Source organism: Panthera pardus, unplaced genomic scaffold, assembly GCF_024362965.1.
Source record: "Panthera pardus isolate Hobbes unplaced genomic scaffold, ASM2436296v1 HiC_scaffold_6, whole genome shotgun sequence".
NCBI lineage: Eukaryota > Metazoa > Chordata > Mammalia > Carnivora > Felidae > Panthera > Panthera pardus.
The window spans coordinates 33,981,841-34,045,374 of record NW_026526991.1 but is presented as its reverse complement, the minus strand read 5'-3'; the positions used below and the strand labels follow the sequence as shown (position 1 = coordinate 34,045,374).

The window sequence follows — 63,534 nt, the reverse complement described above, 5'->3', positions numbered from 1 at the left end:
AAACTGCTATGTGATGGTTTTCAAAAATAGTAAGACAATGTTATTATTACTAATAATTACAGAGATAATCTCAAAACAAAAATAGACATGATCAGGGGGAAATTTTAATCTGATTCAAATATGAAATGATCACAGTAAAGTTACCCCCTCAAAAGTCCCTGATTAATGGATGCACTATTTTTTTTTATTAAGTTAAGGGGGAGAACACTTGAATGACCGACCTACAAAGGTGTTAGCCTGTGGAAGTCTGTTGAGAGTTAGTTTTACATATGCTGATGTTCTTAAATCTAATTGAAGCCACTTCCCAGTATAGACATGGGCTGAACTCTGTAAATGCTTTCCTCACAAAGATATTGATACAGAGAGTGATATCCTAAATAACCTGCTCTATGCCAGGGAATGGGTTCGTTCCATAAAGGCTTCAGGAACACTATGCTGAGTCTTCTAAATTTAATAATTCCTAGAAAAAGCTAGAATTTCTATTATTTACTTGGAATATATTAAGATCAAAGAATTGTAAGGCCTCTGTCTCAGTTGGCTTGGGTTGCTGTAATAGAATACCATTTATTTCTCACAGTTGTGAAATCTTCAATTCTGAGATCAGGCTGCCAATGTGGTCAGGCTCTTGGTGAGGGGCCTCTTGCTGGTTTACAGATGGCCATCCTCTTGCCATATTCTCACATGGCAGAGGACAAGACCTCACCTCTCTTCACCCCTTTATAAGAGTATTAATCTCATCATTAGGGCTCCACTCTCATGATCAAAAACATAACTCTAATCACCAACCAAAGGCCCCACTTCTAAATACTATCACATTGGGCATCAAGGTTTCAACATATGAGTTTTGAGGGGACACAAACATTCAGTCCATAGCTGAATGTTTATAGTCCTAAAACCATGGCTTTATAGTCCTAAAAACCATATAATTTATTTAAATGATAAGAATTATATTTCTAATAAATAACTTCAATGTACTATTTTTTTTTGAAGTTTATTGATTATCTTGAAAGAGAGAAAATGAGTGGGGGAGGAGCAGAGAGAGAGAGAGAGAGAGAGAGAGAGAGAATCCTAAGCATGCTCCACACTGTCAGCGCACAGCACCAAGAGGGGCTCCATCTCAAGAATGGAACCCTGAGATCATGACCTAAGCTGGGACCAAGGTGCTTAACCCACTGAGCCACCCAGGCGCCCCCGGTGTAGTCTTGTTTTCAATACATGACTCATAATGGAAATATTTTATTAGGAGAAGCTGAGATTTTAATAGTTAACTGTATTTGTTTTTGGTTCTACGGACTGATGGTTAGTGATAGAGCTGGGAACAGGACCCCAGTCTCCGGAGTCACAGAAATCCTGGAAAATTTATTAGAGATGATACTTATGTTTACAACGTGACCGACTTATAGTCTGCAGCAAATGCACTTACCTCAAACCAGTACACATGTCAGGACAGAAGGTCCTCAAGGAGCTTTGTTTCACATATGTGATCCTCTCTCCTTCTCTTTCTTAAACGATAATAATTAGAGGTATCATTTTCTTCATTTAAATAGTCAAGTTTTCTTTTTTAAAATCACTTCTGATTCCATAGCACAACTTGTTTATTTCTACTATGTCCATAATCCTTACCAAGTGCCTTCCCATTCTGAATTTTAAAAATCGTAACAGTAAAAACAGTGCTTATGATATGGCCAAGCACTGTCTCCAAATGTTTGAGATACAATAACTCTTTTTATATTCACTCTCATCCTTTGAGGTAGGTATTATTCCCGGCCCCCCTTTACAGAAGATGATACTGAATCATAAATGGTTACATACCTTTCTTAGCATCACACAACCAGCAGGTGGTAGAGGTGGACCCAAACCTAGTGAGTGTGAATCTAGCCTGTATTTTACTACACTTTTGATGTTATAAACAAAATGGATATGCACATATACATTATCACCGACATTGCGGGTAACCAGTTAGCCAAACTTGCCATCAATAGGTAAAAGTTACCTAAATAACAACAGTACAGGCAGGCCAGAGTGATATTATGGTAATTTGACAGAGAACACTTGCTTTCGAAGTGTAGTCTTCAATTTCAGCTCATAATTAAGGCAAAATATGAAAAAACATTTTTCTCCTTCGAGAAAACTAATCCTAATTTTGAAATTAATAGCACAGTAATTTGTTGTGAAGGAATCTTCACAGATGAAATACTATGTTAAACGTGAAGGACACCATTCGGAAGCTTTGATTTGGAAGAGGCTCGTACAGCACAGATTTACCTCTGTCACCTCTCTTGCCCAAGAGCATGCAACTTTGAGAATCAGCTCACTTTAATCACAGAGAACTTTCTTGTTAAAACGCTTGCTTTTTACATTAAAAAACCTGTTTTCTAACTGAAGCCAATCCATCTGGGCCCACCACTGGGGCTAAACTGAAAAAATGTAGTCATTCTTTTGCGTATGTTCTCTTCGCTAAAGATCACTAAGTGCTCTAACCATTCTCTGCATGACATCTTTTCCAAATGCCCTTTGACTCCACCCACTGTACACTAGAGAAGCTCAAAATGCTCAATTGCTCTTGGTAAAAATAATGTTAGGGCGCTTCTTAGTTCTCTAGACTTCTGCATAGTAAAGTATGTAGTGAGGATTGATCTTTCTTGATAGGGGGTGCTTTCTTTCTGCTAATGTAAGTGAAGTTTCTTTTACCTGCCTTAGCAACTAAATCATGCTGTTAGACTCAAAATATCCTCAGATCTTTAATGTATGGACCCTTATAAGCCTTGCTTCCCCTCTTCTGCATTTACTTTCTTAACCTTAATTTTAAACTTTGTATTCATCTCCGTTGACTTAATTCCATATTCCACCTTCTCCAGAATATCTGCCTCCCAATTTTTCTTGTATTCTCAATCTTCATTCCTCTTAAGAATACCTACTTTATCAAACTTTGTAAGTGCGATATCTATAGTTGAGCTTTTGGAGAAAATATTGAATAAAGGACCATGTTTAATAGAAAATACTTGAGGGAATTTTTTAAAAATGATTTAAAGGATTCTAGTGTTCACTGATGGAACTAAAAAGTTGCATGAGATACTTAGAGAAGCCCTTCATTCTACACCATCAGCTTCCACTCTGACTCAGCAGTTAGAGACACCCACAGAAGCTTATGTAGCTTAAATGAGACATTCATTGCTTATAGACCGATTTTATTTCATGAAAAATAAAATTACACTGATAAAGCTTCTCTTATTCATTTTCCCAAGATTTATATTACTTTTTAAACTTGGAGACAGTATTCAAAGTTGTATTAACCTTAGAAATGCAGTTGGATTAACATGCAGAATTAAAGGATGTTCTTAAAACAGAATAATCCATTATTGAGATTTTGCGTAATTCAAGTGTTGAACAATTCTTCATGCAGCAAAAGAATGACTGTAAGTCCCTCTACCCAAAAGTAGCACATGTGAATCAAATACAGTGCCAAAGAAATAATTTCATTAATGTTAATCAGAAATGAACTTTATTTGAAATATTTGAATTCCCTAAAATAACTGCATTAAAGAGATTCCCCCCCCCAAAACAAGTTCCTTTTAAAATTAAAATCTTCCTTAAGAACACAGCTGATCCTACATACATATATATATTACATATGTATAATATATATATATTATGTATGTTATATATATAATATATATATAATATATATATATTGCACAAGTGGTCGAAATCTCACAAAAAGTCTAATGTAAATGAATTGTTTACAGCCATTATTTTCTTTTTGGTAACTTGAAAAAGAAACGCTCCCTTAAGTATTTGAAAGAATAGCAGTAAATTTTCGATGCTTGTTATACTTGAACTTTATTGATAAATTGTGCATTCATGAGGTTTTGTTATCTCAGAGCGCAAACTGTGAAGGTAGCAAAGTGTTTAATTGCTCTGACTTCATAACAAAGGAACATGTGATGTGGGAGCTGAAAAAATGACGTAATCCGCTGATGTCCTGGGGATTCCTTTTTAGCACAAGCCTTTGAAAGTGTTGGGCTATCCCCTGCTCTAGGGGTAGTGCGTCAGCTCTGTTTAACAAAAAGGATATCAAAATTACAGTAAAGGTTAAGAAACGCTTACTGTAAATCAGGATCTTAAAAGGGACTAGACTATTGCCTGCTGTTTAACGTATTCACCAGGAACCTCTTGCAGTCAGGCTGAAACCTGGCTTTCCCCAACCAGGAGAGGGGCTCACTCGCTGTGGAAGGCAGGTAGAAAGAAGAGTGATGTGTGCGTTACTTTACACACATGCATACACGCTGTCCAGAAGGGTTAGTTACAAGTCTTCTGCTTTATCCCCTAAATCTGCAGCAATTTGCGATATGGATTAATTCTGATCGCCAACTTGTGAAACAAAAAGGGCACTGTCCTTAGCAGGGGACGGTTGGATGATCTATTTGCCAATATCAATATTTGGATGGAAAGCTTAAAATATGTTGTTTTTCCAAGAGTTAGACTTTAAAGGAGGGAAAGCACCACTGGTGAAATATTAGCAGCAAATCGGTTAACCACTAACTTCTTTCTGTAGTCGTAGAGGCGCTTTTAAGTTTGCAGGAGAAGCGAAACTTCATTCTCTTTGCTCAGAATAGAGACTCCCCTACACATGCGCTCCTAACCGCAGCGTCGTCCCGGCCGTAGGTGACTTCGCACGCAGCCTGGAGGTCAAAGCAGGCGCCGTTTGGAGACTCTGACTTCACCCCGCTGGGCAGGCCAGGGCAGTCTCCTGCGGCTCCCCCGGGCCAGCAGCCCGGACGGTCGTCCTACGCCGAGGTGCGCACCAGGTGGCGGCCCACCGGTGTAGGGGGGCGGCCCACCGGTGTAGGGGGGCGCCCCGACTTGCCCCCGGGGAGTTTGCTCCGCTCACAGCCTGTGCACAACTTCCCGACAGGAGAGCTTTGGCGTGAGGCCGAACTGCGACAGCCACCGGGCTAGGTAGGGCACGGGATCCGGGGTGCGGTCTGAGGGGCAGGGACGCCTGGTCGCGCCTGCATCCCAAGGAGGGGCGGCCCGCGGGCTCGGCTTTCCTTCTGCGAGCCGCAGAGTGCATTTGGTTCCCCAAATCTGCGTACGACACTTCGCGAATTAAAGCACACTTATCAGAATTCACATCAGGAATCCACGTTTGCCAGGGGCGGACAGGACAGGTTGGGAGGAGAGGAGAGTGAATCATCTTTACCTTTCCCTATAGTTCTTTAATGGTTTTTCGAATAAAAAGAGTTGGCGCTCTCTCCCCTCTCTCTTAATAATCCTGGGTGTAACGAACACGTTTGTGTTTTTCTTCCTTCTGTCGAATCTGTAAAGCACCGCCGCAGAGAGGTTAATCCAGACTGCGCGTGGTTTTCAGCAGCTCCCAACGAGGTGCGTTCTAAGCGCACCGCTTGGTCTTGCGAGCCCTGCGCTTTTCCGGTCCCGCGAGGTAAAGGGTACTCGTGGGCGGGGGACAGGTACAGTACGTGGGGGTCTATCCCACAGAGAGACAGCTGCTTTCTCTTTGGACCTGCGTCGATTTCTTAATCGTAAGAAATTTCTAAATCGTAAGACGACCTGCTGCGTCGTCTCTTAATCGTAACCCCTGGTGGGGGTTGCTTAATGACCGTGGACTTTTACACTTACGTTGTATACAATTCCAGGGCAAAGGGGTAACGTCCGTCGTGTTATTTTGCCTCTGTCTATATCGAGACGTGCTTTAAGTCGTTACCTGAAACGTGAAAACGTAATGCGTGGATGTGTATGCACAACATCTCAAAGAGAAGCAGCCCTGTCTTTAAGACTTATCCACATAATCAGCAGGAAAAATGGACCTAAAATACATTGGATGGAACTTTAAACAACTCCTGCCTCAGATGAAATGGTGGGCGGCGTGTTATAGGCGAATGATTAATTGCCAGTAAAATCTGAGCAGAAATTCAATACAGCTTAGTGTAATTATAAACGATTTAAAAGCACATATGTCCTAGAAGAGATCTTACTTGAACGCTCTTTTATTTTATTGTATTCACAACTTCCTGGAGCGATGGTAACAGCTATAGTGAGAAATAAAGGTGACTCCATTATCGTGGCTGAATTATGACGTTTTTATGTTTGTAATAAAATACATTTCTCTAGCAAATGTAAACAATGTCATAGTAAATGTAAACCATGACATGTTGGATAAGTCAAAATATTTCCACGTGGGGAAAATAGTCTTAGATTTTTTTAGATTTAATTTGGACCCTTTAAGAAAACAGAAGTCAAATCCATTTCTCTATTTAAGAAAAGGGCAACTATGTGAAAAACTATTACTGAAACAAGTTGAAACTCAAAAACAAGCACAGGTCTTTGAAAAATCACGTGAGTTTCTAAAATACCAAAATACTTAATATTACTCTTGAAATCACAGGTAAATTTAATCTATTGTAGTTGAGAGCTTTGTAACAGGACACTTGACAGACTGACAGGATTGATTAAAATCCAAATAATTTCCTTTCAGATTGAAAGACAGAAGCTTCAAAAACGTGACGAAGTTACAAATTAGTCTGTAGGTATGTTTTCTGGAGTAGATGATGATAGATTGGGACATGCATTTAAAAGAAAAGCTTAAATAGTTCTTCGTGCATGTATGTATTTTTATTTTGATGGAAACCTCTTGAGCTGCTTCGTTGCAAAATATATTTCTGTATCTGTTATGTCTTCAGAGCTGTGGGGAGGCTGAACATGAAGCCAGGAAGGGAAAACAGCAGCAGAGCACACACAAACACGAAGCCACCTGGCTTCTTGCCATCATACATGACATTCAATTATTTTAGTACTTTTTCATGAAGTATTCCCTCCACCCATCTTTCCCTCCCCTCCCCAGACCCTTGCTTTTCTACATTTGGCATGGTTCATCTGATTCAGCACGCATTGTTCCTAGCTGTACTTAGCAATATGCCTCAAACTCTCGCCACAAAAAGAAAGTGCTAAGACTAAAGTTCTTGCAACGCTATCTTGACAGTCCCACTATTGCTATAGAAGTGTGACGTTTCTTTCAATACGTTGAGAAAGAAAGGAACTAGAGTGATCTACACATTGTTTCAACTGCAGCTTTGATGTATGTACTCAAAATATTTTTCATTTCCCACAATATATTCTCTTGGGGGAGGGGAGCATTAAAAGCAGCTTTTGGACCGTGAGAATTTTTTTTTTTAATATAAAATAAGTCAAGCTGACAGAGAGCCAATCTCTTATCTGAACTTGACTTATCTGAATTTACATGTGTGTGTCCCTGTCTGAGGGAATCAAATAGTCATTTCAGTGGACCTCTCAACGAGTTTTAACTTATTCAATTACTTCAATTCTAGGCTCCAAAGGGAGCTAAATAAAGAAAAAAAACCCACCCCAAATTGCTGTGTTTGGGGAGTGGGCATCTAACAACAACAGCAACAACCACAAACTGATTGCAGGAATGTTAGATGTAACTTCAAATCAGAGCGTCAGAGTCATTTCGCAAAATAACCTTTCCCCTGTTAGCATCTGATGGTGCCAGGGGAATGAGGAGAAAACAGTGTTTTGGAAGAGGGTGGCACTTGAATCTACAGTAGGTCTGAAGCCCATCCTTTGGCTTTCTGGACTGGACACATTACATATTGACGCCTTCCGCAGGCACTGCGCTTCATTCCCATCAAGGACATGTGACCGAACCAATGTCAATGTCTACCCAGCACTTAGAGGGCTGAAGGAGCTGGCATCCTAAGATGTTCTAAGTTTTGTAAGGCTTTAAAAGAAATTGCTGGCTCCCCATCTCCGTCCCTTTCCTACCCACACTTTCCACCATGCCCATTGAGAAAGTTCATATTTGAAGGAAGCAAAGGAGAAAAGGAGCTACAGAAGCTTTATTCCTTATTTCTAGTAGATTTCTTGACTGACATGAAAGATGGGGAGCAGAATCCTGAGTTTAGAACCAGGCGTAGAGTGTAGAGAGAAACAATACCCTCAAAGACAAAATAGAAAGGTGGGGCAAAGAAGGGAACGGTAGCCTGGGGGTGTTGGACTGAGCCTGCTGAGATAAAATCCCTATTAGGACCTGGCTTAATAAACTGGGTCTTACTTGCCAGCTGATGGTTCCTCAGAACACTGACCCCTGGAGTCCTGGCCAAGCTGACTGGTTGGAATTCAGAGCTGGGATAAGGAATGAGGATTAGGAGGGGTTTTAAAAGCCTGCTGAGGAGAGAAGAGTTATGCCCGGTTTGGGGCGAAAGTATGTATGGAAGTGTTAAGGTCAGTTGCCAAGAAAGTTATCCTCAAAGCATCAAGCAGAAAAAGCCTAGGTAGATCTCACAGAAGGAGAGAGACCCTCCAATCTAATTTCAGCTCTCTTCATTTAATGAGTATTATTTTAATTAGTATTATTCTAAATGTATTATTAACGCTCCAATGGCTAGAGCTGTGTCATTACCATAAACTCCTTCTCAAACTCTCAAAATCTATTTAATGCAGCTTTTGGCAACCAGAGACCCAATTTCTTGCCAAAAGCTGCAGATTAAGCATTCGTTATGGGAGTCTGCCATTAGCTGTTCCTTCTGTTATGGGCACAAGTGGTTACATGTCTCAAAACACAGCATTCCGTGTAACAGATTTGCATTTGCAGGAGGCTCCAGGGATATTAAGTGTGGTTGGTAACACCTTGCACCCATCGGTCCAACCACTACCATCAGAAATGCGTTTGAGGTATGGGATAGGAACGGTTTACTCAACAGCTATCCTCCTTGGCTCCCCTGTCGTTTCCTCTATGAGCTGGATCTTTACTGGTATACGAGTACTCTAGAGCTTGCATCATATGTCTTTCATTTAAACTACATCGAATGTTTTTCAGGAAATTTAGGGCTCTTAAGACGCATATTTATAAACAAGCTGACAGAGCTCTAGGACATAACTAAGTTTATAGCTAGGAGTTGTTTGTATATTTCCTCAAGTCAGCAAGGCGTTATTCTTGCTGCTGTTAAAAATTTAAAAACTTATTAAATGACCGTTTCTTTTATCCTCTCCATGTTTATTATAGAAAGTCAGACTTTCAGAATATCTCTGCAGGTAAGGTACAGAGGGGATTAGGAGAGAATCAAAAATCATCAACCCACACAGAAATGAGTGGATAACTCGACACCCAACTTTCCGACTGGGGCAGGTAGAAAGTGCCCAGGAAACACACTGTTGCTAGTCAGTCTTAAACGCGGTCCAGACGCCTAGGGCACCCGTCTGCGTTTCCTTTTTTTTTTTTTTTTTTTCCTTCTGCCGTCGATGCCAGGATTATTCCCGCGCCTCCTTGCAGTCTGGCTATCTCCTGGAGCGCAATCCCGGAAATTTTTCTTTGACCGCTCCCACTTGAGATTTAACATTTTGCTGTAGGTGCCGGTTGCAAGGCTCAGAAGATAGCAGTAACAATACAGAAAGAGCCATATAATTCCAGGAGCAGTGTCAACTCTCCAGAACCCGACAGCTCGCTCAAGGCCATGCTGAGCGAGGCGCCACGTGAACTGAGCTGGTGCCCCCACCCCTCCTCGGAAGAAGCGTCCTGGAAAAACAGAGGCTGCTGCTCCGGGCCACCCGCTCCCGCTCCGTTGGTCCAGATCTGGGTGTTCAGGGCCGGTACGCTTCTAGGGCAGTGCTAAGGGGCAGCTCAGAGGTGCGCAGCGTTCCATGGTCGTTCCTCCGAGGCTGCGGCCTGCCCTGGCCTCGAAGAGGGTCTACCAGGGAGTCTTGGGCCAGCCAATGCCCCAAAGAGGCTGGAAATTCTCGAACCCATCCGACGCCTGCCAGAGTTGGACCTGGCCTCACCACTCGCAGAATCGGGGCTGCCCAGTTTGCCCAAGGCCGCGGCGTCGGTGCCAGGCTGGCCTGGGGAAACGCTACGGGTGCGGAGGCCTGTGCGATAAAGGCTGTCAGGACCCTCGAAAAGAGTCCTCCCTGGGAAGGTGCAGTCCACAGACCCCAACTTGTGGGACCTTTTCACCAAATTTGCCAGTTCCAGAGCCTGTTGCAAATGGCTGCCTCTTCGTGCCCAAGGCGCTGAACACATTTCCCTCAGACGCCGCGGGCTTCTCGGAAGCCAGGGTCAATCGCAAAGCCACACGTAGGAGGTTTCAATCCAGCAGTGCCTTCCTGCCCTCAGGGAGCTGCCAGCTCCCCACCCACCCTAGCATCGCCCCGGGGCCGAGCGAGGCCCCGGCCTGGCCGGCGCCCGGAACGCCGCCGCGCTTGTGCGCCCAGGTCTTGCGCGCCCCTCGCTCCCCACACGCGCTGTTCACAGGGACTCCGCCGCCACTCTTTAAAACATAATTGTTTTAAAAACCAGGCGGAAGGCCTTCCTCTTTCATAAGCCCCTTTGTGTAAAGAGCCTCCCCCCCCTCCCGCCCCCGGCCTATACTAAAGGGCCCTTTGGAGGAGGCACTTTTCCTAGTAGGTTTTCTTAATCTGGATCTAATGATAAAACCGTGGACCAAGGGGGAGCGGTGGGGAGGAGAGTGAGGAAAGGGATTGGTATTGGCATAATGCTTTCAATGCCCCTTGCTCGGCTCCCCTCTCCCACCCGTCGCCAGCACGTCCACACGCCGCGGCATTCCAGAAAGAAAGGAAAGGCCATGGGCTCCTAAGCGCCAAGAGCACCGGGACGCCGAGCTCCTCCGGGTTAGAAGCAGAGCGGCCCCTCCACCACCGCCAACCCAGTTAAGAGCTGCCAATGTTTCTGGCTTCTAGGGATTCCGATTTATGTGGATCTTCCACATAAACGATTTACGGATGAAATGAAAGCCCTTTAAAGCAATACTTCCTTTCAACTTCTTAAGACGCCTCTAAATCTTTCTGGTAGTGAGTGGCCGGCGTGGGGGCGGGGTGGGGACCGGGTGTCGGGCGGGCTGCCCGGAAGGGCGCAGAGAGTGGGGAGTGGAGGGTTAACTGCTTTGCGATCTCACCAAGCTCTTCCGAAATGCCATTCCACTGTCGCGGCGACAATGTTTCTGGGTGTCGGGGCCTCGTCCCTCCTGGCATTTGTCTGAAATGGAGCTGTCTGTCTAACCTAGGCCTGGACGCGCCCTGCCCGGGGAAGTGAGGGAAGGTGGGGGTAGGGTGGGGGCGGAGGGGGGGGCGGGGTGGAGTTAGTCGCCTGCCTATTTTCATATTCATTAGAACTGGGAGGTTGCCCGAAGAGCCCAGCTGAGTTTCAAGATATAAAAGCGACTTCGGGTGCCCCCTTTCCAGCCGGGACGTATTAAAGGGCTCGGAGCCGGGCAGCTCCCGGCGCCGAAGCGCTCGCTTCCCCTTCCCTCCTCTGCCCTCCCTTCTCCCGCCCACTTGCTCCCTCCCCCAGCGCGCTCCAGCCTCCGCGCCCCTGGAGCTCCGCAACAACCTTCCAGGATTATGGAGTTTCTGAGCGAGAAGTTTGCCCTCAAGAGCCCGCCGAGTAAAAACAGTGACTTCTACATGGGCGCAGGAGGCGCATTGGAGCACGTTATGGAGACGCTGGACAATGAGTCCTTTTACAGCAAAGCGTCGGCGGGCAAATGCGTGCAGGCCTTCGGGCCCCTGCCCCGCGCAGAGCATCACGTGCGCCTGGAGAGAGCCTCGCCCTGTCAGGACAGCGGCGGTGAGTCGCCAGCCCGAGCCACGGCCGCCCTTCCGCACACCCAAGTGCGGGGACCGGTGGGGAGCGGCTGGCAGGGAGGAAGGGAGGAAGGAAACGGGGAGAGAGCTGGAGGGCGGAGGCGGGCGGTGGAACTGCGAGCGTTTTAAGGAGTAGTGTTTTGGCTGCAGCCGACTTTAAGGGGCAACGGAAGGATTAGGCACCGGATCGCGTCTGCGCGGTTCTCCTTTGGCTGTCGAGTGTTGTCCCTTGTGGGTCCCGGAGACCCTCTATCTGGGACCCAGGCGTAAACTGATAGGGCGGTAAATAGAGTGTAATTGAGTCAAGACAGCGCGCTTCCTCTGTGAGCCGGCCGCGCTGCCCCCGCAGGAGCTGAAATCGATCACCGCTCCTTGAAGGACGTCAGCGTCGTCTGGAGTAAGACGTCTTTGAGCTCCTTTAGATGAAAAACCTTAAAAAACAGTTTTCCCAAGACGTATAGGTATTTTTCTTTGTGAAGCTGGAAGGTTGCTATGCTGGGTTAGCTTGTGGGAAGTTGTGATTTCTGATTGTTTGGGTTTACAACACAACGCACATAACATTTTTGTTAAACACCAAATCGCTTTCAGTAGCTTCGGGTAAAGAATCTCCAGTATAATCCCTCACTCCCCAATACCGTATTGTCTATTTTTCTGACTCCACATTCAAAGTCACCTAAGAACCCTTTCGGAATGCTTCTGGGTGAAATCTTCAACTTTGAACGGCCAAGTATCTCAAAGTCAAAATGTTATCAAAACAAACCATCTATCTTTTCTATCTTGTAACCCAATACAAACCTATTTTTTTTCAGATCGCGACAGCTAAAGCAAGTTTACAATTCCAAGAGGACTTTTCCTTATCATTGTATATATTCCACAGTTAAGCTGTAAGGAGCGGGTTGCTTTAGAATAACAAACGAATTAAGTGTGAAATATTTACAACAAGCCTCCCGCCCCCTATTTTAATGGAGGGTCAAAATCTGGCAAGGTACTGGCTCATAGGGGCTGATTTTCGAAAACTTGTACACAGTAAGTTTAAAAAAAAAAAAAAAAAGAAAAGAACTCCTATATTTTACTTATTCAGCGTTGCGGGTTACTTTTGACTTGCAAAGTTAAACCAAAAATATAGGCGGGAACGATAGAGAAAATCAGCTAAATCGTTTCCAGTCAAGTATATAGACAGACAGATGCAGTTTTTATTTTTAATATGCTAAACTTTGCCTTTCTGGTTGTATTTCAGACTGCACTATCTTTATTTTTGGAATTCTTTTGTGTATACGTAAAGTTATTTAAATGGACAGGATTTAAAAAAAAAAACAACGCATGACTCTCTTGTCCTCTGTTAACTGCTGGGTAGGACTTCATCCTATTTTAAATTGTCGGGGATCCAAAATAAGAAGAGAATAGGTGATTGTTGATACGTTGACAACTTTTCAAGGAACATCACACTTTTAGGATGAATTTTAATAGGACAGGATTAAGTAAGTTGGATGTGTGCAGCAGTTAGCTAAATTCAGGAAAGTTCCTGTCTTTCTCCTGAGATGCCCTCAGCCTCACGACTGCTTCCCCTCCCCCCTCCCTAATTACCGAAGTTCCCTATTTCATTCTGCTCAAGAAGACAAAACCGTATTGTTAATCAGTCATGGTTCTTCTTTATATCTACTTTTACATCACATCTTTTACATAAAGCATATTAGGCATTTAAGTTATATAGTGATTAAAGTTCAAGACATTTGTGTAATGATTAGAGCAGTTGCTAAGATACATTACGAGAAAATTTAAAAACAGACAAAAACGAAAAAAAGTGTGACAATTCATTGGAAATTATTGTTCTGGCTGGGTTCACTTTTTTTTTCTTTTTTTTAGTTTTTCCAGTTTCATTATATGCACCCATTGGATTTGGGTGTGTGTGTGTGTCATCATATGATGTATTTTTGTTTTATATCATACAGCAAGCATGCAACCAAAGCTGGAGGGAAATCACTGAAGTTAAAACACCTCTAAACAGACTGGGAGATGACATCTTTTGTAATCTTTTCATAGATGTTTTGATTTCTCTGCTTTAGGGAAAAAAATAAAGCTTTCTGTCTTATAACATATTTCATGCACGAAACATAAATATCACATATTTAGAACCACCAAATGAGCTTTTACACTAAAGTCTACTTAAATCTTAGGCTGTTCTATAGGAAGCACTTCCAGAAACTGATATGAAATTCATTTTTTAATTTAGTAGGTCACTTTTTGAAAAAAAAAAGATTAAAAAGCAGAAATGAGTATAAGTCAAAATATTCAAAGCATAGTAGAGACAATACCATATCTTAAATCTATAGTGTGTACATTTTGTGTGGAGCAGAAAGATATGTTGGGAAGAGTCTGGATTTGAGTTTACAGATATTCCTTAAAATTGAAATATCTTTCTTGAGCCATGTAAGTAGCTTGATTTTGTCTGCTGTGAATAAATTCATACATGATTTACATTAAATTTGGTTCACTTTTCAAAAATTGTGCTCATTATTTTTTTAATCTAGAGCATCTTTTAATTTGATCACCTTAATGTGATTATAAATTGTGTGCATAAACATTACATTATTCCTGTAAAATAGAACTGTAAATCTGGCAAATAATGAGTTCCATGTACACATTTTTAAATGGCCTTAACCCTGCCCAAAGTGGATTAATAATTGTGCACAGTGGGATGACTGAATTAATACTGGCACAAGAAATCATTAACAGACTGCTTTCCTGATGCTCTAAATTCTTTCAACGTAATTTCTTCACCGAAATGTTCCACAAGCCTGAGAATTGTTGTTTTCCCCCTCTGGGTACAGTGAACTATGGCATCACCAAAGGCGAAGGACAGCCTCTTCATCCCGAGCTAAACAGAGCTATGGACAACTGTAACAGTCTCCGAATGTCTCCCGTGAAGGGGATGCCAGAAAAGGGAGAACTAGATGAACTTGGGGATAAATGTGACAGCAACGTATCCAGCAGCAAGAAGCGGAGACACAGAACCACCTTCACCAGCCTGCAGCTCGAGGAGCTGGAGAAAGTCTTTCAGAAAACCCATTACCCGGATGTATACGTCAGAGAACAGCTTGCTCTGAGGACTGAGCTCACGGAGGCCAGAGTCCAGGTAGGAGCCAAATGAAGGGCGTGGGTGTGCGTGTTGGGGGCCGGTGTGTGGAGATACTGTTAGAATAATTCAGTGGTTGCATTTTGCCAAAAGGAAGAAACTGATCCTCTAACTAAAGACTAGAACCATGTACTATAGGCATGTAGGTCTACTAAAATGTCTTTTTCCTTGCAAAGGATTTAATCATTCACACAAATACATAAAAGAACATTGGACTGATTACATAGATATACAAATTAACGATTATTTAAAAAGAAGGGAATTTCACAAATAAATCTGATTAAAAAAAATTTTTTTAAAGTGCAAAAAACCCAGAATCATAGCTATCTATTTACTAATACATTTGTTTTATTTTATTTTATTTTTCTATTTCATCAGCCATTAAGGTTCTTTTTAGGTTATGTACCAGGTGTTGGTAAGTTATTTGTGCAATGTCCCATTAATCTGTAATGTTATTGAGGTTGGAGTTATAATAAATCAAAGAGAAAATGAAACAATCTCACAAATTCTTGACTGTTATATATACCGTAACTTATTTTCACAATGCATAAAGATCATATAGCTCTCTTATAATTTTTCTAGATCCTGTAGTTACCAATAGTGCCGTTCCATTTTAATTTTTGAATGTAGATAGCTTACATCCCTTTTGCAGAGGCAATAGGAATAAGGATCTTGAAATGATATTAAAATATATACTCAATTACATTTATAAGTTACATTCAAATTATCAAATTGGATGGTCCAATATACTAAACTTTTAAAATCATTTGAAAAAGGAAAGTTATACTAGGTAAAGTTCTATTTCTTAGACATATTTTTATTTTTACTAGAGTTGGTATGCTTAAACTATATTTTATTACATCTCAAGTAACATCAATTTCAGGGAATGGCCTGTTTCTTTGTTTTTACTACGCTAAATGGGAAAATACTGAATTTTGCAGTTCCCATAATATGTAAGAATAGACTAATAAATAAAATAGTGAGAAATTTTGTTCTGGAAGAGAGAAGAGTAAGAGTTCTTCTGAAGATTAAGCCATTGTAAGGCTTTACATCATTAAGATCACCATCTGGGAGTGCGGTATACCAAGCAGCAGGATTTTTCTTTAGTTTGTGGAGACAAATAGCTACTTTATCGTAGTTCAGGAAGTAAAGATACAGAAAGGTGATGCTAATGAAGAATTTTAGAATTGTCAAGTATTAACACTAGTCCCACGTGTGTGGGTTTTTTTTTTTTTTTAGTTTGTCTTGTATTTATATATTTAAATTAGTTCTACTTGTAACCATAAAAAAAAAAATATGTTTATAGAGTGATCAGCTGGGCACAATGGATGTTTTCTCCTTAACGTTTCCTCAACTCCTGATTAATTTTTGTCTAGAAACATGCACAGAGAGCCAACCTGAACCTAATTTACTCAGGTTTTCTCTTTCCTGCTTTTCATATCAGAGTGGTAATTCACACCTATTTTAAGGAGATTATAAAGACCTTTTTCTCAGTGAAAAACCGAAAAACAAAACAAACAAACAAACAAACAAAAACCATTCAATACTAAATTCCTTTAGTTTGCTCCTGGTGCCTCTGGAGACAGCAAGAAAATGTTTTGTTTTGTTGTTGATGTTGTTTTGAGCCCTGGGCACTGTGTGTAATACATCTTTCCCATCAATGTCCTAAGAAACCACACTGAACAGATAGCTCTCATTGCCTTCTTTTAATTGCTGGAAACTATAAAGTCCCACCTTAAATTCTCAATACGTGCTTACACATATTAAATTGAAGGTTAATATGTTTCTATAAATGTGATGGTAAAGATATAGAAGATCACAACTGAATATGAAAAAAGCAAAAATTTCAAGTAAATTTTAACAATTTGCATTTTCACATTTGACTTCCAGCTTCTTTTCTGTTTTTTGTATTCTGGATACAGTTTTGTAAAGACTGAAGAGCTTCTTGACAGCTGCTCGTGAAATGTCTACTCAGAAGTATCAAATGATGCATACTGAATATAATTTTCTGTCTTTCTTTAATTCATTAAAATATTAAAGTGAAGATTCTGGAGAGCTCCAAGTGTGAATTAGTGATTATTTAACCCTCTGAAGGAGGTGGTTGTTATGATAAATATCATTAATACATAATTAGAGAAATTTGGATGACAGCTTCATGACCTTGTAGAGGCTGTACTAACTCATAGGCTTTCTTAATACTTGGTTATAACTTCCGTTGTTCCTTTATTGTCTATATTACCTGTAAGTCTTTTAAATTAGGGAAATGATTTTGAAGATTTCTGAGCATTTTCTGTAAGGGAAGATGAGTATTATAAGTGGTATAATTTATGTAATAAGCACCCTTGTATATTTTAGAACCAGAGTTCAATTTCAGATGGTTCCATTTACCTGTAGTCTTTTTTATGCTCAATATAGTATGTAATCTTAATATTTTCTGTTACTGAATAATCATGATATTTCTGCCATTGCCGTGTGTTTTGGATGTAATCTTTGTGTTTAAATTTTTCTAAGATTATCTAAGTATGGGTACAACCCAGAAAAGGCGTCACTTTGTGACATGTTTTAAACATAATTGTTTTGACAGACCCAGATATTAATTTGGTTATAGTTTGGCTGGGTTAATGTTATGTGCATAACCCCAAACTAGAAAGTTATGAACGTCTTCCATATTTGCAGCATTCTCTAAGAGGAGCATTATCTATAATAATTTGGAGACATAAAGAGTCTTCAAAATCGTATAATCGAATTCCTTTTTGTTTTCCAAAATGAAAAAAAAAAAGCCCAGAGCTGAGACATATTAAATAATTTTTAAAGTATTTCATCCCTTTCTATTAATTTATATTGCCTCTTATCAGGTTAAAATAAAAAGTAAAATTTGTGGATACTTTTCTGACATAAATTTCTTTATTAGTGATTTTGTTGACCTGGTTTGTGTCTTTCCAATTTATGTCTTTTAATGTCACCATTGCATTATCAAATATTTCTCAGCTGACATTCTACTTTTTAAAAAATTAGGTTTGGTTTCAAAATCGAAGGGCCAAGTGGAGAAAAAGAGAGCGTTATGGCCAAATACAACAAGCTAAAAGCCATTTTGCTGCCACCTATGATATATCAGTTTTGCCAAGGACTGACAGCTATCCACAGGTATGGTAAACTTCACAGAATACTGATCGAGAGAAACAGATGTGGTTTGTACATTCTTAAAAGGGCTATTATGATTGGCTTCATTATAGCTAATAGTCAAGAATGAAAATTTTAACCCCCAGAAGAGTTTTTGCATGTTTTTAAGATTTTTATTAGACTGAAATATTTATTTTGTTATTTTCTTTCAGAGCCATTCATTCAAAACTATTTTAGGGTCTCTTCCTTATTGCAACCACTGAAGTAGCCTCACTCATGGTCTAAGGCTTTTAATTACTCTAGACTTTTAACTATTCACACTCACTTCCTTTGTTAACTTTTAAAAATAAATAAAGCGTTGCTTGGCATGCTGTCTCTGTGGCTAACGTTTTATGAACTATCCCATAACCTAGTGTCAAGTGTGGTCTATGAAACATTCCGTCCCATTTTAAAAAGATCTCTTTTCCTATGTTGTCTTTTCAGCTTTGAAGTTACTCATTGTTTCAAGGAAACATTTAGCCCTTTGTTACTTAAAGCATACATAGAATTAGTACTGGACATAATTTTAAAAATTTATCACATTAAAAAACACATCCATCCTTTTATAATGGGAGCTCTCATCTCATTTTAAAGAGTATTTAGGCATTCATTTTCTTCTAATTTTTTCCATTTAACTTAGAAGGTTTTTTTTTTCTTTTCTTTTCACACATATAATTAAGACAGTTTTTCCTAGTACTGAGTAATAGTATTCAGAACTGTATTTGATACATGATAAGGAACACTTGTATTCTAAGGAACAAGACATTTGTTATTTCATTCCTTACTGGTGAAGGATATGCATTGTTAGAGACCATTTTGGTTTTTTTTTAAGTTTTTTTTTTTTTTAAACATTTATTTTTGAGAGACTAAGAGAGAGTGTGAGTGAGGGAGGGGCAGAGAAAGAGGGAGACACAGAATCTGAAGCAGGCTCCAGGCTCCCAGCTGTCAGCACAGAGCCTGATGCAGGGCTCCAACCCACGAACCGTGAGATCATGACCTGAGCTGAAGTCAGATGCTTAACTGACTGAGCCACCCAGGTGCCAGGAGAGCATTTTAAACACAAATACATGACATATATGCCGGTGGAATACTGTGATAGTTCAGTAACCGGTTCTTCGCAATCCCAGACTTACGGGTATTCATTCTCTTCATCTATAAATTCATACCTTGTGAGCATGAATTCATCCTTAAGTTTTGTGGGTCCTTGTATTCTGATGCCTTTTATGATTCTTAAAAACTTATTCGGAGACCTTCACTCTTCCACATAAATTCACCCAATTTATTAATGTAATATTATATGTGAGTAAAAGTCTTAGAGATCACCTAGTGCAATCTTTCTAAAAGTCCGAGACCCATGGGAGTTAAGGAATCCTTCCATGATTCTGTTCCTTCTAGGACAGTCTATAAAGGGCTGTTACCGTTAAGCCTTTCCACTGCAGTTTACTAGAAGACCAGCAATACCTTTTGAATAAATGTCCGTACCTGCCTTTAGAAGAACCTTGTTTTACTTACTCTTCAAAATTTATCTGAAAGTAGTTCCTTTATTTTTTTTTCTCCAGTTTAAAGCATGTGCATACTCCTACTTACCATCATAGGGCTAATGAACTTGTATTCACCAAATACTGCTGAGTATCCTAGTTGAGTTCTGAACAAAGTGCCATGAGGAAGTTTCCTTGGTTGGCTACAAACTCCATGAGAGCAGGCAGTACAGTGGTATCCTAGTTATTAACACACCATAGTCCTGACTCTACCAGGCATTGTTCTAAGCAGGTTGTATATATTAACTCATTTAATCCTTACAACAACTTTATGCAATAGGTGTTATTAATTATCCTCATTTATCGTATGAAGAAACAGAGGCACAGAGAGGTGAGGTTTTTACTCACTTTCACTAGTGGAGAAGCCCAGATTTGATCAGAGGCAATCTGGCTCCCAAGTGCAAGATCTTAACCCTCACAATAGACTGTTTCTCCCAATGACTATGTTTAAATGGTTGAATAATTAATAAATGAATACCAAAGGAGCATGAGGCTTAAGTTGCATTATTCAGGTCTGCAGTTTAGTTCAGGTGAGCAGACACTTTACTCAGAATAAGTGAAATAATGAAAATAATAGAGATAGCATGTAGTTTATAAAATTTTGAACTTTCACTATGACGAATTTAGAAATAATAAAGTTACAAACTAGTGAACTCCTTTCAAATGGACTTTAGTCTTACTAAATCTGTTCGACAACACCTATGATATATATATGTATGTGTATGTATACATATTTTTTTGCAGCTTATTATTTTCATCTTCATTCCTTTCCTTGCAAACCCCATTTCAGTTTATGTGTTGTTGTTGTTGTTTTTCCCCCCACTTCTCTGTGCTTTGCTGGTGTTGCCTTATCCTTAACTTCCCTTTCTTCTTCTGCACAACATAGAACATTTAGAACAGTGCCTGGCACAAACGAAGCTCTTTGTAAGAGCTTAATATTATTTAATATACTTCGTCATGCTTTTTTTCTAGGATTGTCTTGCCATCATGTTATTGTGCCTCACAACTTTAGATGTTGTCAGTTAACAGAATGAGGTAAGTAGATCGAGTAGGAAGGGAGATGGTAAAATCACATTATACATTTGATAGTCTTTTTCACCCCCACAAAGAATCAATTAAAAATATCTCCTCACACATCATGGGAATTTTGCATGAATTCTCCCTGTGGTTTTTCTGTAATTTATGTCCATTGGTTATACCACCTCATAACTTAAGTATGGCAGCAAAGATATCACATGTTGAGGTTGTTTTGACAGTATAATTCATCAACAGTAATAAAAATCACTACTGTAAAATCCATAGTAATTTTTTATATTGAGAAGTCATTAAATGTTTGGTTGCCAAAAATACTGAAATCAAGTGTCTCTCACTCCCCATTGTGGGTATTGGATAAAGTCAAGAAAAGTCCATTTTAACTTAAATATGTGGTTGGCTTTCTTATTTTGCAAAAAATAATTACGCTAAGATCTTGTCTCTCAAGCTTTAGCCTGAAGGAATTTTTTTTTAAGTCATGTGTCTTAAAAATAGAACTTATAATCAGAAAAATAGGGACCAAAGTAGAACTCAACAATTCAATGCCATAAGGCACTGATCTTGGTTACTGTTTCTAACTATGGAAAAACATTATTAATTACCAAAAAGTTGGAAACAAGAAAACTGTTTTAGAAACAGGACAGAAATAAAAAATTAACAATTTGGCAGGAAAGCAAAAGCATTCACAGAAATACTTGAGAAAACAGAATTGGGTGAGAAAATTGTATCAGGTCTGCTCTGTGAGGATAATAATCTTGTCAACTATGGAGGTATCTATATGTATAACATATAATAGGTTTAGTTATGAATGCTAATTAACATTTTCTAAAGTGTTCTAAATACTTCGTTTCCATTCCTCCCATTACAAAATAGTAACAACCGCCCTGATAGTAAAAACAATACCTACCAATTGAGGGCTTATTTTAGGTCAGGCTTCTTTCTTACAGCTATTAGTTCATTAAATTGAAGTCCACGGGTTCAGAGCTCTTTATGCAACATTATCTCTGTGACCCATCACTCAGCAATGAAATAGTTCAATTTTGACCCTAAAGTACCAAATCACTTCAGAAAGCAAAAATGCACATTTTTTTTAAATGTGTAAAGTAATGATATAAAGCAGTTTAAAACCGTAGACACTTTTCAGACTGTTTTCAGGTATTTTTCTTAATCTTGTCCATATTTGATAGCAAACAGAAGTGTGATACCAGTAGTATACTTTAAGGTAGTATGTTTTGATGTACTGTTTTTTTTAAAAGCCCTTTATTTGGGCTCACAATATCAGTTGTCATTTGGCAACACTATGAGTTAGTTAAATGAAAGTGCTTGACTACTTGATGTTCTCCAATATTTTAAATAGCAACCACATGCTGAACCTATTCCTTGTGCTATGCTGAATCTGTTCCCTCTGTGTTGAATTCCCTTCCCCTCACCTAGACTGTATTTCCTCCAGGAAACCTTCTCTCAATTCTCCTTCAATCAGCACATGACTTTCTCCCTGGCAAAGTGGTAGACTGTATACGGTCCACCCCATTTATAATATAAAGTATTTATATTTTAAAAAGATTATTCGGTACTTAACTTTGTATTACAACAGTATTAAGCAAATTATGTATACACTCAATAGATATGAAAAAAAGTAGTTTCACTTCAATATTCTGGGGTACATTATGAACCCAAAATTAATCAATTCCCAGGAAAACAGCTGATTTCTGAATCTCTGCCATTAACCACCTCTGTGGTGTTAAGCAGTTAACTTCTCTGAGTCTCAATTTCTTCCTCTGTTGAACAGAATAGATTAAAAAGATTTTGCAGAATCCTTTCGGCTTAATTCTTTTTCTCCCAGAGTTACTCGTATTTAGGCAACAAATATATGCTAGGTACTGTTTTAGGCATGGAGGTTATATAAATTATCTAGACAAAATCTCTTGCTTTTTGGACAGATTACAAACTAGGTCATATTCATACCAAATTCTGCAGACACTTCCTGATGCAAACTATACCCAGCAGATCAAAAAGGCCTTTGTGTCTTTGAATGAAAAAAGCAAGCATCTATCAACAGTAGATTCTAATTTGCTTCTAATTCATTAACGCCAAAGCATTTCTTCAAATAATTATTTTGTTGAATAAAATATTTTGTCAAGGTATAAACATCTCTAGAGGATGATAGCCAGCCTTCATTCTTATAAGAAACCCTAGTTTCATGCCCTCAGGTTTGGCTCAGATCACATGTGCATTAACTTGATCATTTACTTGCTGGAAACTTTGGATACATTTCCTGACTTCCTTATCTTCAGATTTCTTTATTGGTGAAATGGAGGTATTGTTGGTGCTACAGCTGGTGGTGCGGATGATGATAAGGACCATTATCCTAATACTTTTTCTGTTAGTGAGAGGATTATATTAATTTCCTGTCTGTGTAACTAAATCATGGGACTTGAAAAGGGCTAAGGTGTTAATGTTTGACTATGAGCTTCACAGTCAGGTACTTGTGGGTCCATATCCTGCCTCTGCTACTTAACAGATTTTAGACCTTTGGCAAATGAATTAACCTCTAGGAATGTTTCTCCTCATTTATAAAATGGGTATAAATGTTCATATGATGTTTGTGAGGATTAAACATAATAGTTTCTGCAAAGTACTTAGGACATTGCCTAGTAAATGACAAGTGCTCTATAAATAGAAATAATTCTATAATAGCCATTAGTCATTATGAATTCTACAGTAGAGATATAGCTAAGTGGTGTGAATGTTCTGTTATTGTAGCATTTAAACTAATCCAATTTTTTAGTAACTTTACTATTTGAGGATCTAGGGAAAGACCAAATTCAGTTATATGTACTTTCCTCTTTAAATTGGGACAACCAAATATGGTAACTTAAGGAATGTTTGAGTATATTCTTAATCCACCAAAATTATTTTCTCATGAAGAAAAATATTTTCATCAAAAATTTTAGAAGGTTTGAAATTTTTTCCCACCAAAATTTTCGATGTGGTTTTACTTAGTGGATAGTGAGAATCACAACTAATTCAATGTTTACCTAATATCCAAGGGGACCCGTGCAGTACCTTGCTTTCTGTTGTTTAATTGATGACTTTATAAATATATGCCACTTGGAGTTAGAATATACCAGAAGTGGGATTCAAGTTATAAATAACTGGTAGTCATTGGAGTAATTTAAAACACCGATTAAAGCTGTACAACATTTCTAGTTTAACAAAGTCTGTTTCAAATGTTGTAATCATGCAGTTTTTTTAAAGGAAATGTTAAAGTTTCTATAAGCTAGTGATTGCGAAAATACTGTTCACTCCCCCCTTCTTCCATCATCAGTGCTTTCTGTTTTTTCCCCAAACATTTGAAAAAAGTAAATAACCAAAAATCTTTTTTAAATGTTCAAAATATAGCTATACTTGATGCATTGTATAATAAATATTCTCATATCTATGTAACAACCAGTGAAATGGTCCCATAGTGATACAGTGAGGCTTCCCTTATGAGGGATGGAGGGGTAAAATATTAACATCATTAGGTTAGCAAGTCATATCGATATAAAATTGATGATTTAATTAAATGTATAAAAATATGTACATGTTGTATATAAATTTGTATGAAGAATATTTCATATATATGTATAAGTGTATATTTAACTTAAGTTCTGTGTAGCATAAAGGCAGGTCTTCTCAGCATCATTTAAATGAATATGCAGCTCGACACAAACGGAATAATTTTTATTTTGTTGAAAACACAAACACTTTTTTCTTCAGAGATGAAAAAAATTACCCTGCAAAAGAAGCAAAGTGCATTCAAGTCTTAGATTATGACTATAGACATACTTTTTGAAAAACGTGATATTCAATTTAACATGACTTAATGACTTTAAACACTAAGAATTACTTAGCTGATTGTTTTTTTGTGGTTTTTTGTTTGTTTGCTTTTAATAGGCAATTGGTGTTAAAACATTGAATTTATCTGAATTGGTCATAAGTATTTTATATTTTGAGAGGAAAGAACAAATTAATAAATTGAATAGATTTCCAAAATAAATAATTAGAAAAAATGTAAAAATAAATTATTGAAGAGTGCCATTGCTGTTTATACATATAAAAACTACTTTGCGGGTGATAGAGAAGGACCGGGGGAAAATTAAACCTGGGAAATCTGTGGGTTAAAACCTGTAGTAGACATTGTTATTGTTAGTGTGAACCTACGCTATATAGTTTAATACAGAATTTTATGCTTGCCATATTTATTAAGCCTCATGTTTGTGTGTTTTTTTAATTCTAAATCAAGGAGCATTAAATAAAAAAAATTACACAAACTCACAGTTGATTTAAAATCACAAAAATAAAATTCCGACTTTGTGGTTAACACATATACAAGATGAAAATAATGGATAAATTTAGTCAGCATTTTAACAATAAATTCAAAGCTCGTATATGACACCAAGTGGTAATCTCTAAGTTTCAAAATATTTTGCGCAAATTAAAACATTTGCATATTTGATTCATGTTTTAAGTTATTAATTCACAAGGAAAACTTGATTTATATTTTAATCTTTGTTTCTTATAATTGTGGATTTTGCTTTAATTGGGAAATTGTGTCATTAAAAATGAATCAAGCACCATCAACAATGGCTGTCATGCATGTATTAAAATACATGAAAAATAGTGTTACAAACAATGGAAATGTGACTTTAATGGAAAGTCACTCTTACTTGTCCTAAATCCCTATACACATTTCTAAGATGGAATTTTATTTAAAAAATCAAAGTAGTAGTCAATACTTAACGTATGACCCTTTCTGATAAATAATTACTAATCACTTTAGCATAATGATGCTATATGTTGAAAAGATGTATTTTTGAAATTTTTGAAATGTAAATTGATTTTTTTAAATTAATAATTATATATTATCTGAAATTTTGTATGTGAAAATTACACCTAATAAGTAGGCACTGATGAAAATGTACCCTTATTTCTATCTTAGGTAGCATCTAAACATGCTCAGATTAATGCTTTTCCCTTCATAATTAATTTCAATTGAGATTTCCGCCCCCTCTCTCCCCCCAGATGGACAAAGTATCAGTGTTTGAGACTTATTCACTTTTTCTCTGATAGCAAGTGAGGCTTACTCACTGGCAGTAAATTCACTATTTATAAAAACGTTTATACTCTTTCTCCCTGCCAGGAACTTACTGATGTGGTGACTATTGATGTAGTTACTATAAAAGTTAATGGGACCCTGAAATTAGTCAACAGCTAAAGTATCCACAAGTTGCTAAGCAAGTTATTAATATTATATCACCTTAATTTTAAAGGAAGTGATATACTACTAGTAAGGAATATAATGGCCTCTTAAAAAATTAAACTGCTTTTGCAAAATGTGATGTTGGCATTTTTTAAGAGACCATATAAAAAATCTGGTAAATTAAATTATATAAGTGCTAATGTGGTAATAAATATATATAGTAGTATTGAATAATATATAAAGTGGTCAGTAAATGTAAACATTCTGTCAAAAAGGAATAACCAAAATCAACTTTTGGATTTTAATGCAAAAAGTTATTGTTTAAACATTATTACACACATAACTTTGTGAATCCCTGATTTATATCTTTTTAAAGCAACCTTTAACTCCCACAGGGAAGTGTGTAGGCATATGATGGGAGGGCATGAGGGTAGCATGGTGTGTGTGTGTGTGTGTGTGTGTTTGTGTGTGTGTGTGTGTGTGTGTGTGTGTGTGTACATATGGACGTCAGGGCCAGGTAAGAACAGTCTATATATAGAGGAAGAGTAAGGTTAAATAAACTTGCTTTGGTAGAAAAATATTAGTTTTATAGTGCTTTAAAATTAAGGAACGGTTGTTACTCATTTGTTTTCACGTTATATACTAAATTCTGTAGGGTAGTGTCTTCTAAATAGCACAAACATTAGGATATAGAATATATAATGCTGTCATGAAACTATTTGATGTTTTTTATACATCGTGATACTTTGCAACTAACAGAAAGACTAACAGACTTGCATTGTTTAACATTCTTTAAAAGTACATAGTGTTGCTTACTGCAGTAAAGATCAGCAAATATATTAAAAATATACACCAGGTTTAGTTATACTAAATTTTTCTTAGTAGTTTTGATTTTACAAAGAATATATTTGTATCAAGTTTCTAAGGTAAAGGTAAATGAGATTTATAATTTTTATCCATTGTTTACCATATACTTCAAGTCATGATGAATATATATCCACAGTGAAGAATTGTGTGTGTGTGTGTGTGTGTGTGTGTGTGTGTGTGTGTAAAATACACATATATATTGACTCATTCCTACGTGTTACTTTTAATTCCTCAGAAGGAAAATGAGTGTTAAATGAATTTGATTTCTGTTTGGAAAGAATCAGACAAAAAAACCAGCTTTCCTCCAAAACTCAAAGCATGGAATAATTAAGTGTTAACTTTTTATTTGATTAGAAAAACATTAAGGAGCAAATGTTCAAAGTAGAGTATAGTTAAGTCAGCTGAACTTCCATTCATGCTAATGGGAGGCTGTTGGCTACGTTCCCTGGACAATGCTTTGAACGTACCCCTAGAACTTTTTAAAATGTTGTGAAGCACATTAAAGCATGGAATGTTTTTTAGATTTTCTACTCCTTTTAAACAGAATAAAGAAGAAAAAATGTAAAGGCAGGCAGACTTTTTTTTTCTTTTTTTTGGCACATGGGAAAGAAGGATGTGGACATTATTTAATAATGGTGTTCCTGGTTGTGAGTCTCTTGAATGTTATACAGTTAGAAGCCCATTAAAACACCCCCAAATTTATCTGATACTGGACATTGCCATTGTAGATGTCTTAGAAATAGTTCAAAAATGAAAAGTAGTGATCCTATTCAGAAAAACATTCTTTCATTTCAAAATTTAACAACAAATACAATATTTCTTTTAATGAGTCAGCAAGGTTTTTTGTGGCTTCTCTGTTGACAACAGTTTTAGACAAAATGACTTGTACATTCCAGCACATAGTTCTAAAATGACCACTTATATAGGGTGGCAGAGGGATGGAGGGGCCATAGACTGAGCCCGCCTTTAGAGCACTAGATTTCTTAAACTGTAAGCTCTAACAGCTTTGTTCTTTGATCAAATACTGCCTTTGGGGAAGCTTAAGAAAAGAGATTTGTGTCATAATTGCCTAAGATATTTGAAGATTTTCATGTGTAAGAAGGATGCTGCTTATTCTGTATCATTTTAAAGAACAGAAATAGAATCAATAGACAGAGGAAGATAACAGCTCACTTTTTTACAGAACTCTCCAAAAGGGAATGAAACATTTTTAAACAGGTGAGCTTCTTATCACAGGAACCAAACATAGTTGAAAATTTACAAGGGCTTCAGTAGTGTCTCCTAATCCCAGGTGATTTTCAGAATTCATGTATTATTGTCATTATTTTAATACAGATCCCATAAACCACACCCCACGCTTGATGAATTAGAATCCTCAAGATATATCTGTAATGAAGAATAAGTATTTAGTAGGAAAATAAAACAACCTAGGGAAATACAGTCAACAGGGTCTGGGGATGAAATTTTCACAATAATTGTCAAGATTATACAGAATGGTGATTATAGAGCTCAAATCATGAAACAAATTTAGATATACAGTATTAGCATAAATTGTCCATAAAATTTCCATTACACCTCCAAGATGGATCAGTTCAAATTTCATATTCTTAAAGATTTTAAAGTCCTCTAAAAAATTGTATTAAGTGCTTATCATATATTGTGTTAGGCTGAAGGATGAGAAAAGGGTTACGAGCAAACATCGGGGATTTTGCTTTCAGAGAATAGAATCTATGAATACCCCAAAAGTTGGGATTATGAATGTGTAAATAAGCAACTTCAACCTATAAGACTAGTTTTTATATCATTGTAGCATTTCTTAAGATTTCCTGGGTTCATATTTTACCTCCACAATTGGAGTTACATGTCTTGGGTAAGGTTATTAAACTCTCTGTTCTGTTTTATGTTTTACAAAATGGGGATACTAAAAACAAGGAAACATCTTTTAGTGTATTGAAATGATTAGAAGTCTTCACAGTGCATTTAATACCATGTCCGACATGGTAATTAATTAATAACCATTAGCTATCATGAGCATGATTTTGATTGTCGTCATCAGATGTTTAATCATCCAGAGGGAATGCTTCAGAGGAAGCAAAGTCTCAATTCACTGGGGATATTGTCTTTTATGCTTTGCATCGAACTTTCGATATCAAAACCAACGAAAACCCTAAAGTCAAATGAAGACATGCCAGAAATTTTTAAATGAAACAAAGATATGGGAGTGGAGGAGATACAGATCAAGGAAGTAGGACACATCAGTAAAAATGTGCGACAGTATTACTACCCATGGGAATACCTGGGTATCTTTTCAAATCCAACTAAAATATTGCTGTAGTAACTTGCTTCACCAATCTATTCTGTTCAGAAAACATTTCTTTCTATATGCTAGAAATTCTTTCACCAAAAGTAACACATTTAACTTGCTAGATCATGTCTAGGTAAGAAGTTTTGATCAAAGTAAAAATATTTGTCCAGGTCATCAAAAGTGGAAAATTTATTTTCAATTTACAGGTAGATTAATGTGAATTATTTTAGGCATAGAAAACTTCTTAAATTTACATTCATAGATTACTTTCCTTGCCTTTACTGTCCTAATTTTCCTTTTTTTTATACCTACTTAGTAAATATGTTTCTATACATTTGGAATATGAATAGATGGTTTTAATAGTAGATTTCAGCAATACTATGTGTAAATTGAGGAATCTTTTAACAAACTTAAAATGTAAAGTCTTTCTCTACCACTATTTTGCCTTTCATTTATTTTTTTCAAAAATAAGCAAGCAAGTTCACTTTCATTTCCTGAAAGCCCTTTTGTCAGACATGTGACTGTGGTTTTTGCAGTGTAGCACAATGTTTGATTGAATGTCAGAGGAAAATCACCCAGATCAAGTTAGAAGAGCTAGGTTGACAGAGTAATGACATTAACAGTCCTTCTTGTTGGTCTGAGATACATAACTCAGCAATCAGTGGCACCAATCATTATATTTTGGCTAAAGTGGGATTCATTTAGTAGAATCAGCCAGAATTAAAACAACATAGCCCACAACGACTTAAAGATTAATAGAATGTGCAAATCATTGTATATATATTTAGACATGTCTCACAGATTTAATATATTTATATAAATACACATATACATATTCATATAAATATAAATATACATACACATATTTATATAAATATACATATTTATATAAATGTATATACGTATTATATAAATATACATATATATTTATATGTATATATCTTGAGTAACAGAGTAACATCTCTACCAGTTTAATGTAGAAGATTCATTTACATTTTACGCTATTAATTGAAAATGAGTTGTCTTAAAAAGTACGATTTAAGCATGGGTGTGTGAGACTACATCAGGCCTATATGTAGTAGACTGGAATTTTTATGTAAAAGTAAATATAATAAAACATAATTTGTGTATATGTTAAAGAGAATCGATGATTCTATTCTAATTGTCATGATTTTAAAAAAGGAAACCGGATGTGATAAACATGGTATCTATTGTAATAACATAGCAAAAGGCATACAGGTTTTAAATTTCATCTTCTAAGGCGCAAACTCTGTCCCATGTTCTACCATTCAACATTTTCCCCCAGCTCCTGCTGTTTGTCAGGATTTTTCTCTGTGCTTCTCAGTAATGCATGTGATCACTTTTTTTTTCCCTGCCTTGTTTAAATAGCTGGTCTAAGACACCTCCTAATACAAATCTCATTTAGTGTTTCCTTTACATGCTAGTAACTTTAGATAAATTTGTATTTGTTGTTTCCTATATAGATTTAATAAGAAATGTGAATTTCCTGGGTTCAAATGACAACCTAGTTTTCAATCTTATGTAAAATGTTATATATAGTACTTTATACTCATAGGATATTTTTGCTAATACTAGCACATTTTTCTCAGTTTTGCTTTTATGATTTGGTAATGCTCATGTGTTTGAATTTTAAATTATTTTACATGTCATAATTCCATTGCAACCTGACCATATCACCTGTAAATCATAGAACAAATGTTTAAAATATGTATAGTTTGCTCAGATTCACAGAGCTATGTATTTGAGGCTCTAGGAAATAAAAATCAATGAACGGGTAAACATTTCTGATAATGAATTTGATTAAAAGTCTCTACAGAGTAAATAGCCTAATATCAGGAATGGTTTCCAACAAAAACTGTCACACTGAGTCTAACTATGGAACATTAAAAACTGCGATTGTGTCATTTTGCTTAGATGAAGACTATATTTAAACTTAAAGCCGTATTTTAAACTGCTTTTCCAAACACATGAATTTGTCATGAATCATGACTAACTCGTCTAGGTTTCATATTCAAATCATGACTATAAAAAGAATACTCAAGAGATTGACATGTTTTGAGAGTATTTTGTGTGGTCAAGTGTGTGGGTTTTGGTGATCTATTACAGTATAACAAACTGGAAGAATCTTTCAAGTAATTATTTTTTAGTAATCCCTTTATGTACTCAGAATATAATGACAGACCACCCAATGGGAGCAAACAATGAATTGTTGACAAAATTTAGTAAACACTGTTTAACAAATATAAGGGGACAAAAGTGAGAATGCGTAAATGTAATATTTGTTGTTTTATATATTCCAGATTCAGAACAATTTGTGGGCAGGAAATGCGAGTGGCGGTTCTGTGGTTACTTCAGGCATGTTACCACGTGACACTTCCTCGTGTATGACACCTTATTCTCACTCGCCTCGGACAGATTCCAGTTACACAGGGTTTTCACACCACCAGAACCAGTTCAGCCACGTGCCCCTCAACAATTTTTTCACTGACTCTCTTCTGACTGGGGCTACCAATGGACATGCATTTGAAACAAAGCCAGAATTCGAAAGGAGGTCTTCCAGTATTGCAGTCCTTCGAATGAAAGCCAAGGAGCACACTGCCAATATTTCATGGGCCATGTAACATACAGTACTCTTTTATTTTTCTTTTAATGGCAAAGTAAAACATTCTATTTCTCATATTTAAAGGATACCACAATAAGCTGCTGTGTGTGGAATTGCTAAAGGTCAAGATATACAGTGAGACCAGCTTAAATGAATAGTCGTTATTATTTAACATTAAAATCTAAGAATGAACCTCTGGGAAGACTAAATAGATTTACCATCCATCAGTCTCCACAAACGCTGTTTTAGTAGTAACATTTTTTTTTCTATTGTACAAGTCGATGAAATACGATCATGCAACTTCTTAAAAGAATAAATGTATTAAACAAATTCCTCTGTTATAGATTGATTTATGTCAGTTCTGAATAACAAGAAATCCCTTGTAAAATAATACCTGATAAAGGAGGAAATGCACTGGGGAACAGGTCCAGATACCAAAGCTGTCAGGTAGATATTGAAGCAGCATGTCTCGGGGAGTTCACTGTTATTTCTCCCTCTCTGGCTGCAAGACACAATGGCATAGCCCCTGTTGCTGAGAATTTATCTTCAGGTCTCAAAGGTTTTTTGCCTATGGATGTTTTAGTGAATTTCCATTCCGTGAAATAGCACTCTCCTACAATGACCAGCATTTGCATGAAATATTTGGGCATAGTTTCCTGAAACCATGTGGCTAAAGGTGATAACTGAAATATTCCAGTGTGATTTAAAATCTAGTCAGGAGAGTAGTTTCTATAAATGCCATCTTTTACATGAAAAAGCACCGACTCAGCAGAAAAGCCAACACCGACTCACCTCACCGATTTAGTATTAACACACTAGAAAAAAAAGTAAGTTACAAAACCTCCTGCTTTTAAGCTAAAATTGTGTCGATTACACTGTACACACAAACATCTAATAAATACACGAAAAGAAGGATTTTTGACGTGTAACATTATGCTTTATTATATTATGAAACATTTTCAGTTAAAAGAGCAGCAAATCTGAATTTATATTTATTTCATAGGCTTATGCCAGTGCACATGTGTGCGTGTTTGTTTTTTGATATATAAGCTGTAAGCATTTTTTGCTACTGTGGTTTTGCATAGGGAATTAAAATGTCAGAAGGCTCTCTAAAATTTCTGGTGGAAAAGAAAAGAAAAATACTTTGCATCTGGAAAATTGCTAACCCCTTTGATTTACTTCTCCTCCCTTTCCCCTGTCACATTCCAAGCTTTTTCAGATGAGTGAAATGTCAACCTCCTTAAAATACTCTTAATTCATAAAGGCAAAGTAAATTAATTGAAATGAAGATGGCTCCCATGGCTTGGATCACAGCAAGGTCTGCTCTCTGTATGCTCTTAGAATCTTCCCTGTGGCTCCTCCAGCCTTTAGGAGTATGCTTGGAAGCCGTAAAGGCTAAAGGACAGGAATAAGTGAATTTTAAAAATTAAATTTCAGAAAAAAGTACTTAAATCCAGTGTCTACTTCTCAGTGGGAAAATATTTACAGCAGTTAGACATCTTTTGTAATAAAAGTTTAAAATCAAGCAGATGATGAGTGATGTCCTAAACAAACATTCCTTGACTTCATAATAACTCTCTTCTTTATTTTGTGTGCTCTCTTTTTAGTGTTCTTCCCAGGACAAACTTGTTCAACTTTGGCCCTGAGAATTATGCTTACATGCAGGAGCTCTTGTTAAGGGATTGTTTAGGCAGCTGTTAAATATCCTTCATGTTTTAAAAGAGAATGACTTGTTTTAATATATTGATATGACTGGTCAATAGGAATTTGTGAACTAAAACAGAAAAGGAAAATGTAAGATTTTCTTTTTAAAAATTCCCAAATTGGGGGGCATGGGGGCTCAGTTGGTTAAGCAGCCAACTCTTGATTTTGGCTAAGGTCATGATCTCACAGTTCGTGAGATCAAGCCCCACGTCAAGCTCTGTGCTGGCAGCACGAAGACTTCTTGGGATTCTTTCCCCCTCCCTTCTGCCTCTCCCCCACTCGTGTGCACACACACACACACACACACTCTCAAAATAAATAAATTTTAATTTGTTTTGATGTTTACTTATTTTTGAGAGAGAGAGAGCAAGCAGGGGAGGGGCAGAGAGAGAGGGAGACACAGAATCTCAAGCAGGCTCCAGGCTCCTAGCTCACAGCACAGAACCCCAGGCGGTGCTCAAACCCATGAATCATGAGATCACGATCTGAGCTGAAATCAGATGCTTAACTGACTGAACCACCCAGGCACCCCATAAATAAATAAACTTTAAAAACAAATAAATACTCCCAAATTAGTAGAGTTTATGTTCATTTTCTTCTGCTTTCTTAATTGAAATTTTAATGTCCCTTGGCTAATACATTATATTTTTAAAATAAGGGACGAAACTCATTTTTGAATCCAGTTTGAATTTCACTTCATCCTTAAGTTTTCCTACTGGAGAACCTACCAGAAGGGAACCTAAGGGAAGAAGTGAAATTCAAACTTGATCATCTCCTAGTTTTCTCATTATATTGTAATAATTCATTGGAGCTTCTGTAACTCAACTTCTTTCAATTTTAACAACCTCTTTTTAATTGAAGTTCTATATCTGCAATGCTTTGTATAAATTTAATTTAATCAGCACATTCTTTTTTTTTTTTTTTTTTTTTTTAATGCCTACAGTGTGTGAAGTACTTTCTGGGATAATAAAATAAATAATAGAACTATGGTTTTTGTTCTTGATGAGTTCACAATCTTCCTGGACAGACACACCCATAAAGTTTGTATCCTCAACCATGCCTCACAATTTATGATGGCAATAAGAATTGAATGCATTTTTTTGTGTTAACATTCTGACCTTTCCTTTTCATTGGCTGAATTTTATTACATATTTAAATTACCAAAATATAATAAAATGAACTTCTGATGTAATAGGATAAGATAAAGCTAAAACAAAGAATGCATAAAATGCACTTCCTGAATTTTCTCTTGCTGTTTCTGAACTTAGCTTAAACTAAGTTTCATATACTAGAATTCATATCACTTACAAAAATGTTGAACTTACTTGGGCGCCTGGGTGGCTCAGTCGGTTGAGTGTCGGACTTCAGCTCAAGTCATGATCTCACTGTGAGTTTGAGCCCTGCATTGGGCTTTGTGCTGACAGCTCAGAGCCCGGAGCCTGCTTCGGATTCTGTGTCTCCCCCTCTCTCTGCCCCTACCCTGCTCATGCTCTGTCTCTCTCTGTCTCAAAAATAAATAAAAACATTAAAAAATTTTTTTTAAATGTTGAGCTTACTTAAGAGAGGAAAAACTAAGGAGTTTATAATTTACTTTTGGGGGGGCTCAAATTATTGACAGTATAGAACACTGGGATTTTTGGTCCATTAAGTAGTTGATCCTCTTGGATGTTTGTTCCCATGACATTCCCATCCCCTATTTGCACCTTCTGCACATTGTTCTTGCACAGATGGTTTACAGGATGGTTCTTGTACTCTTTCTCCTGAGCAGTTTGGTTAAGGTTTGGTTTTCATGAGAGGAGATAAATTTAATGGACAATGAGGTAAGATTTGCTGTTTCTTTCACAAACATAAAATGAAATTTCAGAAAACAGTTTGTGGATTTTTGAAGATATGTAATTTACTTAAGAATATTAAATAGTGATTCTTTCTTATACAACTTCTTATGAAATCAGAAAAAGAAAGCCACTGTAATCTTTGCCCTCAGTCTTGACAATGTATCTCAAAAGAATCACAGAGTTACTTAACCTATATAACCTTGAGGAAACTCATGAAATTGAGTATACAAATTACTGGAGTGTATTAGTTTCATCATTTCAATAGGCTGTTGATTTTTTACCTCCAAGGAAAGGGAGGGAGGGGCATACCTATGCAGTGAATACAGTTCTTACAAAGATGATATGTTGTTTCCTTTTAGTGTCTTTACTTTCTTGTCTCAAATACTAGCTGCTTATTTGCATAGCACCTCCCTGTGTTTTATATAATGCTGTTTTCTATATAAGGTTGTAGTTTTAGTCTATCAGCAGCTAAACAATGCCTTGGCTAAAAGAGAAGTGGAAGGATCGACTATAATGTTTGTGTAAGCTCTTTGACAAAGTTAAATAATTTTCTAAACTTACCAGTGACCTTGCATTTGTTTTTCAATATTTAATTGAAATAGAATTATAAATGATGAGTAATGGTTAGATATAATTTTTAATAATTAATTTGGTAATTTTTTATTTGCTGCCAAATATTTTAGGAGAAATATAGAAATGATCTTATTTTTAAAATCCCAGTTGGGCTAACTTCTTTTTTTCTCTGATTGGAATATGCAGATATATTTTTATTATTTAAAACATAATTGCTAATTTTCAGCCACCTCTACTTTAAGAAATTAGGCATCTAAAATTTCAGCAGACATTATTTCCTTATAGCTATTCATATTTTGCATTGAAGAAGCTTTTTGTAAGGAAATCTATTTAATAAAATGCTACATTAAATAGTACTTTTGTTCTTAGCCTCAGAGTCTCCTTGCATATATTTTATACAAGCCGGGCAGTAATGTCACTAACAGTCCAAATGAAAACAAAACCAGAAATGAAATGCCTAGCAGTAGAGTCCTCACTGACGGCAGGAATCCTCAAAAACAGGTTAAATGTGATTCTGGTTTTCAGGGTATAGAAAATGCTAAAACAGGATTTTGTTTTGTTTTAATAACTCTCCTTTGTAAACGAACATATTGCCATTATTTATCCTAGAAATATATTACAAAAATGGTGAACAAGTCTTCAAGACATGGGCTAGCTAATTCTTCAGTTTTACTGCATAAAATAAGACAGGATTGAAAGAAGCTTTTTCTTTCCTTCCTAGCCTTAGAATTGTATATCACTATGCATTCTTTAAGTTCCAGGGGCAAATAAATGACTTCACTTGAGTATTTCATCATGACACTATTTTATAGCATGTCTGGCTTTAGAGACACTACTTACTGAAGTTTTTCATGCATCTTCACAAAATATACACTTGTAATATTTTCTTTACTTATTTACTTTAACATACACTTTAAAGACTTAAGAGAATAACTCAGAATAATCACCAGCATTGTCAAAACATGATAAGTTTAGTAGAAGGCAAAAGGAGCCCCCTACAGGCTGTTTATGCTGTCCAAAGGGTGGACGTGATTCAAACTCCCCAAATCACTAGAACAGGTTCATAACTTATGTGGGAGTGGAGTTAAAGGATAGAAGTCGGAGAGAGTCCATATACTGAGATGCAAAAATAGATCCTTAGTTTCACTAACCCTAGAATGAAACTTGGCATTTTCTTGTATTTATGAATATGGACAACCAATCTCAGTAGTATGGCAGTGATTTTTGTCACCAATAAAAAGAAGAGATATTTATAGATATCTTGAAATAATTATAATTTAAGTTTATCACTTGATCAGGATAGTTTTCAAACTTTTTTAGCAATTGTCAAACTACATCAAAATTAGGGTAATTTCTAGCTCTCTTGTTGGGTCTTGTTGTTTAATCTATCAGTAAAGATGCACAGACACTACATCCTGGAATTAGTTTTATAAATATTTGGACACCCGTATTTCAATATGAGTGGTTTCCCTTTTAAGCCTATTCATTAGATGTACTGAAATACATTCTCTAAGAAGGGGTTCTCACAAGACCACTAAACTGCCAGAGGGCCCCATGGAGCAAAAGAGATTAAGAAAACATTTTATGCACCAGTGTCATTTCCCATATCAAATAATTTTTTTCATCCCAGAGGATGACCGTGTGTTATGGAAGGGGTACATAAAATAGGGTACATAATAACTCATCAGATTATCTCTCACTAGCAGAGGGTAGGATTGAAAGAGAATGGGGCTTTTTAAGGCAGGCAGCCCCATAGCATTCATTGTTGAATGACTGAGGCAATTTAATGAGGATCACTGAGAAGCTAGGATGCATTGGACAGGAACTAGGTATTTGGGAAGAGGGCGAAATGTTTGGGTAGTATCATGGAAAGACTATGGCCTTAGAAGTTTTAGTTCTTTCATTTTTTAACTTTAAAGCTTTAGGCAGATCATTCAATTCCTCTGAATTCTAGTTTTCTCATTGGTTAGTGAAAAAGTTACATAAAGCTTTAAGTTAACAAGCCACCTTCACATTTATATTCTCCTCTGACTTCACAGTTTTCTGACAATGGACATTATTATCATCTGCATCTCACAGATAAGGTAACTTATGGTCAGAGAGTATAAGAAACTTCTAAATCCAAAGCCTCTCCTTCTGCCTTCTTATCCCATAGGCTTTCCTTAAACTATGAAGAAAAAATAACTGAAATATACATTTAAAAATAATTTATTGTGGTCTGGGAAGTGCTTAAATGACATCCTTTTTTTTTTTTACAGACTCTAATTTTTTCCTCCTATTGAGTCAATGTTAATTTTTTCTTCATTTTTTAATCTTTAAATTCAGTTTTCGATTAACAAGCAAAATTATTGAGAACCTCCTTTGTGACGAAACCTTAGAGAAACTAACATTCTGGCAGGAGAGGTGAAAAGGTATAATAAAAAGTAGCCGCAAAATGACTTGGAAATGGCTCATGCAAGTTACTGTTGGAAATTCAACCCTTTGTAAGTCATGGAAAGCTGAAAAGAAGAGGTGTCTTGAGTCAGACATTGAAAGATGAATGGGGGGGGGGGTGCCTGGATGGCTCAGTCAGTAGAGCATGCAACTCTTGATCTCAGGGTTGTGAGTTCAAGCCCCACCTTGGGTGTAGAGATTACTTAGAAATAAAATCTCAAAAAAATAAAAGGAAAGAAGAAAAAAAAGAAAGATGGATAGGAACTTACAAGAGTACAACATTTTACCTCTTTTTCTCTGAAGGAGAATCCAAATCCATTTTGAAAAGCTATGTTCATGCTAGTTGGCCTGGTGTGAGCCTGCTTGGGATTCTGTCACTCTCGCTCTCTGCCCCTCCCTGCTGGGGTGCGAGTGTGGGTGCACTTTCTCTCTCTCTCTCAAAATAAATAAATAAATAAATAAACTTAAAAAAAATGAGACAGGTGTGCTTGTTAAAAAAATATTTGCAAATTTTTGCTTATATCATACCACAATTTTTCTCTAATTTTAAATATTTATTTTCCTTATTTTAATTTTATTATTTTATTAATTGGACCAAAGTTCTCAGACTCAGCAGAGAAATAATTTGTTTTATTCAATAACGTTTTACAAGTTTCTACTCTCAAATAATTCAACGAATATGTGCCAACCTCATAATATTACAACGTGGAAGTTGTGAATAAATGCAAGCCCTGACCTTTGTGTTCAGGGGATATTCACTTTAGTTAGATGGGGGACATTTGCTGAAAGTTGCCTAATATGAAAAGAGAGCATACATATTTTAATAAGTTCTCTCTATAAATATATAACAGAAAAAAAAGGAAAAATTCTAAGTACCACTTCAAAATACACATCTGCAAAAAGTTGATAGAAAAGTTCAATAAGAAGAAGATTTCAGCCTGATATACCCCTTGATCTCTGACCAAGAAAAAGAGAAGATTCTGAGGTCATTGCAGGAAAAATACTCCCCACTCTATGAAAGGGAAAAGAAAAAGAAGCTGCAGCTGGGTGTTGCTTTTGTGTCTTTAATTTAACCCTTTGTCTGCCTCAGTATGGCCAAAGCTTGTCTCACTCTATACAAAACTCTGGCCTAAATTCTATAAACAGAGGTTTAACAGAGGAATTGCTCTCTTATCTTGATGCCTCTTTTCCCAGCTGTGAAATTGATCGATGTTTTTAGAGCCCCAAGAAGCCTCCCCTTGTTGATATGTTTTCTGGTTCAAAGGGGAGAAAAGGCAGGAGAAAATTATTCTGAGAAATACCTTAGAAGAAAATTTTAATGACCTAGGAAGAGAGCTATATAGCTAGACATTAGTCAGAGGGTAAACCGTTAATTCAGTTCATGTAGTAAGAATGAAAATAAGAGGCAAGAGAGAATTTACTAGGCTAGGCTCTTGGAGTTGTGTGACTTAGATTAACTTTTTGTAGCTCGGTGAAAATTTCCTAGATTTAAAATTGTGTAATATTTCGATTGACTTTGGCTGTGATCACTAACAATTTAGCAGAACAGAATCAAGATTCTGATCCCAGATGTGTCACTGATAATCAGTGCCACCTCACCTCCTGGTTCTCAGAGTTCAATTCAATTCAGCAAATATTTATTGAGTGCTTATGGCTGCCGACTTTTGTAAGTCAGACAAAAATAATGAGATGTTAGTAAAATGTGACAAGTCTCGAGTAAGACAGCACTACTTACAGAAAGCCATTATCATCGTTGGCATTTTAAACAGAAGTTCCACTTAATTGCATTAATAACACCAATAGGGTACCTTGCTTTGAGGTACAATAACTTCCACACTGGATTTTGATTTCTATCTGCTTGCTGGATACAAATCACAGTCCCCAAGGTCTGACTTATGAGTAAAATAACACCACCCCCCCTTTCTAGCATCAGTTATGCACATCCTTAATAGCTCGCCTGAAGGACAGCATTAGCCATTATATAAACTAATTGGGTTAATTCTGCTCTGGAATTTAGGCAAATAATGTAACTGAGATAAACAGAGGGTCACTTATACGTCTACTTGTACACATTTATCTACACTTCTTATTTATACTACTAAATGCTTAAAACAACACTAGGCTATAAATTTGCCTTTTCTTTCTGATTCTCTTGGCAGGGTTTCTTACATGCTTAACTTTTAAAGAGTGGAGTTCGGTCTCCTCTCAAATAAATAAGAGAGCAGTGGAAGGAAAAAACTGCAGCTACAAAGTAGTTCTAACCCATTAAACGCAGATGGCTCACAGGGGGTTTAATCATCAGGAGCGAACACACATCACGCTGAAATATAGAGCTGTTTTCTATCACTTGTTACCATTTGAATGTCTGTCTCAGGAAAGTGAATTCCATATATCTTCCTGGCCATCAGTTGCCCTTTGAATACTCCTCTCTCTGATGTAGCTAGATTTCTCTTCAGAACTTACTGAGATGAATGAGCTCTTGCCACACGTAGAAGTGAAAGAAAACATTTCTTTCTCTGCCAGAACAGATGAGATTCGTCATTAGGAGAATGGATTTGACCTTGTAAAGTGGACCAAAGCAATTAACAAACAAACCCCTTTGGGGCAGATCGCCTTTATCCTAGTCCTCCAGCAGATTTTTTTTTTTTTTTTTTTTTAATGCACTCACAGTTACATTGCACAGACTGTGGAATCTGCTCACCTGAAAAGAATCCAAACTGTGGGGTAAGAAATCATCTCTAAGAGATAAGAAAAAATCTCTTTCATGCAAAGAGTATTTCATGGATGGATACTTAAAAACATCATATAGATTTAACCCATAGCTATCATACATCAATTATCAATGATCAGAAATCATTAAAGAGATCCATAAAGCCAATTCGATGGCAATGTATAAACCAAAACTAGAGATAAGCATTAGAACCTATTATAAAACAGGGAGAAACTCCATTTGAGGATGATTTATAATATCTAAGGAAAAGATCGACTGCATTTTGCATCTCTCTCCGCAGCTCATTAATTATCTATCAATTTCCTAATTCATGATCTCTTTTCTATAGTTTCTTGACCTGACTCCTTATCTTTCCCTTATTCTTCTTTTATCTATTTTCCTCCTTCCCAGAACTGATACCTAGCTAAAACCCATTCTTGACGTTTAAAGTCTGAGTGACATTCAGGAAAAGAGCAGCTACCAGTCGCTTCAAAGCAGCTTCCTTGCTTTGCCTGGAGTGCACATTCGGCCGATGCTATTAAAGTGATTGACGTAATCTGGAGTAAACCCAGCTGATAAACCACAGAAATGCTGCTCATCTGTGGACCTGCAATACTTTGGTCTTTTGCTATTTCTTTTGTCTTCCTGACTTTGTAAACCATTCAGTAATTTGGACACTTAGATACAGATTAAAAGTTATTGTTTTATCCCACAAATAAGAAAGTCAGTTCAAGGCATTTGTAGAAAGGAATTCCTTCTAAAAATTTTGTGTGTGTATTTTGCTTATTTTATGTTTTACTTGGCAAAATCTACCTTTGAAAAGCAAACAAAGTATAGGTAATGGTGAAGGATATCAGACTAGTAAAAGATCTGAGATCTCAATGCATTTTTAAAAATTCAGAAACTTTACAAAATGTGTTATGAAGAGAAATATTAAATTCACTTATTTTATTATTATTATTATTAATTATTATTATTTACCAGTAGATGGCACTGCACAGGTGTAAACAAGCGGTCTACACCCATGTGATTTGGGGGAAGAGAGCATCATCAATCATGCTCACTGGTGTGCAATGCCTTCCACTAGCCTTTCTTTCATAGGGAAAGTGTTGTATCCAAGAGTCCCAACAGGTGTGTGTGAGGGAGGAACATAAATTCATGAACACTAATTTTATTTATCAAAACAGGGCTTACTATGTGACAAATGAGTAGGTCCTCTTATTTCCTTTTTCAGATAAGAAAACTGAAGCAGAGAGAGGTTAAGATTACCAAATGTGAGGCAGAAGGTAAAGCGGTAGGACAAGGATCGGCTCAGGTATCTGATATCGTTGTGCTCTCTCTGGTTTGCTCTCTCTTGATTTACTAACATGGATTATTTCTTCATCTATTCAATACACTTGAAAACCCAAGGTATAGAAGCTGATAGATTCCCATCAGAAGACTAGAGAATCTTAAGGGCAAAGGGGTAATATTGAGGGAAAACAAAGAGGTCTTCAAGAGGGAAGGGATATGGGGGCACCTGGGTGACTCATTTGGTTAAGTGTCTGAACGGCTCAGGTCATGATCTCACTGTTCATGGGTTCAAGCCCTGCACTGGGCTTCCTGCTGTCAGCATAGAGCCTGCTTCAGATCCTCTGTCCTCCTCTCTCTCTGTCCCCAACCCTCTATGCTCTCTCTCTCTCTCTCTTGCAAAAATAAATAAACATTCAAATATTAAAAAAAAAAAAGAGGGAAGGGACTTATTGGTCTATTAAGAAGAAACACCATTAAAGAAGAGGAGAGGATGCCATACGTAAAATTCACCACTTCACAACCTTACTGAGAAGCTGCGTATTTTTCAAACATATATTCTTTAAAATTTTCTTAAGTTTATTTATTTATTTTGAGAGAGAGAGAGAGCACAAGCAGGGGAGGGTCAGAGAGGAGAGACGAATTCCAAGAAGGTTCTGCAACATGAGTGCAGAGCCTGATGCGAGGCTTGAACTCACGAACTGTGAGATTATGACCGGAGCCGAGATCAAGAGTCGGATGCTTAATTAACTGTGCCACCCTAAAACAAATATTCTTAATATGGTTCAATTATATTTTATTTGTAGCCAGTGTAGAAAATACTTTAAATACTTTTAAAACTTAATGAGCAGATTATAACTTGGTCTGTGTCAGACATCATCCACTGCAGTAACTCTTGCCTCCCCTTTACTTCGGGCATCTACATTCCTCGTGACGGCTCAGAGCCTCAGCCTATCCAGAATTGTGCCATCATGAAATCGGGAATCCCAGCTTCTCATTCTCTGGCAGTACCCTACGTCATTCAAAAGCCTTAACTTAGTTTCTTCCATGTGCCTATTATCTACCTTCACCGAATCCTCCAGTCCTTGGAGGGTTCTTTTCTGACGCTCTCTTCCATATCTACTTTCTTTCCTATCCCTCTTCCACCTCACAGACCATCCTGTCAACTACTCTTTGGCCAATACCGTCAGAGGCCTGCTGTTTTCCTGTTATCACACCTGCCTCCACCTGGGCTAATGAACTCGCTAAAAAGGAATGTGTGCAGATTAGCTCCATTAAAAGAATGTATACTATCTCCACTAACGTGTGTCTTTAGTCCCAAGGGGAGCTTTGCATGGCTAAGTACAGTCATTCCTGCTTCCTATTTTTGGCCATAAACATTATGAAGCTGTCTACCCTCCGAATCTTTCACCTTTATGCTCTCCCACTTCACTGCACCTTCTTCACAAGAAAAAAAGGAAAAAGAAAGCCTTCCTAAGGCAACTGTCAATTTCTTACCACTACCGCTACAAATATACTATATTCATAAGTGGTTTTTCCTTCTGATTTATTTTAGGGAAAGAGATATTCCCTTTTTTAAAATAAATGTTTATTTATTTATTTTGAGAGACAGATATATGTATCTATATATAGAGAGAGAGAGTAGGGGAGGGGCAGAGAGAGAGAGAGGAAGAGAGAGAATCCCAAGCAGACACCATGCTGTCAGCACAGAGCTCTATGCAGGTCTCAATCCCATGAACCATGAGATCATGACCTGAGCCAAAATCAAGAGTCAGACACTTAACCAAATGAGCCATCCAGGCGTCCCGAGATATTTCCTTTTTAATTCTTATCCTCATTTTGCATTGTATCCCTTCCCATCTTGTCATTCTCCTGTATGTTTAACTTCCCCTTTCAGCCATTTACCCAATTTCATTTGTTAAAAAATAGTAATAATAAAATTTGGTAAAACAATCTTCATGCCTCTTCACTGCTTCCAGATTTGCCCCAAAATGTGCTATGAATGTATATGTGCATTCTACATCCTTACTTTTTCACTTACTCATTATTCAAACCTCTGCAGTAGGTTTTTGAGTTCTACCAATCCATGAAAATTACTTTTTTCAAGATCAACAACCTAAATCCAATGGTCACTTCTCAATTCTTCTGATCAATTCTGTTTTGGATTGAATCGTGTCCTCCTAAAAGTCCTAACCCTCAGTGCCCATGGATGTGGCCTTATTTAGAAATAGGGTCTTCATAGACTTAATAAAATTAAGATAAGGTCATACTGAATTAGGATGGTTCTTAATGCTAATGCCTGCTGTTGAAGAGAGAAATTTGGGTATAGACAAATAAGGAGAGAATATCATCTAATGATGAAGGCAAAATTTGGAGTGGTGTGTCTGCAAGTGAAGAAACCCCAAGGACCGCCAACAACCACTTAAAACTAGGAGAGAGGTGGGGGACAGATTCTCCCTTGGAGCTGCCAGAACTGCAATGCCTATCAACACCTTGATTTCAGACTCAATATATTCTAGCTGTTTTAAATGACTAAGTGTGCAGTACATCGTTACAGCAGCTTGCAGAAACTGATACAAACTCTCAGATCCATTTGGCACTTCTGATTGTGACTACTCCTTCCTGCTCAGGGGAGCCTTCCATGTGGGCTTCTATGGTACCACATTCGTCCAGTCATCCTATTCCTTCTCCCTCTTTGCCCCAGCCCACTCTTCCTCTATGCCTAAATGTCGGTGATTCTGGGTGCTCTACTGCATCCTCTTCTTTTCTCACTATCAGTATTCTTTGCAGATGTTTTTACTGCAGGAAAAACAGGTCTATGCCCTTGACCACATTCTAGTTCTCCCTTCTGAGGAGTAGAGCTATGTATCTGATCACCTACTGGCATGCTCCAGTAGAGACACAGAAAGCTCAAACCGAACACAAAACTGCAACCCACTTCTGCTTTAAAATAGTATATGAAAATATTAAAAATATGATATTTAATATATAATCATATATAATTAATAGAATTTATGTATTTATTTATTTATTTATTTATTTATTTATATTTTTAAGAAATCTCTACACCCAACATGAGGCTCAAACTTACAACCTCAAGATCAAGAGTCATACGCTTCACCTTCGGAGCCAGTCAGGTGCCCCAGTAGAATTTATTTTTAAAGCACTTTTATGTTCTCACAAAAATTGAGAGGAAAGCACAGAATTCCTATGTATCCTTCCTACTACTAACATCATCTGGCATTAGTGTGGTATATGGGTTACAATTGATGAGTCAATTTAGATATATTATTATTCACTAAAGTCCATAGTTTACATTAGGGTTCACTCTTGGTGTTGTTCATTCTATGAATTTTGACAAATATATCTACCATTATAGTAGTATACAGACTAGTTCTGCTGCCTTAAAATTTCCTTTGTGCTCTGCCTATTTATCCATCCCTCCATCTTAACCACTGGCAATCACGGATCTTTTTACTGTTTCCATAGTTTTGCCTTTTCTAGAATGTCATATAGATAATTATCCAGTATGTTGCCTTTTCAGATTGGTTTCTTAGCAATGTGCATCTGAATTTCCCCTGGGTTTGTGTGTGTGTGTGTGTGTGTGTTTGTGTGGTTTGATGGCTCATCTTTTTGTTAATAAACAATATTGGGTGGATGTCATACTGTTTATCCATTCACTCAGCAAAGGACATCTTGATTGCCTCCAAGTTTTGGCAATTATGAATAAAGGTGCTGTAAGTATGCATGTGAGGACTTTTGTGTGGACATAAGTATTCAAATCATTTGGGTAAATACCAAGGAGCACAGTTGCTGGATTGTATGGTAAGAATTTGTTTAGTTTTGTAAGAAGTTGCCAAACTGTTTTCCAAAATGGCTACCAAAATGGCTACTACATTGCGTTCCCACCAGCCATGAGAAAGAAGAGTTCTTATTGCTCCCCATTCTCACAGCATTTGGTATTGTCAGTGTTTAGGATTTTGGCCATTCTAATAGGCATATAGCGGTATCTTATTGTTGTTTTAATTTGTAATTCACTAATGACATTTGATGTTGAGTATCTTCTCATATGCTTCACTGGTAGAACTTTGGTGAGATGTCTATTCACATCTTTTCCCCATTTTTGAAACTGGCTTTTTTGAATTGTTGAATTTTAGGAGTTCTTTGTATATTTAGATATTTGTCATACGTGTGTTTTGTAAAGATCCTGTTCTCCTTTTCTATAGTCTGTCTTTTTATTCTCTTGACAGCATCTTTCACAGAGAGAAATTTTAAGTTCAATGAAGTCCATATTATCAGTTTTTTTTTCTTCTGAATCATGCTTTTGGTATATCTAAAATGTCATTGCCAAACCCAAGGCTACCTAGATTTTCTCCTATATTATCTCTGAGGAGTTTTATAGGTTTGTTTTTTACCTTTAGATCTTTGGTCCATTTTGAGTTGATTTTTGTACAAAGTGTAAGGTCTAGGTCTAGATTCATTTTTTTTGTGTATTGATGTCCACTTGTTCCAGCACCATTTGTTACAAAGACTATCTTTTCTCCCTTGAATCACCTTTTCTCCTTTGTCAAAGGTCAGTTGACTACATTTGGCTATGTCTATTTCTGGGCCACCTCTGATTTTCATCTTCTATTATTCTAACTTCCCCACTAGAAGCCTGAGGGATTCTTTACTCCAGTCTCTTCTCTCACATAGTCCTGTGCTAAGCACTTCCCATGTATTACTTCATGTAATACTACAGTAATTTTGTGCTATTGTTAGGATCAAATGATAGCGAGAACCTGAGTTTAGAGACAACTCTATGTATATAAATAGACTGAAGCATCTTTTTTCCTAACCCCTCTGGTATATTACCATGCACAGCTCACAAGCAGCAGGGCAATTGGACTTCTGGATACGAACTCCAACCATTACACTAATTTCTAAATATATTTTGAAATCATTAGTATCTCTTCATCCTTATTGCCATCATCTTAATTCAAGCAACATCACCTTTCAGTAAGTTTACTGACAGTAATCTCTTAATGGGTTACCTGCATCCAGTCTGGCTCTGTTCCAGATTGTCATTTTTCAAGCACAAATCTGATAACATTAATCATAAAATCATCTCATAGTTCCCCATCACCTCTAAAGAAAGCAGACATTCCAAGATATGTTTACTACCCACCCCCCATCCAAATATCAAATTCTGCCATAATGACCTGTTTATACTTCTCCATGGCACTGCCTGTGCTTAAATCTGCATCTTTCTGCATATGGGTCCATTTGCCTCTGTTGGTGGTTTCTGTGTCTTCATCTGCCCCCTTTCCTTCAGACTGCAACTAAAACGTCATGATCTAGTAGAGTTTCTAGTAGAGTTTTATTTAGCAAATAAAAATACAGGACACCTAGTTATAAATATTGAATGATCATACTTACATAAGGAATTATTCATTGTTTACCAAAAATTCAAACATAACTGGTCATCTTCTATTTTATCTGGCAACCCTATGTCCTAGGGAAGCCTTATTTGTCACCCCATCACCTAAGATTGGGTTAAATGCCCCTCTGATCTGTTTCCATAGCTTCTTAGGTGTACCCCATCACAGTATTCACCACTTTTTTAAAAGCTTTTTTATTTTGAGAGAGAGAGAGAGAGAGAACGTGGGCAGGGCAGGGACGGAGAGGGAGAGAGAATGGCAATCAGGCTCTGTGCGCTGCTAGTGTGGAGCCTGATGCTGGGCTTGAACTTGTGAACCATAAGATCATGACCTGAGCAGAAATCAAGCATCATGCTTAATGGACTGAGCCACCCAGTCACCCCAAAGTGTTCACTTGTCTATTGTTCATGTAATATATCCATCTCTGCCTTCATCCAGAAATTGTATCTTTTCTGGCAGCATGTTTCCAGTATCTAGGCATCCAATGCTTGGTGCTCAACAAACGTTTATTAAATGTTTTTAAATAAGTGGATTCTACACATCTAAATCTAACTCTTTGTCATTGTACTTGCTATTAGCTCTAGGTACTATTAAGATACATCTCACACCTGATTTTGATATACTTAGTAGAAATTGCTTCTTGTATTTAACTTTGAAATTCTTGGCTTAGAATTTGTGAAATTATATAAATTATCTTTAAGTAATTCCTAGCCAGCCTCAGGACCCCTTACCATAAAGACAATGCACAGTGCAATGATAGGCTGTCAAGTATGTGACTCATCTAGACAGCAGCAAGACAGTGGGCTCCTCTCCTTCCCAGAAGCTGGAAGTGATAGCTGAGATGCCAAATATTGCCCATTCACCCAATCTAAAGTGTAAGAAAAAAAATCATAATGTTGGCATTAGTCGTCCGCATTAATATTTGTTGTCTACAGTGTTTCAAGGAACACGAATTCCTCATGTTGACAGTTGGTTCTTCAAATGCAGACATATGGTGGGTTTGTTTTTCAGCTGGGTAGAACAATTTTGAATAGATTTCTGTCTTCTAGGGATTTTCAGAACTTCTAATATGTAAAGACGAATCTTCAGGAGGTGATATAAATACAGGGGATTTTACTAGTCTAACTAATCAGAGTCTTTTCGTTAGTTACCACCTAATTTGGGAATACTAATGTAGATTTTAATGCTCTCCTCGGGGTAAATGAGTATATCGACCAGATTTTATTGTTAAAAACAGGCTCTTTGGAATGCCTGACTCAGAGATGTGATTACATAATTTATCTACTAGACCCAGCTTTATTAGGTCACGTTCATCTGTTTTGAACTAGAGTGCCAAAACGTTTCCAAAATAAATGTCTTCAGGATTTAGCGTACGTGAAATAAAGTTTGTATTTGACACAGAAATTGGTAAGCCCATAAAGAGCTATGGAAAATCCTAGAGCAGTTATATATAATTCAGATTGCCGAATATTTAGTATTATTGGATTTTAAAACAAGAACTTCAAAGGTAAGATACAATTCTTACTAATGAAAAGCACATGTGATATGGCTGAAGCCTCCCCAACCCACCCACCCCCACCCTGCCCCATAGGCAACAGTTAGGGCAAGACCTGGTGTGTGATCAGAGCTCCCCACCACCTGTGGGCTGCAGTGTGAGGGCCCTGCCTTCAACATCGTACTTACCTCCATTATTTGAATGAGGTTGAGCGTTACCAGAGGGTTAATATAGATCGTGTTGCATCTGAAAGGTGGCACATCTGCTATTAACCTAGAAGTGAGTATGAGTTTCTTCCTATTATTATTAAATATCATACCACTGATATTTAAAAATAATAATTTCCATTTGTTCAACCACATATATGTCACATATGCCACTCTGCTGGTGGCTTTACGTGACGATAGTGACAGCAGATGATTTTTTTTGTTGTTGAACATTTAGTGCGCTATACACAATGGTGTTTTCTCTGCGTTATTTCACTTAATTGCTGCAATAACTCTTTGAAGTCGATCTCACTATCTACATCCGCTTCACAGATGGTGACAACTCAAGTGACCTACTCGGAAGGTATAGTAAGCAGCTGAGACGGGCTTTGCAATGATGTCTGTCTGACCCTGCTTACAGTCTTAAGCAGCACTATGTCCCGTTTGGATAGATATCAGAAGATAATGCAACTATTCTTATCATTTTTTCTAGTGGAAGAAACCGAGGCTGAGAAAATATATCTATTTTGCCCAGGGTGTTGAGGGAATAGGTACTGGGACAATAAAGGAATAAATTATGTGAAACCGTTAAAGTAAGCAGAAGCAGGGAAGGGAAGGTCTAGGACAGTAACCTGCAGTTTTGGCCACGTTGAGAGGTGAGAAGTAGAACCAAAAACGGAGTAGGATGAATCTCAAAGGACAAAGAGATCTTCCTAACAATTCCGTTGTGGACTTTAAGGAAGAACTCCAGCGATTTAAACTCGATGATATTTTCTATTTAATTTGCAAACTCTATAAATAACAAAATAGGTTTAATGCAATATGATGGTTTTTTGCTGCTAAAAGCATTAGGAAATAGACCACTTGAGGTCAGGGTAACACCAAGAAGAATTTCCCAGCACTAAAATGAACCACATTGCAAACTCTTCCTAAGTGCTTAGCAACGTCCTGAAATGGCTCCATTTATGTGAGACTTGAAAAACCAAAGGGGCCTCTTGTGAACTTTTCAACCACAGAGAGGAGTGTGCTTTAAGAAAATATATTCAAAGTGATATAGCAAGTGCTGGATATAAGCTGGTGAGTCTCCTTACTTGTAAACAAGTGTCAATAAAAGGTATTCTTCCTGTTGAAAACCAAAATGGTTCAATCTTCAGACATTAAATTTCTGAAAGCCATAATAATGAGATATTGTATGTTTAATGTTCTTTGTATTTCATAATTGGTTTTTAATTTCTCCCATTATTTTTTTCATATATGTACTACGTCATTAAAGATCTTGTGATTCATTATGCAACATCCTATTGAATGACTGGGTAATATAGATCAATATTAATAAAAATGAACATTTAGTGATATCAGACACTCGGCTAAGAGGCTTTGGAATATAGAAACTAAAAATTTGTCATGGTTATTGCTTGACTTCAAACAACCTCCGTTTCAAGCAAACTTCCTTGGAGAAAATGTTGGTTCCAGCTCCCACAGCCCAGATGCAGGTGAGATTATTAATAGCAGTTGGTATATCACAAAGGTCCATATAGCAAATTATTATTATGCTAAGCACTTCATCAACAACTTTCAAAATCACTCCCATAAGGCAGCCATTATTATTATACCTAGTTTATAGATGGGAAAACTGAGATTTAGAGAGATTAAGTCATTTATCCAAAGTAAGACAGCTAGTCAGTGGTAGAGCCAGGATTCAAACTCTGGCAACCTGACTCTGCAAAGCAACACATGTAAACATTACGGTATTTATGTCTCCCATGGAAAGAGCATTGTTGCGAAACCAGTGCTGACATGATTCTGACCTTAATTCCTGCCTCTTGGATGCGTCAGCTATAAAATGAGGGGACGATCGAGCTGACTCCTGAGATCCATTGGAAGTCTAAGGTTCTACGATTGTCTCTAATTGTTTTAGCAAAACCTTAGAGAAATGGCTACTTGTGCAATATCCAAAATGGATTATATTATAAATGGAAAAAAATATAGAGAATGAATGGAGATTTATGAAAGGGGAAGTTAAAATCATACATATTAATAATGTATGAAGTACAGTGAACTCATTTAATGTTCCCTCTACATATGAAAAAATTGCTTTTACAGATGCCTTTGGCAACTGCATACCTAGACTGTGGAACTTAAACCTGGAAAACATTTACTTTTTTTGGTTTTGTTTTATGTATTTGAATTCAGACAGCTAATATGGAGTGCCCTTTTTCTCAGTTATATTCATAACTAATGGTAAATTCTTTAGAAACATTTTGCCAGAGAGACTTTAACCCCCTGATTTTAGAATGTGCTTGTCTGACTTTCTTGGGTGTGACCGAAGGACTTTAGTCTTTGTTTGGACTTTCAAGTGAACTTTTCCTCTTTGTAACTTCATCTTCCATTTTTATGAACAGTCAAGCATGTTTTACTTTACACTGTGATAAGGGGATCAGAAACAGCTTCCCCACATCTAAGACGATCTTAATCAATTGCAAGGAATACATGAGTGGCATAGTGTGGAAGCTTCCTGCCTTGAAGAGGAAGAGATCTCCTCTGGATTATTACTTTTGATTTCATTGATAGAGGGAGAAAATTAGGTAACCTTGAAAACAAGGTACTTTTGATTGTGATCCATTTTGAGAGGACATGAGGTAAATTGTCACCCCCCTCCCTTGACCTTTAACTAACCTTTCACTTTTAACATATGTTTTGAAGTGCCAGCCATGTTGATTTCCATGGCTGTTTGGGTACAAGTTTCAGAGAAACTTACTGCCTCCATGTCTTTAATCACTTTTTTGAACTTTGAATATAAGAATTTAAGATGCCTGTAGGACTCACAGAAGACTGGCCAAGTGGCATTGACTACAAAAACTTACCCTAAGGTGTGTTAAGTAGCCCCTCACTCAGCGACCGAACTATGAGGTATTATTACTCAGGATACAAAATGAGTAGTGTAAGCTCACAGTGCATGCATGGTGATGTGGTGATTGAATCACAGAATCTACTGGATATCCTGAATTCTTCTTTGTGGCACAGCCACGGGAAGGCCCAGTTGTTTTGGGGGCGTCATTTCGGTGTGAATCAAGCTATTGTGTGCTGATATTTCTGCCTTTCAATGCCATGAGGAATGAGAGATGAAAAAAACAAATGTATAGCTAATGTGATAGGAAACTGACAGGGCAAAAACGAAAGCAGAGTATGAAGCCTACAGTTTTTGCTCTTTCACCGTGGAGTAATCTAAAAGTGCAAATGTGCAATTAATCATAAGCACAGATAACATGGCCCTCAAAAGAGGAGACTAGCAAGGGTTAAACACATTGAATTCTCTCACTTTCTCTTTTGGCTCCTGTTAAGTCACTTTGATTCTTTTTTTCTATTGTCTTTGCTACCAATGCCCCCACCTCTGAAAATCCTACCACATTATTATTATTATTTTTTTTTTTAAAGAAGATGGAAGGTCACAGGAATGGAATGAAAATCAAGTCTCACTAAGGTCCAGGCGCTGGCAGCCTTCCAGGAATGCTTTTCCAAAATACCGGTCTCAAGTTTTCATTGTCGAGGGGGAAGGGAGAGAGGGGATTTGGGAACACTGAGAACCTCTGGGGATTATCGCTTGCTCAGACACCTCATTACAGAGCTCTAGTGGCAGCTCTAGCCACAGGAGAGCCCAGGAGGCCAGGGAGATGATGAAGAGGACTTCATGAAAGCAGGGGTGCAAAAATAAAGGGGAAAAAAAGAAGAAAAAGAACAAAAGAAAGACAAAGGAATGTTTTTCATTTGTGATAGCAATGGTGTTAGTTTTCCATCTATGTGCCACCAAAAAATCACCTACTGTGCATTGGTATCTAATTTCGCATGAAATAATCAGTATAATTATGTTGATAAAATATGGTGATAAGATTTGCAAACTCAGTGCATTAAAAAAAAGTGTCATTCTTTGCTCTTCTGTGGCTTTCTAATAGGCAGTAATACATTACACAATGAATGGCTTATAGGAAGTGCTCAATAAAATTGTTGAATTAATTTAAATTAAATGTCATGCATGGGCCATATAGCTTTTCATCAAATCTGAACATACTTTCTGTCAAGCAGCATGCTAAGTCTCATGGAGAATATACAGGAATACATTCTTCGACAGAGATTCTGCCCTCAAGGGGCTTACGGTTTAACTATGATCATGATACAAGTTTAAAAGAAAGTTTTATGTAACGTTAATTACATTAAATGGATCTTGAGTGAATGAGAAAAGAATCATGCTACCTTAAAAGCATTTAAATCAGATTTTTAGTTGGAGGGATAGATAACTTTAGCTTTTTAAAAAACTCGAGTATCTATGAAGAAACTAAAGTTTCATTATTAAGTAAATATACGTGTGTCACTACCTTGCAGAAGAATTCTCTCGAATAAAGACCCCAATCCCTTTACTATAACAGCACAGGTTTAAAAGCAGCTCTCAATGTGACACATGTGTGCTTGTGTGTGCGAATGTGTATGTGTGTGGTTGTATGTGTGCACGTACATGGGAGAGAAGGAGAGTAAAAGAGAAAAGGATGTTCTTTTTTTTTTCTCTTTTTAAGTTTACTTTTTGCTTTGAGAGAGAGAGCGTGCGAGCGCCATGGGTGAAGGGGCAGAGATACGGAGAGATGAATCTCTCCCCAGCAGGCTCCATGTTGTCAGCGTGGAGCCCGAGGCAGAGCTAGGATTCACAACCTGTTAGATCATGACCTGAGCCAAGATCAAGACTTTGATGCTTCACCAATTGAGCCATCCAGGTGTCCCAAAGAAGGGGATGTTCTAAAACCTTGCCAAACGTATCTTTCATGAGTTAATGACTAACATTAGTGTCAAGAAAAAGCTCTTCCTAAATACCCCAAGTAAAGCAAGATAGAAAGGGAAATTTCTCCACCTCGGAATAAAAATGTTATCTCTTCACCATGTCTACCTGGTTTACTGCATCTCTGCATCTGGTCTTACCCGTAAAGACCTATTGTTCATCTCTATACTGCAAGAGACTGTACAACTCCCATGTGATCAAGTCATTTCTCTGAAACTTATCAGTGACTTCAAGTGCCTCAGATTACAGTCACAATCCTATAACATGGCTGGCAAGGCCTTCTGGGACCCCATATCTGCTAACATCTCTAGCCTCTCTCACTCGATGTTCCAGCCAATGGTCGATTGTTGCAGTTCTTGGATGCACTGTAAGCTCTTTTTGGTTTTCAGGGTTTCCCATAAACTACCTTTGCCCAGAAAAAAAAAAATGTTTTCTTTCTCTCCTCTGTGTCTAATGATCTTCCTAAGTTCTAACTTAAAAGTTACGCATGAGGACGTTTCTGCTGACCCCTTGCTGACCCTTCCTTAATGTGATTCTGTTAGAATCTCTCTAGCACCTTCTGCTTTCCTGGTTAGAACAATTGTCATACTTGGTTAAAGCTATTCCTGTAAGTGTCTATCTGCTCCCTACACTATATCTTTCCGTAAACATAGGGATAATGTCCATTTGTTCACAGTATTTGGAACATCATAGAAATACAATATTTATAGAACTCATTCATCCAACAAATATTTGTTCATTGATGCTAAGCAGTGTTCTAGGTGCTTGGTATACAGCAATGAACAGAATGGACAAAATCCTCTGTTCTCATGGAGATTCCATTGTAAAGGAATAAATAAAAACAAAGTAGGTTAGAAATGAAGAGTGTTAAGTTCACAAGCAAAGAGGAAAAGGGGGATAAAAGAATGTTGCTAGGATGGAAGAGAATTATAACTGAGATGTTTAAAAAAGGCCTCACGGAGGGGCACCTAGCTGGCATAGTCAGCGGAGCCTGTGACTCTTGTTCTCGGGGCCGTAAGTTCGAGCTCCACATTTGGTGCGTAAATTGCGTAAGAAAAAAAATCCTAAAAAAAAAAAAAAAAAAAAAAAAGAAAGAAAGAAAAAAGAAAGCCTTATGGAGAAGATTACTTGGAGCCACAGAAGAGGTCAAGGGGATATTGGGAGGCAGGATGCCGCCACACAACAGGTACCTGCCATGTCCTGACTGTCCCTGTTGTGAAGAACATCATGAGACAGGAGATTAGACAGCGAACGGGACCAGATCGCTAAGGTACTTACCAGCTATTGAAAAACTCTGACCTTTTGTTGACTTTTTATTTGGAAAAAATGGTAGATTGGTAGCAGAGTTGCCAAGATAGTAACCGAATTCCCTCATACCCTTGACCTAACTTCCTCTGTCCTTAACACCGTTCATAACCATAGTGCTTTTACCCAAATCTATTAACATTAGTACAACGCTATTAACTAAAGTACACGCTTTATTCAGATTTCATCAGATTCTCCATCGATGCCCTTGGTTTCCTGCTCCAGTTCCCATGCAGGCTGTTGCATTGCCCTTTGTCATGTCCCTTAGTCTTCTCTTATCCATCTCTTTATCTTCTATCCATCTCTTCCCTTAACCATGTCTTTATTCAAAGACATTTTCTTAGTCTTCCTTTGTTTTTTACTTTGAAGTTTTTAAAGAGTACTAGTCAAGTACTTTGTGGAATATCTCTATATTTGGGTTTGCCTGTTTTTTTTTTTTTTTTTTCTTCTTATGTGAGTGGGATTATGGGTTTCTGGGAAGAATACTTGAAGAGGTGAATGCCATTCTCATTATATCACATATATATCAGGTGGTACATCAATCATATCAACGTGGTTCACCACTGCTGATGTTAGCCTCGATCACTTGCTTAAGATGCTACCTAATTTTTCTTTCCACGGTAAAGTTACTATTTTTTCCCATTCTATACTTTATTTGGAAAGGGAATTCAGCCCCACTTCCTGGAGGGAAGACTATCAAATAATTTGTGGAATATGTCGAAACTGCCACAGAAATTAGTAGGTATTTGGTGGAGATACTTTGAAGCCATGCAAATATCCTGTTTTTCCTTGAAGTCTTACCTACTAATTATAGTATTCAGTAATGGACCTTGCTTGCAGTAATTATTACTGTAATGTTCTAATGGTAATTTTCTATTTCCCTCACTTCTTCTGTATTTATTTTTTGGAAATTCTTCCAAAAAGAAATTGAACTACATATAGAGTACATATATTATATAAATGTTATATATGTCCATTTAACTATATACATATGTTTAAACTATGTGTAACTTTTCACAATAATTCCATTTCTACTTTTTAAGAGAAATGGGTTTTGCGCATTTTAAAGAGAACCTAATTGTAAAAAAGTAGTTAGTATTCCACATGTGAACTCCAGTGGGGAGTTCTCTGTCGACTTGAATCTGACCAGGTCCAAGCAAGAGGTGACCTAGACTGCTACCTGTGGTTAATGTGTCTCCTAAATACCACCCCAGGGGACATAAATATTGTTCTTTGAAGAGTGCTCCAAAAGGTGTAAAGCTTGATATTTTACCTGATTATGGAGTAGAATAGCTCATAAAAAAAAAAAAAAAAAAAAAAGAGTCCTTGGAAATCATGACATGTATTACAGTTCAGTGATGATTATATCAGATGTATCTTTACACCAAATAATAAAAATATCGACACTTTCTGAAGCCCAGTCATGGACATAGGCACAATGCTTGAGGATACCATGCTGAGCAAATAACATTAATAAAGAAGTTCCATGGGACTGAAATAGGCTTGGTAAAAACTATTCACTACCTTGTTAAAATTACAATTGTCTTTCATCGTTTATCATCATAAGCCAAAAGGAAACAAATTTAAAATAAAGTAACTTCCTTCAAATTATCTTAATAAATATCTTTGTATAGTTCATTTTTATTCAAGATACACGTGCGTATATTCAGTGGACAATTGCTACAGGAATTTCAGGATGGTTAAAACATAAAAGCTGTGTCACCTAAAACTTACTAGACACACATAAAAAAAAAATGAAATTTTCCTGGATGCACACAATCGAAGAAAGCTTTTTAGTGTGAGTCACGTTGTCCTGGTGCCTAAGCCCAACTGTCCTCTTACCCTCCCCACAGACAGGACCTACAGATGTTTCCTCTTGATGTTTCTTGGAAAGTTCTTTTTTCCCTCCAGTGATCCATACACATGCTTTTCCCTCCTTTTTCTTCCTTCTTTCCTTCTTTCTTCCATTTTGTCAAAACTTGCGTTCCTTTCAGCTTTTGACTCTCTCACTGACTCCATGTAATTCCTCCCTGTGTTTCCTTAGCCCTAATAATTCTATTTCTCCATTTACTTTCTTCTTTTCTTCAGTCATTGCAGGGGAAAGAGAACCACCCGATCATAAAATACATCTAACACGCTCACTTCGATCACCTACATGTCTTTCTTTTCTTGTACAGTGTGCACACATATGCACACTGGTTCTTTACAGACACAAACAAGTGTGATTGTTTTTTCTGTACCGGTCACATCAATCACAGACTACCCCCTTCTTTTTTTTCTCCTGACCTGACTGATTAAGTCAGTCAAAACATCAAACTGGTTTATATGACTAGACAGCATCACTCTGTGTCTTGTTTGTTATGACATGCCACGGTTCCCTGACATTTTTGTAAATTTTGAGTTATGACATTTTCTTTGAAATCCGCTGCTACTATTTCTTAAGAAAGATATCTGTGAAGTGTCTGGCTTTCAACTGCCCAGTTGGAAATCATCACTCTCTCCCGAATACTTCTGCTACACTTTGATCAGACCTCCATTATTTCATGTGTATAGTTAGCTGAACATGCAAATGTTTCCTCTGCTAGGTTATACATTCTTCAGGGAGTAATTTGAAGCAATAATTTTAGTATTTCAGAATATTTTTTATTTAGTAGGTGCCTAGGTACATATTCTATAAATGGGTGAATGTTTACATTCTAATTTTCAAAATTAAAATTCTGAGTTAATAAAACCAAAATAAAAACAGATTGTAAACAAATGGCAACAGGAAATAGCATACATAATTTCAAAGAAAAATAGTCACTATGTAACTGTCAGGTCTTATATAAGATCATATGTAGCAAAAACTGGGATTAGTTCATTTTTGCCTATTCCTCTCCCTGACTACATCGATCCATAGGAAAAGATTAAATATAGGAGAATTCTGCTTATTTATGGAAAGAATTTTTAAATTTTTTTTTATTGAATTAAAGGCAATGCAAGTTTTTCATAGGCCAACATGCTTTGAAGCTTTTACTTAGATTTAAGTTTATGTAACTCTTAATTGGTAACATGTGTTCTGTGCGTGTCTATGTATAAAAATGTATATACAGTGTACCTATAGATATAGATATAAAAATGATACAAATCCTCCTCATATGTTTATATGCTTCCACTTTACAGCTTCTAAAATTTACTATATCCATCCCAAGTACTATAGTATGTTGACAAAAATCATTTAAAAATGTATTTATGCCTTTGTCTCTCTATATCACATAAGCACATTTGCAGGCAGAGGAAAGAATAGAACAAGAAGAAAGAAGAGGAAAAGAGGAAATAAATATGTATGTGAGTGAATGCATTTGAGGGGAAGCACATTATGTTTGTGCCTCTGGTAGGGGATCCACGAACATTGGAATATATGAACAATTACATCTATATGTTTGTATCTCATTCTCTATGTATCCATATCTAGGCCATCTGGTAATTTAAAATATCTTTTTGCTTATGCATATGTTCTAATTTTGTACATAGGCACATTTTATGTTGCCAAAAGTGACAATTATTAAAAAATTAAGATGTTAATATTCATGCTACCAGTGAGACAGATAATGCGAAGTTTAAGTCTCAGTATTACACTGGAGCTAACTAACCAAAATGTAACTAGAAGCTTTTTCTACTGTGAATGAATTTTAAAGTTATAGTGCTTTTGCTTTCTCAAACACAAAATAAGATATCAAATTGGAATAATTATGTAATTCATCTGACCAAGCCAGGTTTTTATTCTTAAGACAGATTGTGCAATGTACCCTTGTAACTTAAAGTGTATAAACAGCCAAAGACTTAAAACTTTTTATTACATAAAACATTTGTTCAGTGTAATTATTATTTTTTTCAATAATCTGATTTTATGTTACATACCAAAGGAACAACCATGTATATGATTTGCAAAGCATAAAAACCAAATGTTTTTCTCCAAGCAGGATACCTGAAAGTCAAAAATACCACAGATTATTTAGTAAAATAGCATATCCAAGAAGCAGTCTCCATCTTTCTTTTTAATTCTGAATTCTAAGTAAGTCTTTCCTTTTATCAGTAGTTCCATGTTGTATATCATCATAAGCAACATCTCTTAAATCCCTAGTATAACCTGACCAAATTGAAAAGTTTGAATCCTAAACATATATAATCAAACAGCAAAATATTTGTTTCTGCGCTAATGGAAGCATAAATGATTTATTCCTAATATAAATATGAACATTTCAGTTTCAATAAATTAACTAGAAGTTGTCAGCCCTGAGTATAGTATAAGGAAAGCTTTTATTGTAAAGCACATAGAAGAAAGAATATCTATTTAAAGTAGAATATTTAGGCATTAGTCTGAAACAGATTCATTGCTATAATTTTATTCTGCTGGCATTTAAAGGATGTGAAATAGTAGATGTCACAAAAATAAATAATGGCATATCTGTTTTCCGGGATTTTATTTTAAGACCTGAAAAGAAAATCTTAATTAGTCATAGCTTCATATTGATGAATCTAATTCTTTTAGCATTTTTCAATACAGAAACTAATTTTTTAAAGTTTAGACAAATAAATGTCTTTGATAATCAGGCTATAAACAAGATTATTAGCCATTTTTTTTTTTACTGAATTCAATAATTTTCAAAACTTGTGTGTCAGAATAGGGCTGAATTTAATTATAGAAATAGTCCATAAACCATGTCCTATAATATTTATGGATTAACCATACATTAGCTTTAGTGAGTATAATTTTTTTCAGTCTAATTGTTCACTGTAACCTCATTGTTTCTTCTTCATGATGTACACACACATACACTCACGCTCATTTTATTATAGGGACAAAAGACAGGGAAAAACTCAAAACCTTATTTCAGTCCTATCAGTTTTTCTTCTGGGAAAATGTACTGAAGAAAAGAATGAACCTATGCATTCACTAAAAATAGGACTTGGAGATTTTTGAAAAATGATCTTCTTTGAAAATTGACCTGATAACAACACTTCCCAATTTAGTATTAAGGCCATAATGAACACACAGATCTACACAGTTGTCTGCACGAATGACACCTGTGTGTCCTTCTAATGCTTACTCTCATCTTTGGAACTGCCTTTTCTCATTGCCTTGTGGTCTTCATTGAGTTTCTCCCTTCTGTACTGTCTCTCTCTCCATCTACCATCATCCTCTTTCTGCTCCTTCAGGAAGCAAGATTGGAAAATGATGTTTTGGATCAAATGGGGGAGATGCAGAATATAAAAGGAAAAAGAAGAAGGGACAAGAGGGGAGAAAGTTGCCTTAGGATAGATACTGAATGACAAGGGTGTGCAAAGCAGGATGTGGTACACATTCTTCTTTCATTTCCTCTGTTATTTCTTCCCGTCTTTAAGATCACTTGAGTACATGTAGATAATGAAGTATAGGAAGAAACACAGATTGTTTCAAAACAAACATCTAGTTCAGAAATTTATCCATGAGAAGAGAATTCGGTATCTGAGGGATTCTTAAAAAAAGAAATCTACACTTAAGAAGAATGTGACACTCTGAGCTTTGTATTTCCCTAAAATAAAGCTGTGAATTCTTTTAAAAAAAGAATGTGACACTATATGTTCATCTAATCAGTTATCATTTTCAAATGATTAATCTATTTTGTTCCAATTTTAAATATCTCCCTTGTGAATATAGTGTGATCTGTTTCAATTGTTGTGGTTGGTACATTGATAGTATTTAGTTCAAGGCTTCCTACTTTATAAGTACATTACAACTTCCAAAGGCATTGTGTCCTAAAAATACCTTCATAATTGGGTAGACTGGAACTTAATAGACCCTTTATTTTCTCCAACAGTAAAGAGTGTTAAAAATGGTGGTTAAGATCTCAGGATAATTCACAAAGACACATTCAGTCTGACAGTGCAGGTTGGATTTTTCCTAAACGCATAAGAGAAACATTTCCTAAGAAAGAAAGATGTGCCTAATTTTACAATCACACCAGCAGATGTGAGGCAGTTAGATTTTACTGGCTTCTGTAAGGTATCTTCCTTTTGTTTTTCCCTTTCTTTTCTCCTCGCATCACCTTTATTCCTTCTCTTTCTCCCAAACTCACGGTTGTGGGACATAAACCAGCACATGAAGACCTTTTCATCCATAGAGTGAAATCAATTTATATCTTCCCGATTTCATTAAACAGAGACTACCTGTGTAAAGTAACAGGATGGAAAAGAACCAAACAGTTACCTTGTTCTACCAATGACAGATTTATTTAATGATGAGGATTTTATTTTTCCTTGGATTTTCTCAGGCAGCCAGTTGCTATTGTGTGTGTTATGTCAACTGGAAAGGATTTTGATTATATCTGGCTACGCAGGCTGGTGCATTTATTACATGGTCATAACACAGTGAAACGTGGTGCTGAACTTCTGAGGAATATGCATACTGCATGTGCTTAGGGCTTTGTACATTCATGGAGGACTGGATTACAAACAACCGTTTTTAGATTTCCTTAAAAAAGGCAAATTCTAAAACCAGAAACATTTCATCCTCTCCTGATGTACTTTATAATTCTTTTATGAGAATGATGCTCTGTTTCATGTCTATAAATTTTACTCGATTGCATCCTCAATTTCACTTTAGATGCAGTCTGTATGCATTTAATATCACATCTCTAGATCTGGTCAAGGCTTTCCCTGAAACTTAAAGGAAATAGTTGAAAGGAAAAACCCAGAATATAATATCTTAGGAAGACTCAGACTTGGTCTGGCTGTGTTTAGATTTCTTCCCAATTTTGGCTCGGTTTTAAGCTTTATTGGCAGACTCATTCAGAACTGTGGCTTTATCCTCTTTTTTTTTTTTTTTTTCATTTGCCTAATATGATTTGTTAAAACATTCTCTGTTTATTTCTTCTTGCTTAACATTTTTCCACACAGCAGGCATAATGAATTTTTGTTTATGATGGGCCGTGCTGCCTGAATTATGGTATGGAATCTGGATTTAGTTTCCTTGGAAAGGTATTTGATTGCTCTTTTAGCGGATTTTTGCTGCTTCCGGTGTTCTCTTAGACGTGAGTGTTTCGGAGGTTGGTTGCTTAAGAGGAGTTATTTTTAAGAAAAACTAGGCGGTATCTGGAAATAAATAACTACCATAATTTATTAGAAATAGATTTCTTTGTATAGGTGTAATCATATTCCCTACAAAACTATCTCTGCATGTGGATTGTGAAAGATATGATTAAAAAAAAAATGCATCCTTTTAACTGGTGTTCATCAAAACTCTTTAAACTGCCATGTGCACTGGGCCTGGTGGATGCTGATCCACTACAGAGAACACATACTGAAATATACCCTCCCTAAAAATAGCTAAGGAGATCATATTTCTTTGTACAAGGAATACTGATATGGGCTACATTTTGAAAAGAAAAGTTCTTAGTTTGTAGCTGAAGAAATAATTACACCTCTTTGCGGTACCTCACTGTAAATTGAAATTATATAAAATAAGCTTCTAAAGAGATCAAACTACAGTTTCCCGGCTTCTGTGTCACCAGACCACATAAATGGACTTCACTTGTTAGAGCTTTCCATAAGAAGAATATTCGCTAATTTGTTCATTTTTGAAATACATACTGGAATGGTATGCATTTTCTTTATCAATTATTATGTTATTTTTCCTGAGACACAAAAATAAATAAATAGATAAATAAATAAAGCCCAAACCCTCCAAACCCATTGTGGAGTTATTTTTAGTTTATTTACTTGAGAAATGACCATACAAATATCTGATGACTTACAGAGTTCAGAGCATAGATTTTGAAGGTTGGCTGATCTCAACTGGAATGCCGGTTCTACCTCTGAGTAAATTACTAAATCTCTGCCTTGTATCAATTTTTCATTTATAAAATAAAATTAGAAATGCAAAACTTGAAATATTGTTGTCTGGACTAAGTGATGTAATGAATGCAAAATGACTACTATTACATCTGGCAAATATTATATGTTCAATAAATGGTGGCTAGTGGTACTTTTATTATGCATTCAGTGTTAATTACTAGATCTTGACAGACATTTCGAAGTAGAAGATGGGCGTCTATGACGTGTCCTCTGAAAATATGTACCTTGCATTTAATGACTGGCAAACAAAATATGAATCAGCAATATAGAAATGACATTTTAAGACAATCCTGATATAATATTGTAGCATAAGGTAATTTTCCTCTG

At 36.8% G+C, this 63,534-nt stretch overlaps 1 protein-coding gene across 1 annotated transcript; it reads left to right on the top strand.

The window, feature by feature from the left end:
• Positions 1 to 11,149: 11,149 nt before the first annotated feature.
• On the top strand, positions 11,150 to 31,872 carry ALX1 (ALX homeobox 1). The gene is made up of 4 exons (XM_019434726.2): positions 11,150 to 11,620; positions 14,466 to 14,770; positions 17,786 to 17,914; positions 31,238 to 31,872. The coding sequence occupies exons 1-4, from the start codon at positions 11,395 to 11,397 to the stop codon at positions 31,556 to 31,558; spliced, it is 981 nt and encodes a 326-aa protein (XP_019290271.2). The 5' UTR covers positions 11,150 to 11,394; the 3' UTR covers positions 31,559 to 31,872.
• Positions 31,873 to 63,534: the final 31,662 nt, after the last annotated feature.

Excerpts from the sequence above, each read along its gene's own strand:
- ALX1 (XM_019434726.2), top strand. The coding sequence starts at position 11,395 with ATGGAGTTTCTGAGCGAGAAGTTTGCCCTCAAGAGCCCGCCGAGTAAA. Across the intron at positions 14,771-17,785 it reads TCACGGAGGCCAGAGTCCAG|GTTTGGTTTCAAAATCGAAG; the intron begins GTAGGAGCCAAA and ends TTAAAAAATTAG. Across the intron at positions 17,915-31,237 it reads GGACTGACAGCTATCCACAG|ATTCAGAACAATTTGTGGGC; the intron begins GTATGGTAAACT and ends TATATATTCCAG.